The 70,754-nt window shown below is 42.5% G+C and overlaps 21 non-coding genes across 21 annotated transcripts; all 21 read left to right on the top strand.

Annotated features, from left to right (window-relative positions):
* The first annotated feature begins 491 nt into the window (after nucleotides 1–491).
* On the top strand, nucleotides 492–573 carry TRNAS-AGA (transfer RNA serine (anticodon AGA)). The gene has a single exon. It is a non-coding gene; the product is annotated as a tRNA-Ser (tRNA).
* Nucleotides 574–1,862: 1,289 nt separating this feature from the next.
* On the top strand, nucleotides 1,863–1,934 carry TRNAH-GUG (transfer RNA histidin (anticodon GUG)). Its single transcript has one exon. It is a non-coding gene; the product is annotated as a tRNA-His (tRNA).
* A 4,743-nt stretch (nucleotides 1,935–6,677) lies between these two features.
* On the top strand, nucleotides 6,678–6,759 carry TRNAS-AGA (transfer RNA serine (anticodon AGA)). The gene has a single exon. It is a non-coding gene; the product is annotated as a tRNA-Ser (tRNA).
* Nucleotides 6,760–19,373: 12,614 nt separating this feature from the next.
* Nucleotides 19,374–19,445, top strand: TRNAH-GUG (transfer RNA histidin (anticodon GUG)). The gene has a single exon. It is a non-coding gene; the product is annotated as a tRNA-His (tRNA).
* A 12,979-nt stretch (nucleotides 19,446–32,424) lies between these two features.
* Nucleotides 32,425–32,506, top strand: TRNAS-AGA (transfer RNA serine (anticodon AGA)). Its single transcript has one exon. It is a non-coding gene; the product is annotated as a tRNA-Ser (tRNA).
* A 1,289-nt stretch (nucleotides 32,507–33,795) lies between these two features.
* On the top strand, nucleotides 33,796–33,867 carry TRNAH-GUG (transfer RNA histidin (anticodon GUG)). The gene has a single exon. It is a non-coding gene; the product is annotated as a tRNA-His (tRNA).
* Nucleotides 33,868–35,365: 1,498 nt separating this feature from the next.
* On the top strand, nucleotides 35,366–35,447 carry TRNAS-AGA (transfer RNA serine (anticodon AGA)). Its single transcript has one exon. It is a non-coding gene; the product is annotated as a tRNA-Ser (tRNA).
* Nucleotides 35,448–38,305: 2,858 nt separating this feature from the next.
* On the top strand, nucleotides 38,306–38,387 carry TRNAS-AGA (transfer RNA serine (anticodon AGA)). Its single transcript has one exon. It is a non-coding gene; the product is annotated as a tRNA-Ser (tRNA).
* A 1,289-nt stretch (nucleotides 38,388–39,676) lies between these two features.
* Nucleotides 39,677–39,748, top strand: TRNAH-GUG (transfer RNA histidin (anticodon GUG)). The gene has a single exon. It is a non-coding gene; the product is annotated as a tRNA-His (tRNA).
* A 1,498-nt stretch (nucleotides 39,749–41,246) lies between these two features.
* Nucleotides 41,247–41,328, top strand: TRNAS-AGA (transfer RNA serine (anticodon AGA)). The gene has a single exon. It is a non-coding gene; the product is annotated as a tRNA-Ser (tRNA).
* A 1,289-nt stretch (nucleotides 41,329–42,617) lies between these two features.
* TRNAH-GUG (transfer RNA histidin (anticodon GUG)) lies at nucleotides 42,618–42,689 on the top strand. Its single transcript has one exon. It is a non-coding gene; the product is annotated as a tRNA-His (tRNA).
* Nucleotides 42,690–44,187: 1,498 nt separating this feature from the next.
* TRNAS-AGA (transfer RNA serine (anticodon AGA)) lies at nucleotides 44,188–44,272 on the top strand. Its single transcript has one exon. It is a non-coding gene; the product is annotated as a tRNA-Ser (tRNA).
* Nucleotides 44,273–52,835: 8,563 nt separating this feature from the next.
* On the top strand, nucleotides 52,836–52,907 carry TRNAH-GUG (transfer RNA histidin (anticodon GUG)). The gene has a single exon. It is a non-coding gene; the product is annotated as a tRNA-His (tRNA).
* Nucleotides 52,908–54,405: 1,498 nt separating this feature from the next.
* On the top strand, nucleotides 54,406–54,487 carry TRNAS-AGA (transfer RNA serine (anticodon AGA)). Its single transcript has one exon. It is a non-coding gene; the product is annotated as a tRNA-Ser (tRNA).
* A 1,289-nt stretch (nucleotides 54,488–55,776) lies between these two features.
* TRNAH-GUG (transfer RNA histidin (anticodon GUG)) lies at nucleotides 55,777–55,848 on the top strand. The gene has a single exon. It is a non-coding gene; the product is annotated as a tRNA-His (tRNA).
* A 2,869-nt stretch (nucleotides 55,849–58,717) lies between these two features.
* TRNAH-GUG (transfer RNA histidin (anticodon GUG)) lies at nucleotides 58,718–58,789 on the top strand. Its single transcript has one exon. It is a non-coding gene; the product is annotated as a tRNA-His (tRNA).
* A 1,498-nt stretch (nucleotides 58,790–60,287) lies between these two features.
* On the top strand, nucleotides 60,288–60,369 carry TRNAS-AGA (transfer RNA serine (anticodon AGA)). Its single transcript has one exon. It is a non-coding gene; the product is annotated as a tRNA-Ser (tRNA).
* Nucleotides 60,370–61,658: 1,289 nt separating this feature from the next.
* On the top strand, nucleotides 61,659–61,730 carry TRNAH-GUG (transfer RNA histidin (anticodon GUG)). The gene has a single exon. It is a non-coding gene; the product is annotated as a tRNA-His (tRNA).
* Nucleotides 61,731–63,228: 1,498 nt separating this feature from the next.
* Nucleotides 63,229–63,313, top strand: TRNAS-AGA (transfer RNA serine (anticodon AGA)). Its single transcript has one exon. It is a non-coding gene; the product is annotated as a tRNA-Ser (tRNA).
* A 1,286-nt stretch (nucleotides 63,314–64,599) lies between these two features.
* TRNAH-GUG (transfer RNA histidin (anticodon GUG)) lies at nucleotides 64,600–64,671 on the top strand. Its single transcript has one exon. It is a non-coding gene; the product is annotated as a tRNA-His (tRNA).
* A 1,498-nt stretch (nucleotides 64,672–66,169) lies between these two features.
* TRNAS-AGA (transfer RNA serine (anticodon AGA)) lies at nucleotides 66,170–66,251 on the top strand. Its single transcript has one exon. It is a non-coding gene; the product is annotated as a tRNA-Ser (tRNA).
* The last annotated feature ends 4,503 nt before the right edge of the window (nucleotides 66,252–70,754 follow it).

Here is a 70,754-nt window from a genome sequence, read left to right as displayed (position 1 = left end):
AATAAGGTGGGGTTGGGACCACCTTAAGAATGCAAGGTCTAATAAAAAACGAACTAAGGATAACATGAGTAAAACATCAGGTTTCTCTACAGCATATGGTGAGTCAAGTGGGCCTTCTTTTATCTTCCATAAATGCAATCTTTCCCGGACCCCTTTATTATATAGCTCTTCAAGGAAAAAATATAAAGCACTTACAAAGGAGCCTCAAATACTCAAAGATGGTAGACTTCTGTAATATGGGCCATATACTAAAAGCAGCACGAAAACAGAGTGCAATAGGGTCCAAAAAACTTGAGTGACCCATGAGAGTATGCATGCAAGCCTATGGTATTCCAAACTAGAGATATACGCATGCAATTTTTGTTTTTAGGAGAGAATGTGCCTGCTGAAAAAAACATTATTTTTAAAAAGTGCATTGCAGAATATCAGGAATTTGCTGTGGGACACCTTGAAAACTTGCATACAGATTATGTGCACACGCCTTACAGTCAGTTGTTGTGGCCGAGTGGTTAAGGCGATGGACTAGAAATCCGTTGGGGTCTCCCCGCGCAGGTTCGAATCCTGCCGACAACGAGAATCTTTTTAACATCGGCTACAATTTCAGAAGTTAACCTTTAGTATTTCTTCCATGTCAGTTTTATAAATAGGTGGCTTATTTTGGTGTCACTATTGCCATATCACATATTTATTATCGATCCCCCTTTCATATCTTTGCTATAACTCTCGTCCTTCATTAGCGCTGGTGCAAACGCTTCAAATTAATATACCCTGGCTCTCTCGGTCATACCTGTGCATGCACTTGAAACTTACTTTACCAATAAAAGAAGCAAATAGAGAAATAAAATAAAAGTGCTAGCTGGATTAGGCAAACACACTTCATAAAACTGCATTTTCTTTTCTATTCTCCCCCGTGTTACAAGCTTAACTGCTCCCTGTGTAATTTCTCTTAACCTGCTGTTCCTGGAAGAGAATTTCATCTACAAGCTCTTTCTGTGTTTTTTCCTAGTCTTTTCTTTCCCTTTTCTTAGATTTGTAACTGTTCCTTTCCGTGCTCTATTTAGGCGCCATTAATCTCATTTGAGCTCCTTGTACCTGCTGCTGTTTTCTCCACACCTCATACTGTCTTTTCCCTCTTTCTCTCTTTCTCTGCCGTTGGTGGCTACTTTCCAAAGCGTCTGATGCCCCAATGTTCCTTCGTCTTGTTGTCAGACGTGAATTTGAAAAGCAACAAAATTAACAAGCCTTTACCACTCACACATGGCAGAAGTTTATACTTTAATTCAATGAGCTAAGAAAAGTGTGTTGTGGGGCCCCTACGAGCCATGGTGCTTGCTTCATCATAATTAGGCATGCAGTCATTAGCCACAGCTCTGATTATGGGTCACTGAGGTCAGTTTCAATAATTCCTCAAAAACCTAACCATGCAGTCCCCCCTAACTGTGTAGTTATCTTGCTTTACTGCTGTTTGTGTGATTAGCTGGGAGGAGCTCACGGCAGCATCCTCCCAATAAAAGTGTAGATGGACCGTTCCTTAACTCTTTCTTGCTTCACATTCAGATGGCTTGAGGAGGTACAGGGGAGATGCAGGTCTAATAAACAGAATAGAATATCTGCGCCAGGTGTGTTTCTCTGCATTGGTGTCCCATCACAGGCCCACCAGTGTATGTGTGATCTTTGACTCCTGCCAGTTCACAAGCAGGCGGCCAGGAAACGGTTTCAGCCTATCAACCACTGAGGAGATAAAGCCTTTGTATAAGGAATGAGGAAGCAATGAACACATTCAGCCTATCACAGGAGTAGCCCTGAGTGTTCCGAATTATAATTTCTTCATGTCACTGTACGTTATTGAGCCCAAGTAGATTGCCGTGATCGTATAGTGGTTAGTACTCTGCGTTGTGGCCGCAGCAACCTCGGTTCGAATCCGAGTCACGGCATTGTGGTTGGCAATGTTACGGCAGTTGGGTTTTTCCTTTACAGAATTCCCAAATGTACCAGTTGTTTTTGTAAAATGTCTATTAAAAACAGATCCTTTTCAATATTTAAACGATCTAACGACAAAATATTTAAACACACATGATTATAAGATGTAGGTATACTGTACTTACTGACATAAATTATCGTTCTTGAACATATTTGCGGTAAGGAGAGCGGAGCTCTCCCCCAGGCCAATCAGAATGCAGATGAATGCAGTTGCAGTTGAGTGACCTGTGTTGTGGCTGTCTACAGGGAATGCACATATGTAGCTGTCTCGCAGCCCAATCCAGACGTCAATTGAAGACAGGTTTTCATGCAAATAGAGCAGTAAGTGCAGAGAAATGCTCACTCTCTAAAAATGGCATTTATACAATAGTAAGATTAAATGCAACCTCACCAGTAGATAGGATTTATCAATAAATAAATAAAGCTTCTCCTCTCTGATATGGAATTACCCCCCAAAAAGTATAAGGGAATACCCAATGCTAACCTATGAGAGGGGCAGACCTCACAGTAGTGAAAAATGTAATAGACTGTTTGATACTACTAGAACATACAAACTACCACAGTATATGTCTTACCTTTTACTTACATAGCATGATGCCCCTAGGACTACCTAGGGCCTACCTTAGGGGTTACTGATATGTAATAAAATTGGAGTTTAAGGCTTGGCAAGTAGTTTTAAATGCCAAGTCGAAGTGGCAGTACACTGCAGCACAGGCACTGCAGTAGCAGGCTTGAGACAGGTTTTAAATGCTATTTCTTTGGGCGGCACAATCAGTCACTGGGTATATGGTATACCACTTTACAAAGGGCTTTCAAGTAAATTAAATCTGTCAGTCAGGTATACTCCAATTATGCACATGATTAGGGAAGAAGCACGTGCACTTCAGCACTGATTAGTAGCGATAAAGTGATCAGAGTCCTAAGGCCAACAAAAAGATACAGCAAAATGCGAGGTGAAAAGCAATAAGGTGGGGTTGGGACCACCTTAAGAATGCAAGGTCTAATAAAAAACGAACTAAGGATAACATGAGTAAAACATCAGGTTTCTCTACAGCATTTGGTGAGACAAGTGGGTCTTCTTTTATCTTCCATAAATGCATTCTTTCCCGGACCCCTTTATTATATAGCTCTTCAAGGAAAAAATATAAAGCACTTACAAAGGAGCCTCAAATACTCAAAGATGGTAGACTTCTGTAATATGGGCCATATACTAAAAACAGCACGAAAACAGAGTGCAATAGGGTCCAAAAAACTTGAGTGACCCATGAGAGTATGCATGCAAGCCTATGGTATTCCAAACTAGAGATATACGCATGCAATTTTTGTTTTTAGGAGAGAATGTGCCTGCTGAAAAAAACATTATTTTTAAAAAGTGCATTGCAGAATATCAGGAATTTGCTGTGGGACACCTTGAAAACTTGCATACAGATTATGTGCACACGCATTACAGTCAGTAGTTGTTGTCGAGTGGTTAAGGCGATGGACTAAAAAATCCATTGGGGTCTCCCCGCGCAGTTTCGAATCCTGCCGACAACGAGAATCTTTTTAACATCGGCTACAATTTCAGAAGTTAACCTTTAGTATTTCTTCCATGTCAGTTTTATAAATAGGTGGCTTATTTTGGTGTCACTATTGCCATATCACATATTTATTATCGCTCCCCCTTTCATATCTTTGCTATAACTCTCGTCCTTCATTAGCGCTGGTGCAAACGCTTCAAATTATCATACCCTGGCTCTCTCGGTCATACCTGTGCATGCACTTGAAACTTACTTTACCAATAAAAGAAGCAAATAGAGAAATAAAATAAAAGTGCTAGCTGGATTAGGCAAACACACTTCATAAAACTGCATTTTCTTTTCTATTCTCCCCCGTGTTACAAGCTTAACTGCTCCCTGTGTAATTTCTCTTAACCTGCTGTTCCTGGAAAAGAATTTCATCTACAAGCTCTTTCTGTGTTTTTTCCTAGTCTTTTCTTTCCCTTTTCTTACATTTGTAACTGTTCCTTTACGTGCTCTATTTAGGCGCCATTAATCTCATTTGAGCTCCTTGTACCTGCTGCTGTTTTCTCCACACCTCATACTGTCTTTTCCCTCTTTCTCTCTTTCTCTGCGGTTGGTGGCTACTTTCCAAAACGTCTGATGCCCCAATGCTGCTTCGTCTTGTTGTCAGACGTGAATTTGAAAAGCAACAAAATTAACAAGCCTTTACCACTCACACATGGCAGAAGTTTATACTTTAATTCAATGAGCTAAGAAAAGTGTGTTGTGGGGCCCCTACGAGCCATGGTGCTTGCTTCATCATAATTAGGCATGCAGTCATTAGCCACAGCTCTGATTATGGGTCACTGATGTCAGTTTCAATAATTCCTCAAAAACCTAACCATGCAGTCCCCCCTAACTGTGTAGTTATCTTGCTTTACTGCTGTTTGTGTGATTAGCTGGGAGGAGCTCACGGCAGCATCCTCCCAATAAAAGTGTAGATGGACCGTTCCTTAACTCTTTCTTGCTTCACATACAGATGGCTTGAGGAGGTACAGGGGAGATGCAGGTCTAATAAACAGAATAGAATATCTGCGCCAGGTGTGTTTCTCTGCATTGGTGTCCCATCACAGGCCCACCAGTGTATGTGTGATCTTTGACTCCTGCCAGTTCACAAGCAGGCGGCCAGGAAACGGTTTCAGCCTATCAACCAATGAGGAGATAAAGCCTTTGTATAAGGAATGAGGAAGCAATGAACACATTCAGCCTATCACAGGAGTAGCCCTGAGTGTTCCGAATTATAATTTCTTCATGTCACTGTACGTTATTGAGACCAAGTAGCTCGCCGTGATCGTATAGTGGTTAGTTCTCTGCGTTGTGGCCGCAGCAACCTCGGTTCGAATCCGAGTCACGGCATTGTGGTTGGCAATGTCATGGCAGTTGGGTTTTTCCTTTACAGAATTCCCAAATGTACCAGTTGTTTTTGTAAAATGTCTATTAAAAACAGATCCTTTTCAATAGTTAAACGATCTAACGACAAATTATTTAAACACACATGATTATAAGGGGGAACATCACTTACAACGCATTTATTACAACGCACTACCATTACAACGCAACCATTACAACGCAAACCATTACAACGCATTGCGCTGGGGGGCGCTCTAGGATAGGGAATATATTTAATTTACTATCCAACACCTTCCCTACTATCCACGGGGACTGGAGTTGGAATAGTAAATTAAATAAATCACTATCCAGCACTTAAAAGCACTATGCGTTGTAGTGGTATGCGATGTAAAAACCGCATTGTAACAGCAGGCGTTGTAATAGCCTGCGTTGTAACGACACCAATCCGATTATAAGATGTAGGTATACTGTACTTACTGACATAAATTATCGTTCTTGAACATATTTGCGGTAAAGGGAGCGGAGCTCTCCCCCAGGCCAATCAGAATGCAGATGAATGCAGTTCCAGTTGAGTGACCTGTGTTGTGGCTGTGTACAGGGAATGCACATATGTAGCTGTCTCGCAGCCCAATCCAGACGTCAATTGAAGACAGGTTTTGATGCAAATAGAGCAGTAAGTGCAGAGAAATGCTCACTCTCTAAAAATGGCATTTATACAATAGTAAGATTAAATCCAACCTCACCAGTAGATAGGATTTATCAATAAATAAATAAAGCTTCTCCTCTCTGATATGGAATTACCCCCTAAAAAGTATAAGGGAATACCCAATGCTAACCTATGAGAGGGGCAGACCTCACAGTAGTGAAAAATTTAATAGACTGTTTGATACTACTAGGACATACAAACTACCACAGTACATGTCTTACCTTTTACTTACATAGCATGATGCCCCTAGGACTACCTAGGGCCTACCTTTAGGGGTTACTGATATGTAATAAAATTGGAGTTTAAGGCTTGGCAAGTAGTTTTAAATGCCAAGTCGAAGTGGCAGTACACTGCAGCACAGGCACTGCAGTAGCAGGCTTGAGACAGGTTTGAAATGCTATTTCTTTGGGCGGCACAATCAGTCCCTGGGTATATGGTATACCACTTTACAAGGGGATTTCAAGTAAATTAAATCTGTCAGTCAGGTATACTCCAATTATACACATGATTAGGGAAGAAGCACGTGCACTTCAGCACTGATTAGTAGCGATAAAGTGATCAGAGTCCTAAGGCCAACAAAAAGATACAGCAAAATGCGAGGTGAAAAGCAATAAGGTGGGGTTGGGACCACCTTAAGAATGCAAGGTCTAATAAAAAACGAACTAAGGATAACATGAGTAAAACATCAGGTTTCTCTACAGCATATGGTGAGACAAGTGGGCCTTCTTTTATCTTCCATAAATGCAATCTTTCCCGGACCCCTTTATTATATAGCTCTTCAAGGAGAAAATATAAAGCACTTACAAAGGAGCCTCAAATACTCAAAGATGGTAGACTTCTGTAATATGGGCCATATACTAAAAGCAGCACGAAAACAGAGTGCAATAGGGTCCAAAAAACTTGAGTGACCCATGAGAGTATGCATGCAAGCCTATGGTATTCCAAACTAGAGATATACGCATGCAATTTTTGTTTTTAGGAGAGAATGTGCCTGCTGAAAAAAACATTATTTTTAAAAAGTGCATTGCAGAATATCAGGAATTTGCTGTGGGACACCTTGAAAACTTGCATACAGATTATGTGTACACGCCTTACAGTCAGTTGTTGTGGCCGAGTGGTTAAGGCGATGGACTAGAAATCCGTTGGGGTCTCCCCGCGCAGGTTCGAATCCTGCCGACAACGAGAATCTTTTTAACATCGGCTACAATTTCAGAAGTTAACCTTTAGTATTTCTTCCATGTCAGTTTTATAAATAGGTGGCTTATTTTGGTGTCACTATTGCCATATCACATATTTATTATCGATCCCCCTTTCATATCTTTGCTATAACTCTCGTCCTTCATTAGCGCTGGTGCAAACGCTTCAAATTAATATACCCTGGCTCTCTCGGTCATACCTGTGCATGCACTTGAAACTTGCTTTACCAATAAAAGAAGCAAATAGAGAAATAAAATAAAAGTGCTAGCTGGATTAGGCAAACACACTTCATAAAACTGCATTTTCTTTTCTATTCTCCCCCGTGTTACAAGCTTAACTGCTCCCTGTGTAATTTCTCTTAACCTGCTGTTCCTGGAAGAGAATTTCATCTACAAGCTCTTTCTGTGTTTTTTCCTAGTCTTTTCTTTCCCTTTTCTTAGATTTGTAACTGTTCCTTTACGTGCTCTATTTAGGCGCCATTAATCTCATTTGAGCTCCTTGTACCTGCTGCTGTTTTCTCCACACCTCATACTGTCTTTTCCCTCTTTCTCTCTTTCTCTGCCGTTGGTGGCTACTTTCCAAAGCGTCTGATGCCCCAATGTTCCTTCGTCTTGTTGTCAGACGTGAATTTGAAAAGCAACAAAATTAACAAGCCTTTACCACTCACACATGGCAGAAGTTTATACTTTAATTCAATGAGCTAAGAAAAGTGTGTTGTGGGGCCCCTACGAGCCATGGTGCTTGCTTCATCATAATTAGGCATGCAGTCATTAGCCACAGCTCTGATTATGGGTCACTGAGGTCAGTTTCAATAATTCCTCAAAAACCTAACCATGCAGTCCCCCCTAACTGTGTAGTTATCTTGCTTTACTGCTGTTTGTGTGATTAGCTGGGAGGAGCTCACAGCAGCATCCTCCCAATAAAAGTGTAGATGGACCGTTCCTTAACTCTTTCTTGCTTCACATACAGATGGCTTGAGGAGGTACAGGGGAGATGCAGGTCTAATAAACAGAATAGAATATCTGCGCCAGGTGTGTTTCTCTGCATTGGTGTCCCATCACAGGCCCACCAGTGTATGTGTGATCTTTGACTCCTGCCAGTTCACAAGCAGGCGGCCAGGAAACGGTTTCAGCCTATCAACCACTGAGGAGATAAAGCCTTTGTATAAGGAATGAGGAAGCAATGAACACATTCAGCCTATCACAGGAGTAGCCCTGAGTGTTCCGAATTATAATTTCTTCATGTCACTGTACGTTATTGAGCCCAAGTAGATTGCCGTGATCGTATAGTGGTTAGTACTCTGCGTTGTGGCCGCAGCAACCTCGGTTCGAATCTGAGTCACGGCATTGTGGTTGGCAATGTTACGGCAGTTGGGTTTTTCCTTTACAGAATTCCCAAATGTACCAGTTGTTTTTGTAAAATGTCTATTAAAAACAGATCCTTTTCAATATTTAAACGATCTAACGATAAAATATTTAAACACACATGATTATAAGATGTAGGTATACTGTACTTACTGACATAAATTATCGTTCTTGAACATATTTGCGGTAAGGAGAGCGGAGCTCTCCCCCAGGCCAATCAGAATGCAGATGAATGCAGTTGCAGTTGAGTGACCTGTGTTGTGGCTGTCTACAGGGAATGCACATATGTAGCTGTCTCGCAGCCCAATCCAGACGTCAATTGAAGACAGGTTTTCATGCAAATAGAGCAGTAAGTGCAGAGAAATGCTCACTCTCTAAAAATGGCATTTATACAATAGTAAGATTAAATGCAACCTCACCAGTAGATAGGATTTATCAATAAATAAATAAAGCTTCTCCTCTCTGATATGGAATTACCCCCCAAAAAGTATAAGGGAATACCCAATGCTAACCTATGAGAGGGGCAGACCTCACAGTAGTGAAAAATGTAATAGACTGTTTGATACTACTAGGACATACAAACTACCACAGTACATGTCTTACCTTTTACTTACATAGCATGATGCCCCTAGGACTACCTAGGGCCTACCTTAGGGGTTACTGATATGTAATAAAATTGGAGTTTAAGGCTTGGCAAGTAGTTTTAAATGCCAAGTAGAAGTGGCAGTACACTGCAGCACAGGCACTGCAGTAGCAGGCTTGAGACAGGTTTTAAATGCTATTTCTTTGGGCGGCACAATCAGTCACTGGGTATATGGTATACCACTTTACAAGGGGCTTTCAAGTAAATTAAATCTGTCAGTCAGGTATACTCCAATTATGCACATGATTAGGGAAGAAGCACGTGCACTTCAGCACTGATTAGTAGCGATAAAGTGATCAGAGTCCTAAGGCCAACAAAAAGATACAGCAAAATGCGAGGTGAAAAGCAATAAGGTGGGGTTGGGACCACCTTAAGAATGCAAGGTCTAATAAAAAACGAACTAAGGATAACATGAGTAAAACATCAGGTTTCTCTACAGCATTTGGTGAGACAAGTGGGTCTTCTTTTATCTTCCATAAATGCATTCTTTCCCGGACCCCTTTATTATATAGCTCTTCAAGGAAAAAATATAAAGCACTTACAAAGGAGCCTCAAATACTCAAAGATGGTAGACTTCTGTAATATGGGCCATATACTAAAAACAGCACGAAAACAGAGTGCAATAGGGTCCAAAAAACTTGAGTGACCCATGAGAGTATGCATGCAAGCCTATGGTATTCCAAACTAGAGATATACGCATGCAATTTTTGTTTTTAGGAGAGAATGTGCCTGCTGAAAAAAACATTATTTTTAAAAAGTGCATTGCAGAATATCAGGAATTTGCTGTGGGACACCTTGAAAACTTGCATACAGATTATGTGCACACGCATTACAGTCAGTAGTTGTTGTCGAGTGGTTAAGGCGATGGACTAAAAAATCCATTGGGGTCTCCCCGCGCAGTTTCGAATCCTGCCGACAACGAGAATCTTTTTAACATCGGCTACAATTTCAGAAGTTAACCTTTAGTATTTCTTCCATGTCAGTTTTATAAATAGGTGGCTTATTTTGGTGTCACTATTGCCATATCACATATTTATTATCGCTCCCCCTTTCATATCTTTGCTATAACTCTCGTCCTTCATTAGCGCTGGTGCAAACGCTTCAAATTATCATACCCTGGCTCTCTCGGTCATACCTGTGCATGCACTTGAAACTTACTTTACCAATAAAAGAAGCAAATAGAGAAATAAAATAAAAGTGCTAGCTGGATTAGGCAAACACACTTCATAAAACTGCATTTTCTTTTCTATTCTCCCCCGTGTTACAAGCTTAACTGCTCCCTGTGTAATTTCTCTTAACCTGCTGTTCCTGGAAGAGAATTTCATCTACAAGCTCTTTCTGTGTTTTTTCCTAGTCTTTTCTTTCTCTTTTCTTAGATTTGTAACTGTTCCTTTACGTGCTCTATTTAGGCGCCATTAATCTCATTTGAGCTCCCACTACCTGCTGCTGTTTTCTCCACACCTCATACTGTCTTTTCCCTCTTTCTCTCTTTCTCTGCGGTTGGTGGCTACTTTCCAAAACGTCTGATGCCCCAATGCTGCTTCGTCTTGTTGTCAGACGTGAATTTGAAAAGCAACAAAATTAACAAGCCTTTACCACTCACACATGGCAGAAGTTTATACTTTAATTCAATGAGCTAAGAAAAGTGTGTTGTGGGGCCCCTACGAGCCATGGTGCTTGCTTCATCATAATTAGGCATGCAGTCATTAGCCACAGCTCTGATTATGGGTCACTGATGTCAGTTTCAATAATTCCCCAAAAACCTAACCATGCAGTCCCCCCTAACTGTGTAGTTATCTTGCTTTACTGCTGTTTGTGTGATTAGCTGGGAGGAGCTCACGGCAGCATCCTCCCAATAAAAGTGTAGATGGACCGTTCCTTAACTCTTTCTTGCTTCACATACAGATGGCTTGAGGAGGTACAGGGGAGATGCAGGTCTAATAAACAGAATAGAATATCTGCGCCAGGTGTGTTTCTCTGCATTGGTGTCCCATCACAGGCCCACCAGTGTATGTGTGATCTTTGACTCCTGCCAGTTCACAAGCAGGCGGCCAGGAAACGGTTTCAGCCTATCAACCACTGAGGAGATAAAGCCTTTGTATAAGGAATGAGGAAGCAATGAACACATTCAGCCTATCACAGGAGTAGACCTGAGTGTTCCGAATTATAATTTCTTCATGTCACTGTACGTTATTGAGACCAAGTAGCTCGCCGTGATCGTATAGTGGTTAGTTCTCTGCGTTGTGGCCGCAGCAACCTCGGTTCGAATCTGAGTCACGGCATTGTGGTTGGCAATGTCATGGCAGTTGGGTTTTTCCTTTACAGAATTCCCAAATGTACCAGTTGTTTTTGTAAAATGTCTATTAAAAACAGATCCTTTTCAATATTTAAACGATCTAACGACAAATTATTTAAACACACTTGATTATAAGGGGGAACATCACTTACAACGCATTTATTACAACGCACTACCATTACAACGCAACCATTATAACGCAAACCATTACAACGCATTGCGCTGGGGGGCGCTCTAGGATAGGGAATATATTTAATTTACTATCCAACACCTTCCCTACTATCCACGGGGACTGGAGTTGGAATAGTAAATTAAATAAATCACTATCCAGCACTTAAAAGCACTATGCGTTGTAGTGGTATGCGATGTAAAAACCGCATTGTAACAGCAGGCGTTGTAATAGCCTGCGTTGTAACGACACCAATCCGATAATAAGATGTAGGTATACTGTACTTACTGACATAAATTATCGTTCTTGAACATATTTGCGGTAAAGGGAGCGGAGCTCTCCCCCAGGCCAATCAGAATGCAGATGAATGCAGTTGCAGTTGAGTGACCTGTGTTGTGGCTGTGTACAGGGAATGCACATATGTAGCTGTCTCGCAGCCCAATCCAGACGTCAATTGAAGACAGGTTTTGATGCAAATAGAGCAGTAAGTGCAGAGAAATGCTCACTCTCTAAAAATGGCATTTATACAATAGTAAGATTAAATCCAACCTCACCAGTAGATAGGATTTATCAATAAATAAATAAAGCTTCTCCTCTCTGATATGGAATTACCCCCCAAAAAGTATAAGGGAATACCCAATGCTAACCTATGAGAGGGGCAGACCTCACAGTAGTGAAAAATGTAATAGACTGTTTGATACTACTAGGACATACAAACTACCACAGTACATGTCTTACCTTTTACTTACATAGCATGATGCCCCTAGGACTACCTAGGGCCTACCTTAGGGGTTACTGATATGTAATAAAATTGGAGTTTAAGGCTTGGCAAGTAGTTTTAAATGCCAAGTCGAAGTGGCAGTACACTGCAGCACAGGCACTGCAGTAGCAGGCTTGAGACAGGTTTGAAATGCTATTTCTTTGGGCGGCACAATCAGTCCCTGGGTATATGGTATACCACTTTACAAGGGGCTTTCAAGTAAATTAAATCTGACAGTCAGGTATACTCCAATTATACACATGATTAGGGAAGAAGCACGTGCACTTCAGCACTGATTAGTAGCGATAAAGTGATCAGAGTCCTAAGGCCAACAAAAAGATACAGGAAAATGCGGAGGTGAAAAGCAATAAGGTGGGGTTGGGACCACCTTAAGAATGCAAGGTCCAACAAAAACGAACTAAGGATAACATGAGTAAAACATCAGGTTTCTCTACAGCATTTGGTGAGACAAGTGGGCCTTCTTTTATCTTCCATAAATGCAATCTTTCCCGGACCCCTTTATTATATAGCTCTTCAAGGAAAAAATATAAAGCACTTACAAAGGAGCCTCAAATACTCAAAGATGGTAGACTTCTGTAATATGGGCCATATACTAAAAGCAGCACGAAAACAGAGTGCAATAGGGTCCAAAAAACTTGAGTGACCCATGAGAGTATGCATGCAAGCCTATGGTATTCCAAACTAGAGATATACGCATGCAATTTTTGTTTTTAGGAGAGAATGTGCCTGCTGAAAAAAACATTATTTTTAAAAAGTGCATTGCAGAATATCAGGAATTTGCTGTGGGACACCTTGCAAACTTGCATACAGATTATGTGCCCTTGCCTCACAGTCAGTTGTTGTGGCCGAGTGGTTAAGGCGATGGACTAGAAATCCATTGGGGTCTCCCCGCGCAGGTTCGAATCGTGCCGACAACGAGAACCTTTTTAACATCGGCTACAATTTCAGAAGTTAACGTTTAGTATTTCTTCCATGTCAGTTTTATAAATAGGTGGCTTATTTTGGTGTCACTATTGCCATATCACATATTTATTATCGCTCCCCCTTTCATATCTTTGCTATAACTCTCGTCCTTCATTAGCGCTGGTGCAAACGCTTCAAATCATTATACCCTGGCTCTCTGGGTCATACCTGTGCATGCACTTGAAACTTACTTTACCAATAAAAGAAGCAAATAGAGAAATAAAATAAAAGTGCTAGCTGGATTAGGCAAACACACTTCATAAAACTGCATTTTCTTTTCTATTCTCCCCCGTGTTACAAGCTTAACTGCTCCCTGTGTAATTTCTCTTAACCTGCTGTTCCTGGAAGAGAATTTCATCTACAAGCTCTTTCTGTTTTTTTTCCTAGTCTTTTCTTTCCCTTTTCTTAGATTTGTAACTGTTCCTTTACGTGCTCTATTTAGGCGCCATTAATCTCATTTGAGCTCCTTGTACCTGCTGCTGTTTTCTCCACACCTCATACTGTCTTTTCCCTCTTTCTCTCTTTCTCTGCGGTTGGCGGCTACTCTCCAAAGCGTCTGATGCCCCAATGTTCCTTCGTCTTGTTGTCAGACGTGAATTTGAAAAGCAACAAAATTAACAAGCCTTTACCACTCACACATGGCAGAAGTTTATACTTTAATTCAATGAGCTAAGAAAAGTGTGTTGTGGGGCCCCTACGAGCCATGGTGCTTGCTTCATCATAATTAGGCATGCAGTCATTAGCCACAGCTCTGATTATGGGTCACTGAGGTTAGTTTCAATAATTCCTCAAAAACCTAACCATGCAGTCCCCCCTAACTGTGTAGTTATCTTGCTTTACTGCTGTTTGTGTGATTAGCTGGGAGGAGCTCACGGCAGCATCCTCCCAATAAAAGTGTGGATGGACCGTTCCTTAACTCTTTCTTGCTTCACATACAGATGGCTTGAGGAGGTACAGGGGAGATGCAGGTCTAATAAACAGAATAGAATATCTGCGCCAGGTGTGTTTCTCTGCATTGGTGTCCCATCACAGGCCCACCAGTGTATGTGTGATCTTTGACTCCTGCCAGTTCACAAGCAGGCGGCCAGGAAACGGTTTCAGCCTATCAACCACTGAGGAGATAAAGCCTTTGTATAAGGAATGAGGAAGCAATGAACACATTCAGCCTATCACAGGAGTAGCCCTGAGTGTTCCGAATTATAATTTCTTCATGTCACTGTACGTTTTTGAGCCCAAGTAGCTCGCCGTGATCGTATAGCGGGTAGTACGCTGCGTTGTGGCCGCAGCAACCACGGTTCGAATCCGAGTCACGGCATTGTGGTTAGCAATGTCACGGCAGTTGGGTTTTTCCTTTACAGAATTCCCAAATGTACCAGTTGTTTTTGTAAAATGTCTATTAAAAACAGATCCTTTTCAATATTTAAACGATATAACGACAAATTATTTAAACACACATGATTATAAGATGTAGGTATACTGTACTTACTGACATAAATTATCGTTCTTGAACATATTTGCGGTAAGGGGAGCGGAGCTCTCCCCCAGGCCAATCAGATTGCAGATGAATGCAGTAAGTGCAGAGAAATGCTCACTCTCTAAAAATGGCATTTATACAATAGTAAGATTAAATCCAACCTCACCAGTAGATAGGATTTATCAATAAATAAATAAAGCTTCTCCTCTCTGATATGGAATTACCCCCCAAAAAGTATAAGGGAATACCCAATGCTAACCTATGAGAGGGGCAGACCTCACAGTAGTGAAAAATGTAATAGACTGTTTGATACTACTAGGACATACAAACTACCACAGTACATGTCTTACCTTTTACTTACATAGCATGATGCCCCTAGGACTACCTAGGGCCTACCTTAGGGGTTACTGATCTGTAATAAAATTGGAGTTTAAGGCTTGGCAAGTAGTTTTAAATGCCATGTCGAAGTGGCAGTACACTGCAGCACAGGCACTGCAGTAGCAGGCTTGAGACAGGTTTGAAATGCTATTTCTTTGGGCGGCACAATCAGTCCCTGGGTATATGGTATACCACTTTACAAGGGGCTTTCAAGTAAATTAAATCTGTCAGTCAGGTATACTCCAATTATACACATGATTAGGGAAGAAGCACGTGCATCTCAGCACTGATTAGTAGCGATAAAGTGATCAGAGTCCTAAGGCCAACAAAAAGATACAGCAAAATGAGGAGGTGAAAAGCAATAAGGTGGGGTTGGGACCACCATAAGAATGCAAGGTCTAACAAAAACGAACTAAGGATAACATGAGTAAAACATCAGGTTTCTCTACAGCATTTGGTGAGACAAGTGGGCCTTCTTTTATCTTCCATAAATGCAATCTTTCCCGGACCCCTTTATTATATAGCTCTTCAAGGAAAAAATATAAAGCACTTACAAAGGAGCCTCAAATACTAGAAGATGGTAGACTTCAGTAATATGGGCCATATACTAAAAGCAGTACGAAAACAGAGTGCAATAGGGTCCAAAAAACTTGAGTGACCCATGAGAGTATGCATGCAAGCCTATGGTATTCCAAAGTAGAGATATACGCATGCAATTTTTGTTTTTAGGAGAGAATGTGCCTTCTGAAAAAAACATTTTTTTTAAAAAGTGCATTGCAGAATATCAGGAATTTGCTGTGGGACACCTTGAAAACTTGCATACAGATTATGTGCACATGCCTCACAGTCAGTTGTTGTGTCACAGTGGTTAAGGCGATGGGCTAGAAATCCATTGGGGTCTCCCCGCGCAGGTTTGAATCCTGCCGACAACGAGAATCTTTTTACATCGGCTACAATTTCAGAAGTTAACCTTTAGTATTTCTTCCATATCAGTTTTATAAATAGGTGGCTTATTTTGGTGTCACTATTGCCATATCACATAATTATTATCGCTCCCCCTTTCACATCTTTGCTATAACTCTCGTCCTTCATTAGCGCTGGTGCAAACGCTTCAAATTATTATACCCTGGCTTACTCGGTCATACCTGTGCATGCACTTGAAACTTACTTTACCAATAAAAGAAGCAAATAGAGAAATAAAATAAAAGTGCTAGCTGGATTAGGCAAACACACTTCATAAAACTGCATTTTCTTTTCTATTCTCCCCCGTGTTACAAGCTTAACTGCTCCCTGTGTAATTTCTCTTAACCTGCTGTTCCTGGAAGAGAATTTCATCTACAAGCTCTTTCTGTGTTTTTTCCTAGTCTTTTCTTACATTTGTAACTGTTCCTTTACGTGCTCTATTTAGGCGCCATTAATCTCATTTGAGCTCCTTGTACCTGCTGCTGTTTTCTCCACACCTCATACTGCCTTTTCCCTCTTTCTCTCTTTCTCTGCGGTTGGTGGCTACTTTCCAAAGCGTCTGATGCCCCAATGTTCCTTTGTCTTGTTGTCAGACGTGAATTTGAAAAGCAACAAAATTAACAAGCCTTTACCACTCACACATGGCAGAAGTTTATACTTTAATTCAATGAGCTAAGAAAAGTGTGTTGTGGGGCCCCTACGAGCCATGGTGCTTGCTTCATCATAATTAGGCATGCAGTCATTAGCCACAGCTCTGATTATGGGTCACTGAGGTCAGTTTCAATAATTCCTCAAAAACCTAACTATGCAGTCCCCCCTAACTGTGTAGTTATCTTGCTTTACTGCTGTTTGTGTGATTAGCTGGGAGGAGCTCACGGCAGCATCCTCCCAATAAAAGTGTAGATGGACCATTCCTACGTCTGTGGCTGATTCCTCTAGGCCCGACCTCCCTCACAAAGCCAGTAGGAACTGGAAACGTCTTGATTTAAATAAATTAAACTCTCTTCTCGCCAATTCTAAACCCACGGCTTCCATGATGACTATCAAAGAGCTACCTGCTGTTAGATCATGGTTAACCACCGCTTTGGACTCCTGTCTCCCTACCCAAAAAAATAAATCTCAAGTCCAACACCCCCCGGCACCCTGGTTTAACGACTCCCTCCGTGCAGAAAAATCCAACTGTAAAAAATTGGAGCGCATATGGCGTTCCAACTATGACTCCGATCACAAAGTAAAATATAAGTCCGCCCTCAAAGCCTATCATGCGGCCTGTGATACCGCCAGAGCTAATTTTGCTAACAGCACCATACTTACAGCTCAAAACAGACCTAAGGCCCTGTTTAAAATAGTCAAGGAGCTCTCAGGTGCATCCTCGGTACCTGAGGATCCTTGTCTAGACACTGCTCAGTGTAATGCCTTAGCCAATTTTTTTCTTGAAAAAATTGATAAGATCTATGCCATTTTTAATTCGACTCCCGCTTCCTCCACTCACTCTGTTCAAGATCTACGCAACTCTCCCCCTGGTATTATTCCTTGCCCTCTGCCCGCCACCTCCTCACTTCTTGCTTGGGATCCTATTTCCCCCGCGCTTCTAAACAAGTATCTCCAAGACATCAAATCTGGCTCCCCCCTTGACCCCATGCCCCCTCAAGTTCTGAGTTCTCTGGACCCAGCACTTCTCCACATTATTTTAGATGTCCTGAACGCTTCGCTAACAGAAGCGATTGTCCCAAACGAATGGAAGCACGCAATGGTGGTCCCATTACTAAAAAAGGTTAACGCAGACCCCACCAACCTCTCCAATTTTCGCCCTATTTCTTTGCTTTCATGTTTTTCCAAGATTTTGGAGAAACACGTTAATTCTTTGCTTAATTCCTTTGTTGAATCTTCCAATTTTCTTCATGGTTCTCAATCCGGGTTCAGGGCTGGCTTCTCCACGGAAACCACTCTCCTCGGCGTGTCAGAGACCATCAGACGCCAAGTGGATAATGGTGAGACTGTGGCACTCATTCTGCTTGACTTGAGTGCCGCATTTGACACCGTCTCCCATTCCATCTTACTGTCCACTTTGGAGGCGGTTGGTGTCGGTGGTTCCGCCCTGGCCTGGATTGCTAATTTTCTTTCTGATCGCACGTTCCAAGTCTTTTCCTCTACATCTGTTTCATCCATTCTCCCCTCCACTCACGGTGTTCCCCAAGGGTCCATCCTTAGTCCCCTTTTCTTTAACCTGTACGTGAGGCTGCTTGCTTTTTTGGCGGAACAGGCGGGCCTCACAATTTATTCCTACGCTGATGACACTCAAGTCATCTATTCACTTTCCACCAATAAAAACCTCCCCTCTTCCTCTCTTCAATCCAGAATGAAACAAATATCGGATTGGATGCTGAAGCACAAATTAAAATTAAATGGGGACAAAACAGAACTGCTCCTGTTCGGCCCGGACACTTCACTCTGGGGCCCACACCATTGGCCACCAGAGATGGGTCCTCTACCTATCCCATCAGTGTCTGCTCGCAATCTTGGGGTTCTCTTCGATAATCAACTAACCTTCAAGCAACACGCTGTGAAAGTCTCCACCACCTGTACCACCATCATCAGGTGGCTGAGAAAAATCACGTGGATGCTGCCAGCGGACACCTTGAGGACCGTAGTCCAGGCTCTTGTCATCTCCCGCCTGGACTATGGGAACATCCTTCTCTTGGGTGCCGCCAAGGAGGTTACTAGGAAGTACCAGGTGGTACAGAATATGGCAGTTCGCCTTATCTGTCACCTTCCTGCCAGATCCTCGGTTACTCACCACATGCGGAAATTGCACTGGTTGCGAATCGAGAATAGAGTTAAGTTTAAAGCACTTTGCTATATGCATAAGATCATGACTGGTAGAGCCCCTCACTATCTCTCTGCTCTGGTGCAGCAATATATTCCCCCCCGTACACTCAGGTCTTCCACGCAGAACAAGTTTATGATTCCGCGTATCAACAGAGCCAAAATGGGAGGACGCTCGTTTTCCCTGCTGGCCCCTTCCTTATGGAATTCTTTACCCCAACTTTTGCGTTTTGAACTTTGCTTTCTGACATTCCGTAAGGGAATTAAAACTTGGCTTTTCAACACTTAACTTTATGGTTTAATACTCCTCCCACCTTTTATACCGTTCAGTTTGCCTTAGCGCCGGGAAACCTCCGGGTAGCTGCGCGCTTAACAAATGTAATTATAAATAAATATAAATAAATAAATTCCTTAACTCTTTCTTGCTTCACATACAGATGGCTTGAGGAGGTACAGGGGAGATGCAGGTCTAATAAACAGAATAGAATATCTGCGCCAGGTGTGTTTCTCTGCATTGGTGTCCCATCACAGGCCCACCAGTGTATGTGTGATCTTTGACTCCTGCCAGTTCACAAGCAGGCGGCCAGGAAACGGTTTCAGCCTATCAACCACTGAGGAGATAAAGCCTTTGTATAAGGAATGAGGAAGCAATGAACACATTCAGCCTATCACAGGAGTAGCCCTGAGTGTTCCGAATTATAATTTCTTCATGTCACTGTATGTTATTGAGCCCAAGTAGCTCGCCGTGATCGTACAGTGGTTAGTACTCTGCGTTGTGGCCGCAGCAACCTCGGTTCGAATCCGAGTCACGGCATTGTGGTTGGAAATGTCACGGCAGTTGGGTTTTTCCTTTACAGAATTCCCAAATGTACCAGTTGTTTTTGTAAAATGTCTATTAAAAACAGATCCTTTTCAATATTTAAACGATCTAACGACAAATTATTTAAACACACATGATTATAAGATGTAGGTATACTGTACTTACTGACATAAATTATCGTTCTTGAACATATTTGCGGTAAGGGGAGCGGAGCTCTCCCCCAGGCCAATCAGAATGCAGATGAATGCAGTTGCAGTTGAGTGACCTGTGTTGTGGCTGTCTACAGGGAATGCACATATGTAGCTGTCTCGCAGCCCAATCCAGACGTCAATTGAAGACAGGTTTTCATGCAAATAGAGCAGTAAGTGCAGAGAAATGCTAACTCTCTAAAAATGGCATTTATACAATAGTAAGATTAAATCCTACCTCACCAGTAGATAGGATTTATCAATAAATAAATAAAGCTTCTCCTCTCTGATATGGAATTACCCCCCAAAAAGTATAAGGGAATACCCAATGCTAACCTATGAGAGGGGCAGACCTCACAGTAGTGAAAAATGTAATAGACTGTTTGATACTACTAGGACATACAAACTACCACAGTACATGTCTTACCTTTTACTTACATAGCATGATGCCTCTAGGACTACCTAGGGCCTACCTTAGGGGTTACTGATATGTAATAAAATTGGAGTTTAAGGCTTGGCAAGTAGTTTTAAATGCCAAGTCGAAGTGGCAGTACACTGCAGCACAGGCACTGCAGTAGCAGGCTTGAGACAGGTTTTAAATGCTATTTCTTTGGGCGGCACAATCAGTCACTGGGTATATGGTATACCACTTTACAAGGGGCTTTCAAGTAAATGAAATCTGTCAGTCAGGTATACTCCAATTATACACATGATTAGGGAAGAAGCACGTGCACTTCAGCACTGATTAGTAGCGATAAAGTGATCAGAGTCCTAAGGCCAACAAAAAGATACAGCAAAATGCGGAGGTGAAAAGCAATAAGGTGGGGTTGGGACCACCTTAAGAATACAAGGTCTAATAAAAAACGAACTAAGGATAACATGAGTAAAACATGAGGTTTCTCTACAGCATTTGGTGAGACAAGTGGGTCTTCTTTTATCTTCCATAAATGCAATCTTTCCCGGACCCCTTTATTATATAGCTCTTCAAGGAAAAAATATAAAGCACTTACAAAGGAGCCTCAAATACTCAAAGATGGTAGACTTCTGTAATATGGGCCATATTCTAAAAGCAGCACGAAAACAGAGTGCAATAGGGTCCAAAAAACTTGAGTGACCCATGAGAGTATGCATGCAAGCCTATGGTATTCCAAACTAGAGATATACGCATGCAATTTTTGTTTTTAGGAGAGAATGTGCCTGCTGAAAAAAACATTATTTTTAAAAAGTGCATTGCAGAATATCAGGAATTTGCTGTGGGACACCTTGAAAACTTGCATACAGATTATGTGCACACACATTACAGTCAGTTGTAGTTGTCGAGTGGTTAAGGCGACGGACTAAAAAAGCCATTGGGGTCTCACCGCGCAGGTTCGAATCCTGCCGACAACTTGAATCTTTTTAACATCGGCTACAATTTCAGAAGTTAACCTTTAGTATTTCTTCCATGTCAGTTTTATAAATAGGTGGCTTATTTTGGTGTCACTATTGCCATATCACATATTTATTATCGCTCCCCCTTTCATATCTTTGCTATAACTCTCGTCCTTCATTAGCGCTGGTGCAATCGCTTCAAATTATTATACCCTGGCTCTCTCGGTAATACCTGTGCATGCACTTGAAACTTACTTTACCAATAAAAGAAGCAAATAGAGAAATAAAATAAAAGTGCTAGCTGGATTAGGCAAACACACTTCATAAAACTGCATTTTCTTTTCTATTCTCCCCCGTGTTACAAGCTTAACTGCTCCCTGTGTAATTTCTCTTAACCTGCTGTTCCTGGAAGAGAATTTCATCTACAAGCTCTTTCTGTGTTTTTTCCTAGTCTTTTCTTTCCCTTTTCTTAGATTTGTAACTGTTCCTTTACGTGCTCTATTTAGGCGCCATTAATCTCATTTGAGCTCCTTGTACCTGCTGCTGTTTTCTCCACACCTCATACTGTCTTTTCCCTCTTTCTCTCTTTCTCTGCGGTTGGTGGCTACTTTCCAAAGCGTCTGATGCCCCAATGTTGCTTCGTCTTGTTGTCAGACGTGAATTTGAAAAGCAACAAAATTAACAAGCCTTTACCACTCACACATGGCAGAAGTTTATACTTGAATTCAATGAGCTAAGAAAAGTGTGTTGTGGGGCCCCTACGAGCCATGGTGCTTGCTTCATCATAATTAGGCATGCAGTCATTAGCCACAGCTCTGATTATGGGTCACTGAGGTCAGTTTCAATAATTCCTCAAAAACCTAACCATGCAGTCCCCCCTAACTGTGTAGTTATCTTGCTTTACTGCTGTTTGTGTGATTAGCTGGGAGGAGCTCACGGCAGCATCCTCCCAATAAAAGTGTAGATGGACCGTTCCTTAACTCTTTCTTGCTTCACATACAGATGGCTTGAGGAGGTACAGGGGAGTTGCAGTGTCACGGCAGTTGGGTTTTTCCTTTACAGAATTCCCAAATGTACCAGTTGTTTTTGTAAAATGTCTATTAAAAACAGATCCTTTTCAATATTTAAACGATCTAACGACAAATTATTTAAACACACATGATCATAAGGGGGAACATCACTTACAACGCATTTATTACAACGCACTACCATTACAACGCAACCATTACAACGCAAACCATTACAACGCATTGCGCTGGGGGGCGCTCTAGGATAGGGAATATATTTAATTTACTATCCAACACCTTCCCTACTATCCACGGGGACTGGAGTTGGAATAGTAAATTAAATAAATCACTATCCAGCGCTTAAAAGCACTATGCGTTGTAGTGGTATGCGATGTAAAAACCGCATTGTAACAGTAGGCGTTGTAATAGCCTGCGTTGTAACAACACCAATCCGATTATAAGATGTAGGTATACTGTACTTACTGACATAAATTATCGTTCTTGAACATATTTGCGGTAAGGGGAGCGGAGCTCTCCCCCAGGCCAATCAGAATGCAGATGAATGCAGTTGCAGTTGAGTGACCTGTGTTGTGGCTGTCTACAGGGAATGCACATATGTAGCTGTCTCGCAGCCCAATCCAGACATCAATTGAAGACAAGTTTTGATGCAAATAGAGCAGTAAGTGCAGAGAAATGCTCACCCTCTAAAAATGGCATTTATACAATAGTAAGATTAAATCCAACCTCACCAGTAGATAGGATTTATCAATAAATAAATAAAGCTTCTCCTCTCTGATATGGAATTACCCCCCAAAAAGTATAAGGGAATACCCAATGCTAACCTATGAGAGGGGCAGACCTCACAGTAGTGAAAAATGTAATAGCCTGTTTGATACTACTAGGACATACAAACTACCACAGTACATGTCTTACCTTTTACTTACATAGCATGATGCCCCTAGGCCTACCTAGGGCCTACCTTAGGGGTTACTGATATGTAATAAAATTGGAGTTTAAGGCTTGGCAAGTAGTTTTAAATGCCAAGTCGAAGTGGCAGTACACTGCAGCACAGGCACTGCAGTAGCAGGCTTGAGACAGGTTTGAAATGCTATTTCTTTGGGCGGCGCAATCAGTCCCTGGGTATATGGTATACCACTTTACAAGGGGCTTTCAAGTAAATTAAATCTGTCAGTTTCAGGTTTAAAGTCTTTATTTCGATTTTTAACAAATCATAAAAGACACATTAAAATACAAAAGAATTTAACTAATTCAATTTAAACAAAAACAGGAAAGAACAAAACTATAAAAAGATTAAACACTAACAAAAATATGCAAATAAGGAACATTTAAGACAAATAGATAAAACAGGATTAAATTTCAATTAATGAAGAACCTATTTTATAAAAAAGATAAATTTAAGTTAAAAAAGACATTGCAGTTCAAGTTCATTGTCAATGGGCCGTTTATATGGCAAAAATACAAGGGATACAGATGAAACAACTAAGTCATAAATCAGTTAACTAATACATAGTCAATCAGATTATGACCGATTGTGGAGCATCTTGGTCCTTGGGGCTAAGGTATGTTGTTTTTTAGCCTTAGGAGCCAAGCCCATCCCAGATATTTTGCCAGACTTACTACAAAGAGTTCGAAGGTGTTGGTCCTAAGTACCCATATTGCTTCCATCGATGTTTTAAATGGTAATTTTTGAAACAAGGGTTTTAACCATTTCTTTTGGGGTGCAGCGTACCTAGGGCAAGCAAAAAGAAAATGTCCTTCAGATTCAATATGACCTGGGCAACATGTACAGTAAGGCGATAACCCTGTAGACCGTTTGTTTAGAAAAGGGTTCAAAGGCAAAGAACCCACTCTAAACTGATGATACAGCTTCTTATCTAACGGTCGAGTTATTACGTCCCAATAGGGCTCTCGCGATAGGTCAAGTTTGAATGTTAGAAACCTGCCTGTGAGGCTATTTTTGTTAGAAAGCAGAACTTTTTTTAAGCGGGTCGTGGCCCAATACAAGGATTTGAACTCGTCTTTGGAAGGGAAAACATTGGATTGAGGGGATGTCCAGAGGTGTTCCAAGCCCATGTCATTAAGGATAGATTTAACAGCAGAAAGCCATGGGATTTTCCCTGAACCCGTAATAGACCTAACTTCGGCCAGTTCCTTTGCAAATAGGGATAGATCTGGAGATGTCCATATCCATCTCCACAGGGCCACTAGCCTAAATCTAGCCATCTCATTGATCGGTGGGGAACCAAGGTCCAAGCAGAGGGGGATCGAGGGTGTCGACTGCGGGAGGCCTACTAAGTTACGAAGGAATCTACATTGGGTTTTAAACAAGTTAAGCAAGTCCATGTGGCCCCACAGATCCGCGCCATATAAAATGGCGGTAGAGATTTTAACATCATAGATCTTGAGGGCCGGGAAGACCCGCTTTGTAATTGATTCCTTTTGCTCTTTGATGAGGCAACCAGTCAGCCTAGCAAGTTTAAGATATTGTATGTTAATCTGGTCCTTCCATCTTAAACGGCTATCGAGGGTAACCCCTAAGTAGGTCATGGTATCAACCTGCTCGAGGTTTACTCCATTCAACCTCACGGATCTCCGAACTGGATGGTTTTTTGTAAAAACCATGAACTTCGTTTTCCCCACATTAACCACCAGGTTATTGATGGCACAGTACTCCTCAAAGCGGTCGAGAGCCCGCTGAAGTCCGCTACGTGTTTTTGAGAGGATTAAAGTGTCATCTGCGAAGATGAGAAGAGGAAATCTCATCCCAGCCAGCATTGGAGCATCAGTGGGGGTATCCGTGAAAAACTTGACAACTTGATCGATAAAGAGGAGGAAGAGAGTTGGGGCCAGGACACACCCCTGGCGGACACCTCGAGTTACGGGAAATGTCGCTGTCACTTGTCCCTGGTCCCCCCACCTCACCCTCGCATAGTTGTCCTCATGGAGTCTAACAATGAGGTCTAATAGTTCTGATGGGCACCCCAGATTTTTCAGCACACCCCACAGTTTATCCCTTGGCACCAAGTCGAAGGTGGACTTCAGATCAATGAATGCAGCATAGATGGTGCCGCCGCCGAGCCATACCACCTTCCAATAGATCAGGCAGAATCTAAACACCTGATCTATGGTGCTCATTCCCGATCTGAAGCCCACCTGCATGGGTGACAGAATATTCTCTGTTTCAATCCATCCCTGGACCCGTCCTAGGACCATACGTGCTATTATCTTTTGGATCGAATCGATCAAACTGATAGGGCGATAATTGCCTGGGATGGATTTATCGCCCTTTTTATAAATCGGAACAATTTCGGCTCCCCTCCATGATTTCGGGACTGTGGCTCCAAGGGCTAAGGTGTTGGCTATCATTGTTATATAAGGGAGCCACAAGGCGGGATTAGATTTGAATAAATCTGCCGGAATCAGATCCATACCAGGGGCTTTCCCTCGGAGAGTCAATGCAAGGGCCAGCTCGGCCTCAGCAACTGTGAAGGTAAGTTTTTCTCTTTGGGGGGTCAGCAAGAGTGTGTTGCCTGAGGGATTCATAGTTTCGGGGTCATCGGCTCTAAATTGGGCCGAGTAGAATGATACCCAATCCTCAAGGGGCACATTGTTTCCCGGGGTAGAAGAGTCCGCGTTTTTTCCCCATTTAACTAGATCCCAAAACCTTTTTTGGTTGTTAGTGGAAGATGCCTCCAAAAGATCCGACCAGAACTTATCCTCCCACTCCCGTTTAGCTTCTCTAAGGGTTTTCCTGTAATTGAGCCTTGCAGCTTTCACTCCAACCATATCCCGAGATTTAATGGCTGAAATGAGAGCTGCATGTGCCTCCCTACATTTCCTATTGTACCATTTTTGGGGCAAAGGATTTGTTTTAGTAGGAGCATTTCCGCACGGTAGGGAAAGAAGGGTTTTTAAATGGTCAAAGCATTTAGTATGTACTCCCATCACATTGTTAGCCAGTCCAGGGTCCGTCCCCAACAAATCTATTTGCAACATTTCATTAAGCGCATTTTTTACCACATTATTAATGTTGTCCCATAAACACTTGTCTTCCATGACCCGGGACCATTTTAGTCTCCTCCTGTCATTGGTAAGTTGGGCGTCCCCTGTATAGGTGGCAGTTGGCTCCTCCTGTCTATTTAGACCCGGTATCTTCAAAGACAATGACAGCGGGTTGTGGTCACTTTCCGGGCGCTGTAATACTGCCATGTCAATTAATAACTGCCAATGTTCCATATTCAGCAAAATGTAATCAATGCGGCTCTGCCTCTGCCCATTGTCAAAAGTACAATTTCCTTTAATGTCCGAAGTAGAACGGCCGTTACATGCACGAAACCCCTTTTGTAGGCAAAATGCCATCCAAGATACTGCCGCCTCTGTTGCCTTTGCCCTCTTTACCACTTGTAAGTCCGGGATACCCCAAACAGAGTCCTCCGCCATGCTCCAAGTGTCTCCCATATCAAACAAAGGTTCTATAGTGCAATTTAGATCACCAGCAAGAATAATGAGGTTGCCACTGTCCATTTCCGAGGTTATATGGTCAATGAAGTTCAACAAGGGTGGACTTCGACCAGCAGGCAGACCTCTAGCATAGATATTAACAATGTTCATAATTTGCTGGTTCCCTTTGTTTAGTATGATGTGGAGGAGATCCGGGTTCTCCACAGGAAGTTCAGTTGGATAGAAACCCAAGGATTGTTTCACCCAAATCAACAGACCGCCTGAGGCCCGCCCTTTACCCCCTTTAGTTGCAGGTTTAAAAAGTTAATATAACCCAACTTGTGAACAGGCTCAGTTGCCCATGTTTCCTGCAGCAGGATGATGTCGTAATTGTCCACAAAGTTCGACCAATCAGTAGAAGCAAGGCGGGCCTTGATACCCACTATGTTCCAGGACAAGATTTTCAAGTGATCTTTCAGATAGACCAGAGACGGAGGTTGTAAGGGCTGTGCAACTCCCTGAGGCATTCCCTTTATCATCTTTAACCTTTAGGTGCTTAACACAATCTACTGGAGCTATAAGATTGTCCTTGGTCGAGATCCCCTGGACAGCTGCGTGTGGTAGAGGGCTAAATAGCAGAGAAGCTTGACCTCCATCCTCATCTACTGGATTGCTGAATTGATATGGGCGCACCATACTATGCTCAATGGACTCTTGGGCTACTGCGCTAGCAAGCAAAGGCTCACTAGATAGATCGTTGAGTCAATCGATAGCCTCAAGGCCAGAGAGGGGGCCAAAGTGATTAAAGAGAAAGGGACGCTGACAGTCAAGTGGAGTTAATGCCAGGGGGTGTCTTATAGCTGGGCCCTTACGGAATAAAGGGTAGGATTGGGGGGTATTTGCCTGTGTGGATAAAAATATGATAAGGCTAATGTTTGTACATCCCCCTGCCTTGCAAACCTCGGTTCTCGTTGAATGACGTCTACCACCCACGAATCTTTAAACGAGATTAAGATACAATCTCCCTCCAAGTCTTTTGACCCATGTCCCACCCAATCTACTCTCCTCACGAATAGTATCTCCGTAGGAGTGGAGGGGGGTAACGGGTGGTTTTTATTCAACCAAAAAATGACTTTATTGCGAAGGTCGCCATAAGACTCCCTGGCACCCGGTTTTAATGGTGCTACACCTGTCAAGACGATGGTGTGTTGAGCTGCTTCAGGTGGTAAATCAACACAAGGGATAGTTGGTCTTTTGCGTCCCCCCTCCCTGTGGTTGGTGGAGGCAGTACGTTGGTCTCTTTGGGTGCTTGGGGGGGCAAGATTTAAAGTAGATTGTGGGGGAGGACCCATGGTTTGGTGCCCACCAGTATTTTGTTTAGCCACTGGTTTTGAGTGGGGCTTTGGTGCCTGGGCATGAGTGCTAACACCTGATTTAGAAGATGTAATATTAGATTTTTCACCCCCTTTAAGCGTGGCAATATTCGACCCTGTGGTTTTATTAGGAAGTATTTTACCCCTTTCCATATTGTTATTACAAGTGACCTTAGTAGATGTTGATGTTTTACTGGCGCCCATATTATTGGAATCAAGTAACGTTTGTAGCATCGTATGGTTTGAGTAAATCAAAGCCTCCATACTATCAATTTTTGAGGTCATGAGCCTAGTCCGCTCCAGGACTGGTAAGAGTAATGTTTTAAACATGGCCTCCATTTTTACTAGCAAAACTTCGTCACTATTAAGGCACATGGGGCAGGTACTTGAAGAGCCCAAAGCCGAAAGGGAAGGACATAGCATATTGTTAAATACAGAGGGAATTAAGGGGTTTGGGGGAAGCTCAGACCCCTGTCTCCTACCTTCTTGGGCTTCATTTACTTTAGGGATTTTTAAGTCTCTTTCCCCCGACAATCTAGAATCCAACTTTCTCTTCTTAATATTGGGGACAGGATTGGGTATAGGATGGTTAGTGATTTCGGCAGGATTAGAGATGTTAGAGTGATTAAGGGGGAGACATCCAGAAAGCTGACTAAAATCCGCCCCCCCACTAATCAAGGAATCATTATCATCATCCCCCTGGCTACATTGGGAAGCATCTATACTATGCCTTTCTTCCCTCAAAGTATCCACTGTTGGGCTTCCCCCTATGTTTTCTAAGTGGACAATTGCGTCCGTAGAGGTAGTGTGAACGCAGTTAAAGGCAGCATGTGGGGCAGAGGGCGCAGGGGAGGTGGAAGTAGCTAGGGCCCCCAGTGATGATCGCTTTCCACTAATAAGGTCTATTGAGAGTCTTTCCTCTACCATGGCAATTTCCTTTTCCAGGATTCCAGTGGCCCGTGTTATGAAAGCGTCAAAGGGGCCAGACAAGACACCCTTGGCGGTGTGGATTGGTCAGGTATACTCCAATTATACACATGATTAGGGAAGAAGCACGTGCACTTCAGCACTGATTAGTAGCGATAAAGTGATCAGAGTCCTAAGGCCAACAAAAAGATACAGCAAAATGCGGAGGTGAAAAGCAATAAGGTGGGGTTGGGACCACCTTAAGAATGCAAGGTCTAACAAAAACGAACTAAGGATAACATGAGTAAAACATCAGGTTTCTCTACAGCATTTGGTGAGACAAGTGGGCCTTCTTTTATCTTCCATAAATGCAATCTTTCCCGGACCCCATTATTATATAGCTCTTCAAGGAAAAAATATAAAGCACTTACAAAGGAGCCTCAAATACTCAAAGATGGTAGACTTCTGTAATATGGGCCATATACTAAAAGCAGCACGAAAACAGAGTGCAATAGGGTCCAAAAAACTTGAGTGACCCATGAGAGTATGCATGCAAGCCTATGGTATTCCAAACTAGAGATATACGCATGCAATTTTTGCTTTTAGGGGACAATGTGCCTGCTGAAAAAAACATTATTTTTAAAAAGTGCATTGCAGAATATCAGGAATTTGCTGTGGGACACCTTGAAAACTTGCATACAGATTATTTGCACACGCCTTACAGTCAGTTGTTGTGGCCGAGTGGTTAAGGCGATGGACTAGAAATCCATTGGGGTCACCCCACGCAGGGTCGAATCTTGCCGACAACGAGAATCTTTTTAACATCGGCTACAATTTCAGAAGTTAACCTTTAGTATTTCTTCCATGTCAGTTTTATAAATAGGTGGCTTATTTTGGTGTCACTATTGCCATATCACATATTTATTATCGCTCCCCCTTTCATATCTTTGCTATAACTCTCGTCCTTCATTAGCGCTGGTGCAAACGCTTCAAATTATTATACCCTGGCTCTCTCGGTCATACCTGTGCATGCACTTGAAACTTACTTTACCAATAAAAGAAGCAAATAGAGAAATAAAATAAAAGTGCTAGCTGGATTAGGCAAACACACTTCATAAAACTGCATTTTCTTTTCTATTCTCCCCCGTGTTACAAGCTTAACTGCTCCCTGTGTAATTTCTCTTTACCTGCTGTTCCTGGAAGAGAATTTCATCTACAAGCTCTTTCTGTGTTTTTTCCTAGTCTTTTCTTTCCCTTTTCTTAGATTTGTAACTGTTCCTTTACGTGCTCTATTTAGGCGCCATTAATCTCATTTGAGCTCCTTGTACCTGCTGCTGTTTTCTCCACACCTCATACTGTCTTTTCCCTCTTTCTCTGTTTCTCTGCGGTTGGTGGCTACTTTCCAAAGCGTCTGATGCCCCAATGTTCCTTCGTCTTGTTGTCAGACGTGAATTTGAAAAGCAACAAAATTAACAAGCCTTTACCACTCACACATGGCAGAAGTTTATACTTTAATTCAATGAGCTAAGAAAAGTGTGTTGTGGGGCCCCTGCGAGCCATGGTGCTTGCTTCATCATAATTAGGCATGCAGTCATTAGCCACAGCTCTGATTATGGGTCACTGAGGTCAGTTTCAATAATTCCTCAAAAACCTAACCATGCAGTCCCCATTAACTGTGTAGTTATCTTGCTTTACTGCTGTTTGTGTGATTAGCTGGGAGGAGCTCACGGCAGCATCCTCCCAATAAAAGTGTAGATGGACCGTTCCTTAACTCTTTCTTGCTTCACATACAGATGGCTTGAGGAGGTACAGGGGAGATGCAGGTCTAATAAACAGAATAGAATATCTGCGCCAGGTGTGTTTCTCTGCATTGGTGTCCCATCACAGGCCCACCAGTGTATGTGTGAACTTTGACTCCTGCCAGTTCACAAGCAGGCGGCCAGGAAACGGTTTCAGCCTATCAACCACTGAGGAGATAAAGCCTTTGTATAAGGAATGAGGAAGCAATGAACACATTCAGCCTATCACAGGAGTAGCCCTGAGTGTTACGAATTATAATTTCTTCATGTAACTGTACGTTATTGAGCCCAAGTAGCTCGCCGTGATCGTATAGTGGTTAGTGCTCTGCGTTGTGGCTGCAGCAACCTCGATTCGAATCCGAGTCACGGCATTGTGGTAGGCAATGTCACGGCAGTTGGGTTTTTCCTTTACAGAATTCCCAAATGTACCAGTTGTTTTTGTAAAATGTCTATTAAAAACAGATCCTTTTCAATATTTAAACGATCTAACGACAAATTATTTAAACACACATGATTATAAGATGTAGGTATACTGTACTTACTGACATAAATTATCGTTCTTGAACATATTTGCGGTAAGGGGAGCGGAGCTCTCCCCCAGGCCAATCAGAATGCAGATGAATGCAGTTGCAGTTGAGTGACCTGTGTTGTGGCTGTCTACAGGGAATGCACATATGTAGCTGTCTCGCAGCCCAATCCAGACGTCAATTGAAGACAGGTTTACATGCAAATAGAGCAGTAAGTGCAGAGAAATGCTCACTCTCTAAAAATGGCATTTATACAATAGTAAGATTAAATCCAACCTCACCAGTAGATAGGATTTATCAATAAATAAATAAAGCTTCTCCTCTCTGATATGGAATTACCCCCCAAAAAGTATAAGAGAATACCCAATGCTAACCTATGAGAGGGGCAGACCTCACAGTAGTGAAAAATGTAATAGACTGTTTGATACTACTAGGACATACAAACTACCACAGTACATTTCTTACCTTTAACTTACATAGCATGATGCCCCTAGGACTACTTAGGGCCTACCATATGGGTTACTGATATGTAATAAAATTGGAATTTAAGGCTTGACAAGTAGTTTTAAATGCCAAGTCGAAGTGGCAGTACACTGCAGCACAGGCACTGTAGTAGCAGGCTTGAGAGAGTTTGAAATGCTATTTCTTTGGGCGGCACAATCAGTCCCTGGGTATATGGTATACCACTTTACAAGGGGCTTTCAAGTAAATTAAATCTGTCAGTCAGGTGTACTCCAATTATACACATGATTAGGGAAGAAGCACGTGCACTTCAGCACTGATTAGTAGCGATAAAGTGATCAGAGTCCTAAGGCCAACAAAAAGATACAGCAAAATGCGGAGGTGAAAAGCAATAAGGTGGGGTTGGGACCACCATAAGAATGCAAGGTCTAACAAAAACGAACTAAGGATAACATGAGTAAAACATCAGGTTTCTCTACAGCATTTGGTGAGACAAGTGGGCCTTCTTTTATCTTCCATAAATGCAATCTTTCCCGGACCCCTTTATTATATAGCTCTTCAAGGAAAAAATATAAAGCACTTACAAAGGAGCCTCAAATACTCAAAGATGGTAGACTTCTGTAATATGGGCCATATACTAAAAGCAGCACGAAAACAGAGTGCAATAGGGTCCAAAAAACTTGAGTGACCCATGAGAGTATGCATGCAAGCCTATGGTATTCCAAACTAGAGATATACGCATGCAATTTTTGTTTTTAGGAGAGAATGTGCCTGCTGAAAAAAACATTATTTTTAAAAAGTGCATTGCAGAATATCAGGAATTTGCTGTGGGACACCTTGAAAACTTGCATACAATTATGTGCACATGCCTCACAGTCAGTTGTTGTGGCTGAGTGGTTAAGGCAATGGACTAGAAATCCATTGGGGTCTCCCCGCGCAGGTTCGAATCCTGCCGACAACGAGAATCTTTTTAACATTGGCTACAATTTCAGAAGTTAACCTATAGTATTTCTTCCATGTCAGTTTTATAAATAGGTGGCTTATTTTGGTGTCACTATTGCCATATCACATATTTATTATCGCACCCCCTTTCATATCTTTGCTATAACTCTCGTCCTTCATTAGCGCTGGTGCAAACGCTTCAAATTATTATACCCTGGCTCTCTCGGTCATACCTGTGCATGCACTTGAAACTTACTTTACCAATAAAAGAAGCAAATAGAGAAATAAAATAAAAGTGCTAGCTGGATTAGGCAAACACACTTCATAAAACTGCATTTTCTTTTCTATTCTCCCCCGTGTTACAAGCTTAACTGCTCCCTGTGTAATTTCTCTTAACCTGCTGTTCCTGGAAGAGAATTTCATCTACAAGCTCTTTCTGTGTTTTTTCCTAGTCTTTTCTTTCCCTTTTCTTAGATTTGTAACTGTTCCTTTACGTGCTCTATTTAGGCGCCATTAATCTCATTTGAGCTCCTTGTACCTGCTGCTGTTTTCTCCACACCTCATACTGTCTTTTCCCTCTTTCTCTGTTTCTCTGCGGTTGGTGGCTACTTTCCAAAGCGTCTGATGCCCCAATGTTCCTTCGTCTTGTTGTCAGACGTGAATTTGAAAAGCAACAAAATTAACAAGCCTTTACCACTCACACATGGCAGAAGTTTATACTTTAATTCAATGAGCTAAGAAAAGTGTGTTGTGGGGCCCCTACGAGCCATGGTGCTTGCTTCATCATAATTAGGCATGCAGTCATTAGCCACAGCTCTGATTATGGGTCACTGAGGTCAGTTTCAATAATTCCTCAAAAACCTAACCATGCAGTCCCCATTAACTGTGTAGTTATGTTGCTTTACTGCTGTTTGTGTGATTAGCTGGGAGGAGCTCACGGCAGCATCCTCCCAATAAAAGTGTAGATGGACCGTTCCTTAACTCTTTCTTGCTTCACATACAGATGGCTTGAGGAGGTACAGGGGAGATGCAGGTCTAATAAACAGAATAGAATATCTGCGCCAGGTGTGTTTTTCTGCATTGGTGTCCCATCACAGGCCCACCAGTGTATGTGTGGACTTTGACTCCTGCCAGTTCACAAGCAGGCGGCCAGGAAACGGTTTCAGCCTATCAACCACTGAGGAGATAAAGCCTTTGTATAAGGAATGAGGAAGCAATGAACACATTCAGCCTATCACAGGAGTAGCCCTGAGTGTTCCGAATTATAATTTCTTCATGTCACTGTACGTTATTGAGCCCAAGTAGCTCGCCGTGATCGTATAGTGGTTAGTACTCTGCGTTGTGGCCGCAGCAACCTCGGTTCGAATCCGAGTCATGGCGTTATGGTTGGCAATGTCACGGCAGTTGGGTTTTTCCTTTACAGAATTCCCAAATGTACCAGTTGTTTTTGCAAAATGTCTATTAAAAACAGATCCTTTTCAATATTTAAACGATCTAACGACAAATTATTTAAACACACATGATTATAAGATGTAGGTATACTGTACTTACTGACATAAATTATCGTTCTTTAACATATTTGCGGTAAGGGGAGCGGAGCTCTCCCCCAGGCCAATCAGAATGCAGATGAATGCAGTTGCAGTTGAGTGACCTGTGTTGTGGCTGTCTACAGGGAATGCACATATGTAGCTGTCTCGCAGCCCAATCCAGACGTCAATTGAAGACAGGTTTACATGCAAATAGAGCAGTAAGTGCAGAGAAATGCTCCCTCTCTAAAAATGGCATTTATACAATAGTAAGATTAAATCCAACCTCACCAGTAGATGGGATTTATAAATAAATAAATAAAGCTTCTCCTCTCTGATATGGAATTACCCCCCAAAAAGTATAAGGGAATACCCAATGCTAACCTATGAGAGGGGCAGACCTCACAGTAGTGAAAAATGTAATAGACTGTTTGATACTACTAGGACATACAAACTACCACAGTACATGTCTTACCTTTTACTTACATAGCATGATGCCCCTACGACTACTTAGGGCCTACCTTAAGGGTTAATGATATGTAATAAAATTGGAATTTAAGGCTTGACAAGTAGTTTTAAATGCCAAGTCGAAGTGGCAGTACACTGCAGCACAGGCACTGTAGTAGCAGGCTTGAGACAGGTTTGAAATGCTATTTCTTCGGGCGGCACAATCAGTCCCTGGGTATATGGTATACCACTTTACAAGGGGCTTTCAAGTAAATTAAATCTGTCAGTCAGGTATACTCCAATTCTGCACATGATTAGGGAAGAAGCACGTGCACTTCAGCACTGATTAGTAGCGATAAAGTGATCAGAGTCCTAAGGCCAACAAAAAGATACAGCAAAATGCGGAGGTGAAAAGCAATAAGGTGGGGTTGGGACCACCTTAAGAATGCAAGGTCTAACAAAAACGAACTAAGGATAACATGAGTAAAACATCAGGTTTCTCTACAGCATTTGGTGAGACAAGTGGGCCTTCTTTTATCTTCCATAAATGCAATCTTTCCCGGACCCCTTTATTATATAGCTCTTCAAGGAAAAAATATAAAGCACTTACAAAGGAGCCTCAAATACTCAAAGATGGTAGACTTCTGTAATATGGGCCATATACTAAAAGCAGCACGAAAACAGAGTGCAGTAGGGTCCAAAAAACTTGAGTGACCCATGAGAGTATGCATGCAAGCCTATGGTATTCCAAACTAGAGATATACGCATGCAATTTTTGTTTTTAGGAGAGAATGTGCCTGCTGAAAAAAACATTATTTTTAAAAAGTGCATTGCAGAATATCAGGAATTTGCTGTGGGACACCTTGAAAACTTGCATACAATTATGTGCACATGCCTCACAGTCAGTTGTTGTGGCCGAGTGGTTAAGGCGATGGACTAGAAATCCATTGGGGTCTCCCCGCGCAGGTTCGAATCCTGCCGACAACGAGAATCTTTTTAACATCGGCTACAATTTCAGAAGTTAACCTATAGTATTTTTTCCATGTCAGTTTTATAAATAGGTGGCTTATTTTGGTGTCACTATTGCCATATCACATATTTATTATCGCTCCCCCTTTCATATCTTTGCTATAACTCTCGTCCTTCATTAGCGCTGGTGCAAACGCTTCAAATTATTATACCCTGGCTCTCTCGGTCATACCTGTGCATGCACTTGAAACTTACTTTACCAATAAAAGAAGCAAATAGAGAAATAAAATAAAAGTGCTAGCTGGATTAGGCAAATACACTTCATAAAACTGCATTTTCTTTTCTATTCTCCCCCGTGTTACAAGCTTAACTGCTCCCTGTGTAATTTCTCTTAACCTGCTGTTCCTGGAAGAGAATTTCATCTACAAGCTCTTTCTGTGTTTTTTCCTAGTCTTTTCTTTCCCTTTTCTTAGATTTGTAACTGTTCCTTTACGTGCTCTATTTAGGCGCCATTAATCTCATTTGAGCTCCTTGTACCTGCTGCTGTTTTCTCCACACCTCATACTGTCTTTTCCCTCTTTCTCTGTTTCTCTGCGGTTGGTGGCTACTTTCCAAAGCGTCTGATGCCCCAATGTTCCTTCGTCTTGTTGTCAGACGTGAATTTGAAAAGCAACAAAATTAACAAGCCTTTACCACTCACACATGGCAGAAGTTTATACTTTAATTCAATGAGCTAAGAAAAGTGTGTTGTGGGGCCCCTACGAGCCATGGTGCTTGCTTCATCATATTTAGGCATGCAGTCATTAGCCACAGCTCTGATTATGGGTCACTGAGGTCAGTTTCAATAATTCCTCAAAAACCTAACCATGCAGTCCCCCCTAACTGTGTAGTTATCTTGCTTTACTGCTGTTTGTGTGATTAGCTGGGAGGAGCTCACGGCAGCATCCTCTCAATAAAAGTGTAGATGGACCGTTCCTTAACTCTTTCTTGCTTCACATACAGATGGCTTGAGGAGGTACAGGGGAGATGCAGGTCTAATAAACAGAATAGAATATCTGCGCCAGGTGTGTTTCTCTGCATTGGTGTCCCATCACAGGCCCACCAGTGTATGTGTGGACTTTGACTCCTGCCAGTTCACAAGCAGGCGGCCAGGAAACGGTTTCAGCCTATCAACCACTGAGGAGATAAAGCCTTTGTATAAGGAATGAGGAAGCAATGAACACATTCAGCCTATCACAGGAGTAGCCCTGAGTGTTACGAATTATAATTTCTTCATGTAACTGTACGTTATTGAGCCCAAGTAGCTCGCCGTGATCGTATAGTGGTTAGTGCTCTGCGTTGTGGCTGCAGCAACCTCGATTCGAATCCGAGTCACGGCATTGTGGTAGGCAATGTCACGGCAGTTGGGTTTTTCCTTTACAGAATTCCCAAATGTACCAGTTGTTTTTGTAAAATGTCTATTAAAAACAGATCCTTTTCAATATTTAAACGATCTAACGACAAATTATTTAAACACACATGATTATAAGATGTAGGTATACTGTACTTACTGACATAAATTATCGTTCTTGAACATATTTGCGGTAAGGGGAGCGGAGCTCTCCCCCAGGCCAATCAGAATGCAGATGAATGCAGTTGCAGTTGAGTGACCTGTGTTGTGGCTGTCTACAGGGAATGCACATATGTAGCTGTCTCGCAGCCCAATCCAGACGTCAATTGAAGACAGGTTTACATGCAAATAGAGCAGTAAGTGCAGAGAAATGCTCACTCTCTAAAAATGGCATTTATACAATAGTAAGATTAAATCCAACCTCACCAGTAGATAGGATTTATCAATAAATAAATAAAGCTTCTCCTCTCTGATATGGAATTACCCCCCAAAAAGTATAAGAGAATACCCAATGCTAACCTATGAGAGGGGCAGACCTCACAGTAGTGAAAAATGTAATAGACTGTTTGATACTACTAGGACATACAAACTACCACAGTACATTTCTTACCTTTAACTTACATAGCATGATGCCCCTAGGACTACTTAGGGCCTACCATATGGGTTACTGATATGTAATAAAATTGGAATTTAAGGCTTGACAAGTAGTTTTAAATGCCAAGTCGAAGTGGCAGTACACTGCAGCACAGGCACTGTAGTAGCAGGCTTGAGAGAGTTTGAAATGCTATTTCTTTGGGCGGCACAATCAGTCCCTGGGTATATGGTATACCACTTTACAAGGGGCTTTCAAGTAAATTAAATCTGTCAGTCAGGTGTACTCCAATTATACACATGATTAGGGAAGAAGCACGTGCACTTCAGCACTGATTAGTAGCGATAAAGTGATCAGAGTCCTAAGGCCAACAAAAAGATACAGCAAAATGCGGAGGTGAAAAGCAATAAGGTGGGGTTGGGACCATCATAAGAATGCAAGGTCTAACAAAAACGAACTAAGGATAACATGAGTAAAACATCAGGTTTCTCTACAGCATTTGGTGAGACAAGTGGGCCTTCTTTTATCTTCCATAAATGCAATCTTTCCCGGACCCCTTTATTATATAGCTCTTCAAGGAAAAAATATAAAGCACTTACAAAGGAGCCTCAAATACTCAAAGATGGTAGACTTCTGTAATATGGGCCATATACTAAAAGCAGCACGAAAACAGAGTGCAATAGGGTCCAAAAAACTTGAGTGACCCATGAGAGTATGCATGCAAGCCTATGGTATTCCAAACTAGAGATATACACATGCAATTTTTGTTTTTAGGAGAGAATGTGCCTGCTGAAAAAAACATTATTTTTAAAAAGTGCATTGCAGAATATCAGGAATTTGCTGTGGGACACCTTGAAAACTTGCATACAATTATGTGCACATGCCTCACAGTCAGTTGTTGTGGCTGAGTGGTTAAGGCAATGGACTAGAAATCCATTGGGGTCTCCCCGCGCAGGTTCGAATCCTGCCGACAACGAGAATCTTTTTAACATTGGCTACAATTTCAGAAGTTAACCTATAGTATTTCTTCCATGTCAGTTTTATAAATAGGTGGCTTATTTTGGTGTCACTATTGCCATATCACATATTTATTATCGCACCCCCTTTCATATCTTTGCTATAACTCTCGTCCTTCATTAGCGCTGGTGCAAACGCTTCAAATTATTATACCCTGGCTCTCTCGGTCATACCTGTGCATGCACTTGAAACTTACTTTACCAATAAAAGAAGCAAATAGAGAAATAAAATAAAAGTGCTAGCTGGATTAGGCAAACACACTTCATAAAACTGCATTTTCTTTTCTATTCTCCCCCGTGTTACAAGCTTAACTGCTCCCTGTGTAATTTCTCTTAACCTGCTGTTCCTGGAAGAGAATTTCATCTACAAGCTCTTTCTGTGTTTTTTCCTAGTCTTTTCTTTCCCTTTTCTTAGATTTGTAACTGTTCCTTTACGTGCTCTATTTAGGCGCCATTAATCTCATTTGAGCTCCTTGTACCTGCTGCTGTTTTCTCCACACCTCATACTGTCTTTTCCCTCTTTCTCTGTTTCTCTGCGGTTGGTGGCTACTTTCCAAAGCGTCTGATGCCCCAATGTTCCTTCGTCTTGTTGTCAGACGTGAATTTGAAAAGCAACAAAATTAACAAGCCTTTACCACTCACACATGGCAGAAGTTTATACTTTAATTCAATGAGCTAAGAAAAGTGTGTTGTGGGGCCCCTACGAGCCATGGTGCTTGCTTCATCATAATTAGGCATGCAGTCATTAGCCACAGCTCTGATTATGGGTCACTGAGGTCAGTTTCAATAATTCCTCAAAAACCTAACCATGCAGTCCCCATTAACTGTGTAGTTATGTTGCTTTACTGCTGTTTGTGTGATTAGCTGGGAGGAGCTCACGGCAGCATCCTCCCAATAAAAGTGTAGATGGACCGTTCCTTAACTCTTTCTTGCTTCACATACAGATGGCTTGAGGAGGTACAGGGGAGATGCAGGTCTAATAAACAGAATAGAATATCTGCGCCAGGTGTGTTTTTCTGCATTGGTGTCCCATCACAGGCCCACCAGTGTATGTGTGGACTTTGACTCCTGCCAGTTCACAAGCAGGCGGCCAGGAAACGGTTTCAGCCTATCAACCACTGAGGAGATAAAGCCTTTGTATAAGGAATGAGGAAGCAATGAACACATTCAGCCTATCACAGGAGTAGCCCTGAGTGTTCCGAATTATAATTTCTTCATGTCACTGTACGTTATTGAGCCCAAGTAGCTCGCCGTGATCGTATAGTGGTTAGTACTCTGCGTTGTGGCCGCAGCAACCTCGGTTCGAATCCGAGTCATGGCGTTATGGTTGGCAATGTCACGGCAGTTGGGTTTTTCCTTTACAGAATTCCCAAATGTACCAGTTGTTTTTGCAAAATGTCTATTAAAAACAGATCCTTTTCAATATTTAAACGATCTAACGACAAATTATTTAAACACACATGATTATAAGATGTAGGTATACTGTACTTACTGACATAAATTATCGTTCTTGAACATATTTGCGGTAAGGGGAGCGGAGCTCTCCCCCAGGCCAATCAGAATGCAGATGAATGCAGTTGCAGTTGAGTGACCTGTGTTGTGGCTGTCTACAGGGAATGCACATATGTAGCTGTCTCGCAGCCCAATCCAGACGTCAATTGAAGACAGGTTTACATGCAAATAGAGCAGTAAGTGCAGAGAAATGCTCCCTCTCTAAAAATGGCATTTATACAATAGTAAGATTAAATCCAACCTCACCAGTAGATGGGATTTATAAATAAATAAATAAAGCTTCTCCTCTCTGATATGGAATTACCCCCCAAAAAGTATAAGGGAATACCCAATGCTAACCTATGAGAGGGGCAGACCTCACAGTAGTGAAAAATGTAATAGACTGTTTGATACTACTAGGACATACAAACTACCACAGTACATGTCTTACCTTTTACTTACATAGCATGATGCCCCTACGACTACTTAGGGCCTACCTTAAGGGTTAATGATATGTAATAAAATTGGAATTTAAGGCTTGACAAGTAGTTTTAAATGCCAAGTCGAAGTGGCAGTACACTGCAGCACAGGCACTGTAGTAGCAGGCTTGAGACAGGTTTGAAATGCTATTTCTTCGGGCGGCACAATCAGTCCCTGGGTATATGGTATACCACTTTACAAGGGGCTTTCAAGTAAATTAAATCTGTCAGTCAGGTATACTCCAATTCTGCACATGATTAGGGAAGAAGCACGTGCACTTCAGCACTGATTAGTAGCGATAAAGTGATCAGAGTCCTAAGGCCAACAAAAAGATACAGCAAAATGCGGAGGTGAAAAGCAATAAGGTGGGGTTGGGACCACCTTAAGAATGCAAGGTCTAACAAAAACGAACTAAGGATAACATGAGTAAAACATCAGGTTTCTCTACAGCATTTGGTGAGACAAGTGGGCCTTCTTTTATCTTCCATAAATGCAATCTTTCCCGGACCCCTTTATTATATAGCTCTTCAAGGAAAAAATATAAAGCACTTACAAAGGAGCCTCAAATACTCAAAGATGGTAGACTTCTGTAATATGGGCCATATACTAAAAGCAGCACGAAAACAGAGTGCAGTAGGGTCCAAAAAACTTGAGTGACCCATGAGAGTATGCATGCAAGCCTATGGTATTCCAAACTAGAGATATACGCATGCAATTTTTGTTTTTAGGAGAGAATGTGCCTGCTGAAAAAAACATTATTTTTAAAAAGTGCATTGCAGAATATCAGGAATTTGCTGTGGGACACCTTGAAAACTTGCATACAATTATGTGCACATGCCTCACAGTCAGTTGTTGTGGCCGAGTGGTTAAGGCGATGGACTAGAAATCCATTGGGGTCTCCCCGCGCAGGTTCGAATCCTGCCGACAACGAGAATCTTTTTAACATCGGCTACAATTTCAGAAGTTAACCTATAGTATTTTTTCCATGTCAGTTTTATAAATAGGTGGCTTATTTTGGTGTCACTATTGCCATATCACATATTTATTATCGCTCCCCCTTTCATATCTTTGCTATAACTCTCGTCCTTCATTAGCGCTGGTGCAAACGCTTCAAATTATTATACCCTGGCTCTCTCGGTCATACCTGTGCATGCACTTGAAACTTACTTTACCAATAAAAGAAGCAAATAGAGAAATAAAATAAAAGTGCTAGCTGGATTAGGCAAATACACTTCATAAAACTGCATTTTCTTTTCTATTCTCCCCCGTGTTACAAGCTTAACTGCTCCCTGTGTAATTTCTCTTAACCTGCTGTTCCTGGAAGAGAATTTCATCTACAAGCTCTTTCTGTGTTTTTTCCTAGTCTTTTCTTTCCCTTTTCTTAGATTTGTAACTGTTCCTTTACGTGCTCTATTTAGGCGCCATTAATCTCATTTGAGCTCCTTGTACCTGCTGCTGTTTTCTCCACACCTCATACTGTCTTTTCCCTCTTTCTCTGTTTCTCTGCGGTTGGTGGCTACTTTCCAAAGCGTCTGATGCCCCAATGTTCCTTCGTCTTGTTGTCAGACGTGAATTTGAAAAGCAACAAAATTAACAAGCCTTTACCACTCACACATGGCAGAAGTTTATACTTTAATTCAATGAGCTAAGAAAAGTGTGTTGTGGGGCCCCTACGAGCCATGGTGCTTGCTTCATCATATTTAGGCATGCAGTCATTAGCCACAGCTCTGATTATGGGTCACTGAGGTCAGTTTCAATAATTCCTCAAAAACCTAACCATGCAGTCCCCCCTAACTGTGTAGTTATCTTGCTTTACTGCTGTTTGTGTGATTAGCTGGGAGGAGCTCACGGCAGCATCCTCTCAATAAAAGTGTAGATGGACCGTTCCTTAACTCTTTCTTGCTTCACATACAGATGGCTTGAGGAGGTACAGGGGAGATGCAGGTCTAATAAACAGAATAGAATATCTGCGCCAGGTGTGTTTCTCTGCATTGGTGTCCCATCACAGGCCCACCAGTGTATGTGTGGACTTTGACTCCTGCCAGTTCACAAGCAGGCGGCCAGGAAACGGTTTCAGCCTATCAACCACTGAGGAGATAAAGCCTTTGTATAAGGAATGAGGAAGCAATGAACACATTCAGCCTATCACAGGAGTAGCCCTGAGTGTTCCGAATTATAATTTCTTCATGTCACTGTACGTTATCGAGCCCAAGTAGCTCGCCGTGATCGTATAGTGGTTAGTACTCTGCGTTGTGGCCGCAGCAACCTCGGTTCAAATCCGAGTCACGGCATTGTGGTTGGCAATGTCACAGCAGTTGGGTTTTTCCTTTACAGAATTCCCAAATGTACCAGTTGTTTTTGTAATATGTCTATTAAAAACAGATCCTTTTCAATATTTAAACGATCTAACGTCAAATTATTTAAACACACATGATTATAAGATGTAGGTATACTGTACTTACTGACATAAATTATCGTTCTTGAACATATTTGCGGTAAGGGGAGCAGAGCTCTCCCCCAGGCCAATCAGAATGCAGATGAATGCAGTTGCAGTTGAGTGACCTGTGTTGTGGCTGTCTACAGGGAATGCACATATGTAGCTGTCTCGCAGCCCAATCCAGACGTCAATGGAAGACAGGTTTTCATGCAAATAGAGCGGTAAGTGCAGAGAAATGCTCACTCTTTACAAATGGCATTTATACAATAGTAAGATTAAATCCAACCTCACCAGTAGATAGGATTTATCAATAAATAAATAAAGCTTCTCCTCTCTGATATGGAATTACCCCCCAAAAAGTATAAGGGAATACCCAATGCTAATCTATGAGAGGGGCAGACCTCACAGTAGTGAAAAATGTAATAGACTGTTTGATACTACTAGGACATACAAACTACCACAGTACATGTCTTACCTTTTACTTACATAGCATGATGCCCCTAGGACTACTAAGGGCCTACCGTAGGGGTTACTGATATGTAATAAAATTGGAGTTTAAGGCTTGGCAAGTAGTTTTAAATGCCAAGTCGAAGTGGCAGTACACTGCAGCACAGGCACTGCAGTAGCAGGCTTGAGACAGGTTTGAAATGCTATTTCTTTGGGCGGCACAATCAGTCCCTGGGTATATGGTATACCACTTTACAAGGGGCTTTCAAGTAAATTAAATCTGTCAGTCAGGTGTACTCCAATTATACACATGATTAGGGAAGAAGCACGTGCACTTCAGCACTGATTAGTAGCGATAAAGTGATCAGAGTCCTAAGGCCAACAAAAAGATACAGCAAAATGCGGAGGTGAAAAGCAATAAGGTGGGGTTGGGACCACCTTAAGAATGCAAGGTCTAACAAAAACGAACTAAGGATAACATGAGTAAAACATCAGGTTTCTCTACAGCATTTGGTGAGACAAGTGGGCCTTCTTTTATCTTCCATAAATGCATTCTTTCCCGGACCCCTTTATTATATAGCTCTTCAAGGAAAAAATATAAAGCACTTACAAAGGAGCCTCAAATACTCAAAGATGGTAGACTTCTGTAATATGGGCCATATACTAAAAGCAGCACGAAAACAGAGTGCAATAGGGTCCAAAAAACTTGAGTGACCCATGAGAGTATGCATGCAAGCCTATGGTATTCCAAACTAGAGATATACGCATGCAATTTTTGTTTTTAGGAGAGAATGTGCCTGCTGAAAAAAACATTATTTTTAAAAAGTGCATTGCAGAATATCAGGAATTTGCTGTGGGACACCTTGAAAACTTGCATACAATTATGTGCACATGCTTCAGAGTCAGTTGTTGTGGCCGAGTGGTTAAGGCGATGGACTAGAAATCCATTGGGGTCTCCCCGCGCAGGTTCGAATCCTGCCGACAAAGACAATCTTTTTAACATCGGCTACAATTTCAGAAGTTAACCTATAGTATTTCTTCCATGTCAGTTTTATAAATAGGTGGCTTATTTTGGTGTCACTATTGCCATATCACATATTTATTATCGCTCCCCCTTTCATAACTTTGCTATAACTCTCGTCCTTCATTAGCGCTGGTGCAAACGCTTCAAATTATTATACCCTGGCTCTCTCGGTCATACCTGTGCATGCACTTGAAACTTACTTTACCAATAAAAGAAGCAAATAGAGAAATAAAATAAAAGTGCTAGCTGGATTAGGCAAACACACTTCATAAAACTGCATTTTCTTTTCTATTCTCCCCCGTGTTACAAGCTTAACTGCTCCCTGTGTAATTTCTCTTAACCTGCTGTTCCTGGAAGAGAATTTCATCTACAAGCTCTTTCTGTGTTTTTTCCTAGGCTTTTCTTTCCCTTTTCTTAGATTTGTAACTGTTCCTTTACGTGCTCTATTTAGGCGCCATTAATCTCATTTGAGCTCCTTGTACCTGCTGCTGTTTTCTCCACACCTCATACTGTCTTTTCCCTCTTTCTCTGTTTCTCATCATCAAGTCAACTTTATTTCGGTTTGTTAATGAACCATAAAAGTACATAACAGTTAAAAAAAAAGAATACATTTACAACTCATCCAATGCATTGTAGATCTCAATTGGCATATTTGCAGTAATCAGTTGACGTGCGGTTATAATATAACAATAAGGACATAACAATAAAATACAGAAACTAAGAAATTTCCTTTAAAACAGATAAAAAACTAATTATTACTAAGACGGAGCCATCCACCCACAATAAGCGGGTTACTACACATGGATCAGTCTTCGTCTAGTTAACCACATCGAGAACAAAAATTTAGAAATAGCAGTAACTATCAATGCATTAGTATCAGTTTTTAAAATTCTAAAATAGTCTATATAGTTCCTCAGTCCTAGGTTAACACATAACTGTATAATCCATTTTTTCCTGCTGACAGAATAAGCAGGACAAAACAAGATTACATGGATTAGAGATTCATTCGGATCATTACAACCTGGACAAGGACGAGCTAAACCCAATTTCCATTTATCAGAATAGGAGTAGAGGGGTAATGTACCATATCTGAATTGTAGAAACAATTTTTTTGCTAAGACAGGTTCTATAGCATCTAACTCTTTCTCAAAACTCTAAACATTCTTAAAGTGCAAGAAACTGTTGGTGAGACTAGATGGCCTGGCTGTTCGAAAGACCTCTTCAAGGTTATGATGTTTTATAGACTCAGCCAGGGTTCTCTTTGAGATAGATTTGCATGTGTCCTCCGGATTAGACCAGAGATTCTCCATGCCGATCTTGGACGCATGCCCCCTTATAAAAGATAACCACTTTATCCTCCCCACACCCGGGCGAGCCATAACAATTTTTAATTCTTCTCTATAACACTCAAGCTCCGGGACACTCCACAATCTACGCCAGTAAAGAAGCGGGCGTGAGGCAATTACTTCTGCAATTGGCCTCAGATTTGTATCCAGCCTTAGTGGAACTAGGGGGGTGTTAGTGGGTAAGGAGAGCAGTTGTCTAAGGAATTTGTTCTCTGTTATACTAATCTCGTTCGCTGGACAATGGCCCCAGAGTTCTGCCCCATAAAGGGTAGAAGATCTGGTTTGTACCTTGTATATTTCCAGCGGTACACTGACCAGCTTGTGAACACAAGATTTCTGCACTTTAAGGATACCCCCCATAGACTGAGAGAGGGTCAGATTAGCCTTAGTCATTTGGGTTTCCCAACTCATTCTATCATTTAAGGTCAGACCTAGATAGGTAAAATGGTTTACCCTTTCCAGGGCTCGTCCATCCATAGTTGGGCAAGGGCAATTAGTTGTAATGCCATTAAACACCATGTACTTAGTTTTGTCTATATTTATTACCAGATTCCTGTCCCTACAGAATTTGGTAAATTGATCTAACACCCGCTGCATCCCCATAGGTGTTTTTGAGAGTAGCAGGGTGTCATCTGCAAACATGAGTGCAGGAAATTTACCACCAGCTAAGTTAGGAGCATCACTGTTTTGGACACTAGTTAAGTCATCAACAAGGCCATTTAAAAAGAGGGAAAATAGCGTAGGGGCCAGTACACATCCCTGCCTAACTCCCTTCTCAATAGGAAAATCTCTTGTTAGCTGGCCATTTTTGCCATAGCGAACCTTTGCATAGGTGCCGTCATGGAGTCTTTTGAATTGGAGACATAGATAGGGTGGTACCCCCATTGTTGTTAATATGCTCCAAAGTTGATTTCTGTCCACCATATCAAATGCGGATTTTAGGTCCACAAATGTCAGGTAGAGGCTCCCCCCTTCCATCACCACATGCTTCCAGTAAAGGACCTGGAGCCGTAGTAGTTGGTCAATGGTCGAGGTTTTGGCACGGAACCCTGCTTGCAAGTGGGAGAGGATGTTGTTCTCACTAATCCAATCTTGCAAGCGTTGCAAAAGCAGTTTGGCATAGATTTTTTGAGTAACGTCAATTAGACTAATTGGTCTATAATTTGACGGGGCCAGCAGAGAACCCTTTTTGTAAATCGGAATTATTTCGGCCCCCAGCCATGTGCTAGGAGGCTCTTGGCCGTCAAGAATGGCATTAAATATGACGGTCAAGTAGGGGACCCAGATCTTCGGCTCATCTCTAAAAAGATCACCGGGGATCTTGTCCAGCCCAGGGGCCTTATTACTTTTTAACCCTTGGACTGCAAGGGTCACTTCCGACATAGTAAAGGGAGGGGTGGGGCATTCTAGGCTCGGTCTCAAGAACGTTATAGGGGACAGATTGTGGGTGGAAGCGGTGTTAGAATAGAGATCACCAAAATATGCACACCAAGCTTCCTCAGCTATATTGGGATCAAGTTTTACCTTCCCTTCTGCTTTCCCTGTATGGACCAAGTTCCAAAAGGTTCGGGTGTCTTTCGCTATTAACGCTTGTTTAATGGCCTTCCATTTCTCTGTTTCCCATTCAGATTTTGCATGAGAAAGGAGGTTCTTATAAAAATTCCTTGCGGCCAAAATATTAGCCCTATGGCCTGATTTGATGGCAGAAACTAGGGTGGTCTTCGCCTTCCTGCAAGACTGATTGTACCAAGAATTTGTGGTACGTGCCTGTCCATTAATACATTTTACAGGTTTAGAAAAACTAGCTGCTAAGGTCAGCATCAGTTCTTTATGTATAGCTAAACATTTAACATCATTGTCAGGATTGGAAGCATTTTCATACAATAAATTTAGATGCTCAAACTGGGGAATTACGCTTTTATACAGTGATGCCAGGTTATCTGGGGACGACTTAATAGACGACCATCGGATTTTTTTACCGCCCTGTGTGATCCTAATCGCACCAGAGACCAAATCAGCTGCTTGTTGCTCCCCAACATAATTTGGGACATCCAGTTCCGCAACCAAAGGGTAGTGATCGCTTTTGACGCGATCCGAAATGTGGAAACATCGAATCAGATGCCATACAGACATACTAACCAACAAATAATCTATTGTTGACGAGTGACCCATTCCATTATAGGTACTTTTGCCAGGGCTATCCCCCGGAAAGCGGCCGTTGTAAGCTCTAAGTGAGAAAGTATATGTCAGTGAGGTGAGCTGCATGGCCGTTGAAGTCCAGTTTTTAACTGGATAGATGTTTGGGGGTGGAATCCGGCAGGCGTCATCCTCGTCTGCTGTTAGCTGTGGGACACCCATGAGTGGTTCGAAATGGCAATTAAAATCCCCGCCTATTATCACCTTGGTATCAGTTGAGAAGCTGTTTAATAGGGCAATTAAGGACTCTAGGACATGAGAAACTGTACCACCCAAAACCGGACGTAGATAGATGTTAATAATCGCTATTTTGGGTGTGTTTCTACGGGTCAAAAGAATACACAGAATATCACAAGAATTGGTGTTAATTCTCTTGACCAAGAACCCAAGATGAACAGCCACCCATATGGTCAATCCACCGGATGGTCTGCCCCTAGGGCCTTTAGTTGCGGGCTCGGCATAAGTTACAAAGCCCAGCCTGTGCTGAGTAGTCCTGGCCCATGTCTCTTGAAATAAACAAATACCATGATTGTCCACATACTCGCACCACTCCAGGTTCTCTAGTTTCACCACCAACCCCGCCACATTCCAAGATAACAGTGACAAATTTTCATTATTGGAACACAGTTGATCAGCTGGCTTGCCTGAAGGTATAACAGTTTCCACATTGGAATCACCCATTTCTAAACTCATCTGTTTCTTCGGGATCACATAGTTGGTTACAGCGCAATTATCATCATCTGTACTAGAGGGAGAACCACCACATTGGGGAGCTGTAAGTGTGCAGCTCATCCTACTCTGTGCATTCTCCTCCAATAGACCCCCACCCCCAACACTGGAATCTTTGGCAGGTACCTTTGCTGGAAGTCAATCGCAGCCATCAAGGCCAGAGATGGCTCCATATCTATTCGAGGTTTCCAGAGGAGTAAAAGGAATCAAATGGTCCATATTTCTATTCCGCTGGAAAAACTCATGCCCCAAAGGATGCTGGTTGCGTCCGTTGGAAGGGACTAAATTCCACGCTAAATTATTCCTAGGAGAGAGAGGCATCCGCGGGTGGCACGTGTAGTTGTTGTTTGGAGGCAAATGGATGTTCCTAATGCCATTAGGATCTGGGACCCCCCTGAGAAAAGAGCAGGAGTCACATGCGACCTTGGATAGAAGTAAGTTAGGTCGTATGGGACGATAGCGGTGTTCGAATTCATAGGGGGGCCTGTTAATATAGCCCCAACAGCTACTGGGTTCCTAAAATTAACAACAACTATATCACCCTCAATGTTCTTTTCCCTTGAGCCCAGCCAAGGCAGGCGTCTAACGTGGACGATCTCCCCATCGATATAGTATGGGAGTGGTCTATTTTGCCCCAACCAATGTAGGATCTTATTCTTAAGTTGGGGATGGCCCTCCTTCCTGCCTGCTTCTAGTGGGGGGACACCTGTAAGTACAACTACAAAAGGTAGTGACTCTGGGGGCAATTCTACATTGGGTCCATAGGGAGTACCATTAGTGGGCCTTGAAAACCTCCCCCTGTTCGGGTACTTGGTCTTAGTACTAGGAGTAGCCTTTCTCATCTGCACTTCTATTGGAACCTGGTCAACGGATTTTATTACTATTTGACCAGGAACCTGGGCCTGTTGAGAAGCCAAGTTTTTCTGCTGGTTATTGTTCAAGGACTTACTGGTTACAGTAGTTGTCTGAGCAGAAATCGTTGGCGTATCTGCAATAACCTGTTTTTTACTAGCAAGATGTTTAACAGCTCTGTTGTTGCCACTATTGGAAACATTTGGGGCCAAAGTATTAGATACAGAAGCTGCTATAGGCTGTGGTAGAATAGTCGGCACAGGGGTAGGTATTAAAGAGGTGATAGGAGCACTTAATTTGGCATCAAACAGAGCCTCCAAGTTGCCTAGTCGGTGCTTGACCCTTTTTAGAATATCCAAAATGGGGAGCATAAAGGACCTAAGCAACTGCTCGACTGTATTCTGCTCCGTGATAATGGGGGGAATAGACACTAGGCTTGGAGTAGTAACGGCCTCTACTTGATTCCCTCGGGTATTACCAAGATGTAAACTGGCAGAGTCTGGGTTGGTACCACTATAGGTACTGTATCAGTCAGTGCCGAAATTTTGGGTGCAAGTACACCAGAGGTCTTAAGTTTAGATGTCTTGCCAAACTCTGTATGACTAAGCTTACCCCTTTGGGGTACTCCTAACCCCCTCCTTTTTTTTTGTGGGCGGAGGGCCGAATGTTTTAGGGGTAATGGATGGTCTACATTGCCTTTTCGGCTGCTCCTTAGGTAGTTTACAAGATACATTGACCACATTTGGGGATGAACTAGAGGCAGGTGGAAGCAAAGCTATGGGTGTAAGTGAAGGAGCAATTGAGGGATGAACCGTTGATAGTGGAGTGCTTCTAAGCAATAGTGGAAATCCGTCCAGTGACAGTGGATCATCCAGTGGTGTATCAGTAATAGTGGTAAGCAAAATAGGTGGGGAGGCCAAGTCAATTAAGGGTCTATTTTTCAATGACTCAATGGAGCGGCGTCGTTCAATCCTGCGTTTGGATAGTGAGTCATCCTTATCCGAATCCACAACACCCCTAGTAAAGTAATTGTCAAGTGTCCTTTTACTAGTTCCTGCTGTGCTAGAGTTCTCAAAGTTAGCCGCCATGGAAGAGGGCCTACCTTACGGTCTGGGACTGAAGATGATAGAGGGGTGGCCCGTCCCGTCCTCGGGCGTCCCCGAACGGCCACAGATGGTCCCACCCTTGTCCCGGGCTTCTCCCGCGCGCTCCCGCGCAGCGGGAGTGATGGTTCCTTTATGTAGGTATCCAACCAGCTACCAGGGGGCGTGGCCGGCAGGGATAGCAGCCCAGCTGGAGTAGGGGCTCGCGGGGACTCCTGGTCCTCGGAGTCCACCGCTGTGCTTGCAGCCCTGCCGGTTGCTCTGGAACAATGCCCCTTCACAAACTGGAGAAAGTGCTGCACGCCGCGAAGCGGGACCCGCGCAGCGGGTCCGGCGAGGGGTAGCGGCTGCAGCAAGGTCACTGGCTTCCTCACTCAGGTGAGAGGTACTTCGTGCAGGGTCGGCAACAGAATCCGCCGAAATCCAGGTAGGGCGGCTGATTAAGGAGTGAGGGCGGGGCCGGCAGGGAGAGCAGCCCAGCTGGAGTAGGGGCTCGCGGGGACTCCTGGTCCTCGGAGTCCACCGCTGTGCTCGCAGCCCTGCTGGTTGCTCTGGAACAATGCCCCTTCACAAACTGGAGAAAGTGCTGCACGCCGCGAAGCGGGACCCGCGCAGCGGGTCCGGCGAGGGGTAGCGGCTGCAGCAAGGTCACTGGCTTCCTCACTCAGGTGAGAGGTACTTCGTGCAGGGTCGGCAACAGAATCCGCCGAAATCCAGGTAGGGCGGCTGATTAAGGAGTGAGGGCGGGGCCGGCAGGGAGAGCAGCCCAGCTGGAGTAGGGGCTCGCGGGGACTCCTGGTCCTCGGAGTCCACCGCTGTGCTCGCAGCCCTGCCGGTTGCTCTGGAACAATGCCCCTTCACAAACTGGAGAAAGTGCTGCACGCCGCGAAGCGGGACCCGCGCAGCGGGTCCGGCGAGGGGTAGCGGCTGCAGCAAGGTCACTGGCTTCCTCACTCAGGTGAGAGGTACTTCGTGCAGGGTCGGCAACAGAATCCGCCGAAATCCAGGTAGGGCGGCTGATTAAGGAGTGAGGGCGGGGCCGGCAGGGAGAGCAGCCCAGCTGGAGTAGGGGCTCGCGGGGACTCCTGGTCCTCGGAGTCCACCGCTGTGCTCGCAGCCCTGCCGGTTGCTCTGGAACAATGCCCCTTCACAAACTGGAGAAAGTGCTGCACGCCGCGAAGCGGGACCCGCGCAGCGGGTCCGGCGAGGGGTAGCGGCTGCAGCAAGGTCACTGGCTTCCTCACTCAGGTGAGAGGTACTTCGTGCAGGGTCGGCAACAGAATCCGCCGAAATCCAGGTAGGGCGGCTGATTAAGGAGTGAGGGCGGGGCCGGCAGGGAGAGCAGCCCAGCTGGAGTAGGGGCTCGCGGGGACTCCTGGTCCTCGGAGTCCACCGCTGTGCTCGCAGCACTGCCGGTTGCTCAGGAACAATGCCCCTTCACAAACTGGAGAAAGTGCTGCACACCGCGAAGCGGCACCCGCGCAGCGGGTCCGGCGAGGGGTAGCGGCTGCAGCAAGGTCACTGGCTTCCTCACTCAGGTGAGAGGTACTTCGTGCAGGGTCGGCAACAGAATCTTTCTCTGTTTCTCTGCGGTTGGTGGCTACTTTCCAAAGCGTCTGATGCCCCAATGTTCCTTCGTCTTGTTGTCAGACGTGAATTTGAAAAGCAACAAAATTAACAAGCCTTTACCACTCACACATGGCAGAAGTTTATACTTTAATGCAATGAGCTAAGAAAAGTGTGTTGTGGGGCCCCTACGAGCCATGGTGCTTGCTTCATCATAATTAGGCATGCAGTCATTAGACACAGCTCTGATTATGGGTCACTGAGGTCAGTTTCAATAATTCCTCAAAAACCTAACCATGCAGTCCCCCCTAACTGTGTAGTTATCTTGCTTTACTGCTGTTTGTGTGATTAGCTGGGAGGAGCTCACGGCAGCATCCTCCCAATAAAAGTGTAGATGGACCGTTCCTTAACTCTTTCTTGCTTCACATACAGATGGCTTGAGGAGGTACAGGGGAGATGCAGGTCTAATAAACAGAATAGAATATCTGCGCCAGGTGTGTTTCTCTGCATTGGTGTCCCATCACAGGCCCACCAGTGTATGTGTGGACTTTGACTCCTGCCAGTTCACAAGCAGGCGGCCAGGAAACGGTTTCAGCCTATCAACCACTGAGGAGATAAAGCCTTTGTATAAGGAATGAGGAAGCAATGAACACATTCAGCCTATCACAGGAGTAGCCCTGAGTGTTCCGAATTATAATTTCTTCATGTCACTGTACGTTATTGAGCCCAAGTAGCTTGCCGTGATCGTATAGTGGTTAGTACTCTGCGTTGTGGCCGCAGCAACCTCGGTTCGAATCCGAGTCACGGCATTGTGGTTGGCAATGTCACGGCAGTTGGGTTTTTCCTTTACAGAATTCCCAAATGTACCAGTTGTTTTTGTAAAATGTCTATTAAAAACAGATCCTTTTCAATATTTAAACGATCTAACGACAAATTATTTAAACACACATGATTATAAGATGTAGGTATACTGTACTTACTGACATAAATTATCGTTCTTGAACATATTTGCGGTAAGGGGAGCGGAGCTCTCCCCCAGGCCAATCAGAATGCAGATGAATGCAGTTGCAGTTGAGTGACCTGTGTTGTGGCTGTCTACAGGGAATGCACATATGTAGCTGTCTCGCAGCCCAATCCACACGTCAATTGAAGACAGGTTTACATGCAAATAGAGCAGTAAGTGCAGAGAAATGCTCACTCTCTAAAAATGGCATTTATACAATAGTAAGATTAAATCCAACCTCACCAGTAGATAGGATTTATCAATAAATAAATAAAGCTTCTCCTCTCTGATATGGAATTACCCCCCAAAAAGTATAAGGGAATACCCAATGCTAACCTATGAGAGGGGCAGACCTCACAGTAGTGAAAAATGTAATAGACTGTTTGATACTACTAGGACATACAAACTACCACAGTACATTTCTTACCTTTTACTTACATAGCATGATGCCCCTAGGACTACTTAGGGCCTACCTTAGGGGTTACTGATATGTAATAAAATTGGAATTTAAGGCTTGACAAGTAGTTTTAAATGCCAAGTCGAAGTGGCAGTACACTGCAGCACAGGCACTGTAGTAGCAGGCTTGAGACAGGTTTGAAATGCTATTTCTTTGGGCGGCACAATCAGTCCCTGGATATATGGTATACCACTTTACAAGGGGCTTTCAAGTAAATTAAATCTGTCAGTCAGGTTTACTCCAATTATACACATGATTAGGGAAGAAGCACGTGCACTTCAGCACTGATTAGTAGCGATAAAGTGATCAGAGTCCTAAGGCCAACAAAAAGATACAGCAAAATGCGGAGGTGAAAAGCAATAAGGTGGGGTTGGGACCACCTTAAGAATGCAAGGTCTAACAATAACGAACTAAGGATAACATGAGTGAAACATCAGGTTTCTCTACAGCATTTGGTGAGACAAGTGGGCCTTCTTTTATCTTCCATAAATGCAATCTTTCCCGGACCCCTTTATTATATAGCTCTTCAAGGAAAAAATATAAAGCACTTACAAAGGAGCCTCAAATACTCAAAGATGGTAGACTTCTGTAATATGGGCCATATACTAAAAGCAGCACGAAAACAGAGTGCAATAGGGTCCAAAAAACTTGAGTGACCCATGAGAGTATGCATGCAATCCTATGGTATTCCAAACTAGAGATATACGCATGCAATTTTTGTTTTTAGGAGAGAATGTGCCTGCTGAAAAAAACATTATTTTTAAAAAGTGCATTGCAGAATATCAGGAATTTGCTGTGGGACACCTTGAAAACTTGCATACAATTATGTGCACATGCCTCAGAGTCAGTTGTTGTGGCCGAGTGGTTAAGGCGATGGACTAGAAATCCATTGGGGTCTCCCCGCGCAGGTTCGAATCCTGCCGACAACGACAATCTTTTTAACATCGGCTACAATTTCAGAAGTTAACCTATAGTATTTCTTCCATGTCAGTTTTATAAATAGGTGGCTTATTTTGGTGTCACTATTGCCATATCACATATTTATTATCGCTCCCCCTTTCATATCTTTGCTATAACTCTCGTCCTTCATTAGCGCTGGTGCAAACGCTTCAAATTATTATACCCTGGCTCTCTCGGTCATACCTGTGCATGCACTTGAAACTTACTTTACCAATAAAAGAAGCAAATAGAGAAATAAAATAAAAGTGCTAGCTGGATTAGGCAAACACACTTCATAAAACTGCATTTTCTTTTCTATTCTCCCCCGTGTTACAAGCTTAACTGCTCCCTGTGTAATTTCTCTTAACCTGCTGTTCCTAGAAGAGAATTTCATCTACAAGCTCTTTCTGTGTTTTTTCCTAGTCTTTTCTTTCCCTTTTCTTAGATTTGTAACTGTTCCTTTACGTGCTCTATTTAGGCGCCATTAATCTCATTTGAGCTCCTTGTACCTGCTGCTGTTTTCTCCACACCTCATACTGTCTTTTCCCTCTTTCTCTGTTTCTCTGCGGTTGGTGGCTACTTTCCAAAGCGTCTGATGCCCCAATGTTCCTTCGTCTTGTTGTCAGACGTGAATTTGAAAAGCAACAAAATTAACAAGCCTTTACCACTCACACATGGCAGAAGTTTATACTTTAATTCAATGAGCTAAGAAAAGTGTGTTGTGGGGCCCCTACGAGCCATGGTGCTTGCTTCATCATAATTAGGCATGCAGTCCTTAGCCACAGCTCTGATTATGGGTCACTGAGGTCAGTTTCAATAATTCCTCAAAAACCTAACCATGCAGTCCCCCCTAACTGTGTAGTTATCTTGCTTTACTGCTGTTTGTGTGATTAGCTGGGAGGAGCTCACGGCAGCATCCTCCCAATAAAAGTGTAGATGGACCGTTCCTTAACTCTTTCTTGCTTCACATAAAGATGGCTTGAGGAGGTACAGGGGAGATGCAGGTCTAATAAACAGAATAGAATATCTGCGCCAGGTGTGTTTCTCTGCATTGGTGTCCCATCACAGGCCCACCAGTGTATGTGTGATCTTTGACTCCTGCCAGTTCACAAGCAGGCGGCCAGGAAACGGTTTCAGCCTATCAACCACTGAGGAGATAAAGCCTTTGTATAAGGAATGAGGAAGCAATGAACACATTCAGCCTATCACAGGAGTAGCCCTGAGTGTTCCGAATTATAATTTCTTCATGTCACTGTACGTTATTGAGCCCAAGTAGCTCGCCGTGATCGTATAGTGGTTAGTACTCTGCGTTGTGGCCGCAGCAACCTCGGTTCAAATCCGAGTCACGGCATTGTGGTTGGCAATGTCACGGCAGTAGGGTTTTTCCTTTACAGAATTCCCAAATGTACCAGTTGTTTTTGTAAAATGTCTATTAAAAACAGATCCTTTTCAATATTTAAACGATCTAACGACAAATTATTTAAACACACATGATTATAAGATGTAGGTATACTGTACTTACTGACATAAATTATCGTTCTTGAACATATTTGCGGTAAGGGGAGCGGAGCTCTCCCCCAGGCCAATCAGAATGCAGATGAATGCAGTTGCAGTTGAGTGACCTGTGTTGTGGCTGTCTACAGGGAATGCACATATGTAGCTGTCTCGCAGCCCAATCCAGACGTCAATTGAAGACAGGTTTACATGCAAATAGAGCAGTAAGTGCAGAGAAATGCTCACTCTCTAAAAATGGCATTTATACAATAGTAAGATTAAATCCAACCTCACCAGTTGATCGGATTTATCAATAAATAAATAAAGCTTCTCCTCTCTGATATGGAATTACCCCCCAAAAAGTATAAGGGAATACCCAATGCTAACCTATGAGAGGGGCAGACCTCACAGTAGTGAAAAATGTAATAGACTGTTTGATACTACTAGGACATACAAACTACCACAGTACATGTCTTACCTTTTACTTACATAGCATGATGCCCCTAGGACTACTTAGGGCCTACCTTAGGGGTTACTGATATGTAATAAAATTGGAGTTTAAGGCTTGGCAAGTAGTTTTAAATGCCAAGTCGAAGTGGCAGTACACTGCAGCACAGGCACTGCAGTAGCAGGCTTGAGACAGGTTTGAAATGCTATTTCTTTGGGCGGCACAATCAGTCCCTGGGTATATGGTATACCACTCTACAAGGGGCTTTCAAGTAAATTAAATCTGTCAGTCAGGTATACTCCAATTATACACATGATTAGGGAAGAAGCACGTGCACTTCAGCACTGATTAGTAGCGATAAAGTGATCAGAGTCCTAAGGCCAACAAAAAGATACAGCAAAATGCGGAGGTGAAAAGCAATAAGGTGGGGTTGGGACCACCTTAAGAATGCAAGGTCTAACAAAAACGAACTAAGGATAACATGAGTAAAACATCAGGTTTCTCTACAGCATTTGGTGAGACAAGTGGGCCTTCTTTTATCTTCCATAAATGCAATCTTTCCCGGACCCATTTATTATATAGCTCTTCAAGGAAAAAATATAAAGCACTTACAAAGGAGCCTCAAATACTCAAAGATGGTAGACTTCTGTAATATGGGCCATATACTAAAAGCAGCACGAAAACAGAGTGCAATAGGGTCCAAAAAACTTGAGTGACCCATGAGAGTATGCATGCAAGCCAATGGTATTCCAAACTAGAGATATACGCATGCAATTTTTGTTTTTAGGAGAGAATGTGCCTGCTGAAAAAAACATTATTTTTAAAAAGTGCATTGCAGAATATCAGGAATTTGCTGTGGGACACCTTGAAAACTTGCATACAATTATGTGCACATGCCTCACAGTCAGTTGTTGTGGCCGAGTGGTTAAGGCGATGGACTAGAAATCCATTGGGGTCTCCCCGTGCAGGTTCGAATCCTACCGACAACGAGAATCTTTTTAACATCGGCTACAATTTCAGAAGTTAACCTATAGTATTTCTTCCATGTCAGTTTTATAAATAGGTGGCTTATTTTGGTGTCACTATTGCCATATCACATATTTATTATCGCTCCCCCTTTCATATCTTTGCTATAACTCTCGTCCTTCATTAGCGCTGGTGCAAACGCTTCAAATTATTATACCCTGGCTCTCTCGGTCATACCTGTGCATGCACTTGAAACTTACTTTACCAATAAAAGAAGCAAATAGAGAAATAAAATAAAAGTGCTAGCTGGATTAGGCAAACACACTTCATAAAACTGCATTTTCTTTTCTATTCTCCCCCGTGTTACAAGCTTAACTGCTCCCTGTGTAATTTCTCTTAACCTGCTGTTCCTGGAAGAGAATTTCATCTACAAGCTCTTTCTGTGTTTTTTCCTAGTCTTTTCTTTCCCTTTTCTTAGATTTGTAACTGTTCCTTTACGTGCTCTATTTAGGCGCCATTAATCTCATTTGAGCTCCTTGTACCTGCTGCTGTTTTCTCCACACCTCATACTGTCTTTTCCCTCTATCTCTGTTTCTCTGCGGTTGGTGGCTACTTTCCAAAGCGTCTGATGCCCCAATGTTCCTTCGTCTTGTTGTCAGACGTGAATTTGAAAAGCAACAAAATTAACAAGCCTTTACCACTCACACATGGCAGAAGTTTATACTTTAATTCAATGAGCTAAGAAAAGTGTGTTGTGGGGCCCCTACGAGCCATGGTGCTTGCTTCATCATAATTAGGCATGCAGTCATTAGCCACAGCTCTGATTATGGGTCACTGAGGTCAGTTTCAATAATTCCTCAAAAACCTAACCATGCAGTCCCCCCTAACTGTGTAGTTATCTTGCTTTACTGCTGTTTGTGTGATTAGCTGGGAGGAGCTCACGGCAGCATCCTCCCAATAAAAGTGTAGATGGACCGTTCCTTAACTCTTTCTTGCTTCACATACAGATGGCTTGAGGAGGTACAGGGGAGATGCAGGTCTAATAAACAGAATAGAATATCTGCGCCAGGTGTGTTTCTCTGCATTGGTGTCCCATCACAGGCCCACCAGTGTATGTGTGGACTTTGACTCCTGCCAGTTCACAAGCAGGCGGCCAGGAAACGGTTTCAGCCTATCAACCACTGAGGAGATAAAGCCTTTGTATAAGGAATGAGGAAGCAATGAACACATTCAGCCTATCACAGGAGTAGCCCTGAGTGTTCCGAATTATAATTTCTTCATGTCACTGTACGTTATTGAGCCCAAGTAGCTCGCCGTGATCGTATAGTGGTTAGTACTCTGCGTTGTGGCCGCAGCAACCTCGGTTCGAATCCGAGTCATGGCGTTATGGTTGGCAATGTCACGGCAGTTGGGTTTTTCCTTTACAGAATTCCCAAATGTACCAGTTGTTTTTGCAAAATGTCTATTAAAAACAGATCCTTTTCAATATTTAAACGATCTAACGACAAATTATTTAAACACACATGATTATAAGATGTAGGTATACTGTACTTACTGACATAAATTATCGTTCTTTAACATATTTGCGGTAAGGGGAGCGGAGCTCTCCCCCAGGCCAATCAGAATGCAGATGAATGCAGTTGCAGTTGAGTGACCTGTGTTGTGGCTGTCTACAGGGAATGCACATATGTAGCTGTCTCGCAGCCCAATCCAGACGTCAATTGAAGACAGGTTTACATGCAAATAGAGCAGTAAGTGCAGAGAAATGCTCCCTCTCTAAAAATGGCATTTATACAATAGTAAGATTAAATCCAACCTCACCAGTAGATGGGATTTATATATAAATAAATAAAGCTTCTCCTCTCTGATATGGAATTACCCCCCAAAAAGTATAAGGGAATACCCAATGCTAACCTATGAGAGGGGCAGACCTCACAGTAGTGAAAAATGTAATAGACTGTTTGATACTACTAGGACATACAAACTACCACAGTACATGTCTTACCTTTTACTTACATAGCATGATGCCCCTACGACTACTTAGGGCCTACCTTAAGGGTTAATGATATGTAATAAAATTGGAATTTAAGGCTTGACAAGTAGTTTTAAATGCCAAGTCGAAGTGGCAGTACACTGCAGCACAGGCACTGTAGTAGCAGGCTTGAGACAGGTTTGAAATGCTATTTCTTCGGGCGGCACAATCAGTCCCTGGGTATATGGTATACCACTTTACAAGGGGCTTTCAAGTAAATTAAATCTGTCAGTCAGGTGTACTCCAATTATACACATGATTAGGGAAGAAGCACGTGCACTTCAGCACTGATTAGTAGCGATAAAGTGATCAGAGTCCTAAGGCCAACAAAAAGATACAGCAAAATGCGGAGGTGAAAAGCAATAAGGTGGGGTTGGGACCACCTTAAGAATGCAAGGTCTAACAAAAACGAACTAAGGATAACATGAGTAAAACATCAGGTTTCTCTACAGCATTTGGTGAGACAAGTGGGCCTTCTTTTATCTTCCATAAATGCAATCTTTCCCGGACCCCTTTATTATATAGCTCTTCAAGGAAAAAATATAAAGCACTTACAAAGGAGCCTCAAATACTCAAAGATGGTAGACTTCTGTAATATGGGCCATATACTAAAAGCAGCACGAAAACAGAGTGCAGTAGGGTCCAAAAAACTTGAGTGACCCATGAGAGTATGCATGCAAGCCTATGGTATTCCAAACTAGAGATATACGCATGCAATTTTTGTTTTTAGGAGAGAATGTGCCTGCTGAAAAAAACATTATTTTTAAAAAGTGCATTGCAGAATATCAGGAATTTGCTGTGGGACACCTTGAAAACTTGCATACAATTATGTGCACATGCCTCACAGTCAGTTGTTGTGGCCGAGTGGTTAAGGCGATGGACTAGAAATCCATTGGGGTCTCCCCGCGCAGGTTCGAATCCTGCCGACAACGAGAATCTTTTTAACATCGGCTACAATTTCAGAAGTTAACCTATAGTATTTTTTCCATGTCAGTTTTATAAATAGGTGGCTTATTTTGGTGTCACTATTGCCATATCACATATTTATTATCGCTCCCCCTTTCATATCTTTGCTATAACTCTCGTCCTTCATTAGCGCTGGTGCAAACGCTTCAAATTATTATACCCTGGCTCTCTCGGTCATACCTGTGCATGCACTTGAAACTTACTTTACCAATAAAAGAAGCAAATAGAGAAATAAAATAAAAGTGCTAGCTGGATTAGGCAAATACACTTCATAAAACTGCATTTTCTTTTCTATTCTCCCCCGTGTTACAAGCTTAACTGCTCCCTGTGTAATTTCTCTTAACCTGCTGTTCCTGGAAGAGAATTTCATCTACAAGCTCTTTCTGTGTTTTTTCCTAGTCTTTTCTTTCCCTTTTCTTAGATTTGTAACTGTTCCTTTACGTGCTCTATTTAGGCGCCATTAATCTCATTTGAGCTCCTTGTACCTGCTGCTGTTTTCTCCACACCTCATACTGTCTTTTCCCTCTTTCTCTGTTTCTCTGCGGTTGGTGGCTACTTTCCAAAGCGTCTGATGCCCCAATGTTCCTTCGTCTTGTTGTCAGACGTGAATTTGAAAAGCAACAAAATTAACAAGCCTTTACCACTCACACATGGCAGAAGTTTATACTTTAATTCAATGAGCTAAGAAAAGTGTGTTGTGGGGCCCCTACGAGCCATGGTGCTAGCTTCATCATAATTAGGCATGCAGTCATTAGCCACAGCTCTGATTATGGGTCACTGAGGTCAGTTTCAATAATTCCTCAAAAACCTAACCATGCAGTCCCCCCTAACTGTGTAGTTATCTTGCTTTACTGCTGTTTGTGTGATTAGCTGGGAGGAGCTCACGGCAGCATCCTCTCAATAAAAGTGTAGATGGACCGTTCCTTAACTCTTTCTTGCTTCACATACAGATGGCTTGAGGAGGTACAGGGGAGATGCAGGTCTAATAAACAGAATAGAATATCTGCGCCAGGTGTGTTTCTCTGCATTGGTGTCCCATCACAGGCCCACCAGTGTATGTGTGGACTTTGACTCCTGCCAGTTCACAAGCAGGCGGCCAGGAAACGGTTTCAGCCTATCAACCACTGAGGAGATAAAGCCTTTGTATAAGGAATGAGGAAGCAATGAACACATTCAGCCTATCACAGGAGTAGCCCTGAGTGTTCCGAATTATAATTTCTTCATGTCACTGTACGTTATCGAGCCCAAGTAGCTCGCCGTGATCGTATAGTGGTTAGTACTCTGCGTTGTGGCCGCAGCAACCTCGGTTCAAATCCGAGTCACGGCATTGTGGTTGGCAATGTCACAGCAGTTGGGTTTTTCCTTTACAGAATTCCCAAATGTACCAGTTGTTTTTGTAATATGTCTATTAAAAACAGATCCTTTTCAATATTTAAACGATCTAACGTCAAATTATTTAAACACACATGATTATAAGATGTAGGTATACTGTACTTACTGACATAAATTATCGTTCTTGAACATATTTGCGGTAAGGGGAGCAGAGCTCTCCCCCAGGCCAATCAGAATGCAGATGAATGCAGTTGCAGTTGAGTGACCTGTGTTGTGGCTGTCTACAGGGAATGCACATATGTAGCTGTCTCGCAGCCCAATCCAGACGTCAATGGAAGACAGGTTTTCATGCAAATAGAGCGGTAAGTGCAGAGAAATGCTCACTCTTTACAAATGGCATTTATACAATAGTAAGATTAAATCCAACCTCACCAGTAGATAGGATTTATCAATAAATAAATAAAGCTTCTCCTCTCTGATATGGAATTACCCCCCAAAAAGTATAAGGGAATACCCAATGCTAATCTATGAGAGGGGCAGACCTCACAGTAGTGAAAAATGTAATAGACTGTTTGATACTACTAGGACATACAAACTACCACAGTACATGTCTTACCTTTTACTTACATAGCATGATGCCCCTAGGACTACTAAGGGCCTACCGTAGGGGTTACTGATATGTAATAAAATTGGAGTTTAAGGCTTGGCAAGTAGTTTTAAATGCCAAGTCGAAGTGGCAGTACACTGCAGCACAGGCACTGCAGTAGCAGGCTTGAGACAGGTTTGAAATGCTATTTCTTTGGGCGGCACAATCAGTCCCTGGGTATATGGTATACCACTTTACAAGGGGCTTTCAAGTAAATTAAATCTGTCAGTCAGGTGTATTCCAATTATACACATGATTAGGGAAGAAGCACGTGCACTTCAGCACTGATTAGTAGCGATAAAGTGATCAGAGTCCTAAGGCCAACAAAAAGATACAGCAAAATGCGGAGGTGAAAAGCAATAAGGTGGGGTTGGGACCACCTTAAGAATGCAAGGTCTAACAAAAACGAACTAAGGATAACATGAGTAAAACATCAGGTTTCTCTACAGCATTTGGTGAGACAAGTGGGCCTTCTTTTATCTTCCATAAATGCAATCTTTCCCGGACCCCTTTATTATATAGCTCTTCAAGGAAAAAATATAAAGCACTTACAAAGGAGCCTCAAATACTCAAAGATGGTAGACTTCTGTAATATGGGCCATATACTAAAAGCAGCACGAAAACAGAGTGCAATAGGGTCCAAAAAACTTGAGTGACCCATGAGAGTATGCATGCAAGCCTATGGTATTCCAAACTAGAGATATACGCATGCAATTTTTGTTTTTAGGAGAGAATGTGCCTGCTGAAAAAAACATTATTTTTAAAAAGTGCATTGTAGAATATCAGGAATTTGCTGTGGGACACCTTGAAAACTTGCATACAATTATGTGCACATGCCTCAGAGTCAGTTGTTGTGGCCGAGTGGTTAAGGCGATGGACTAGAAATCCATTGGGGTCTCCCCGCGCAGGTTCGAATCCTGCCGACAAAGACAATCTTTTTAACATCGGCTACAATTTCAGAAGTTAACCTATAGTATTTCTTCCATGTCAGTTTTATAAATAGGTGGCTTATTTTGGTGTCACTATTGCCATATCACATATTTATTATCTCTCCCCCTTTCATAACTTTGCTATAACTCTCGTCCTTCATTAGCGCTGGTGCAAACGCTTCAAATTATTATACCCTGGCTCTCTCGGTCATACCTGTGCATGCACTTGAAACTTACTTTACCGATAAAAGAAGCAAATAGAGAAATAAAATAAAAGTGCTAGCTGGATTAGGCAAACACACTTCATAAAACTGCATTTTCTTTTCTATTCTCCCCCGTGTTACAAGCTTAACTGCTCCCTGTGTAATTTCTCTTAACCTGCTGTTCCTGGAAGAGAATTTCATCTACAAGCTCTTTCTGTGTTTTTTCCTAGGCTTTTCTTTCCCTTTTCTTAGATTTGTAACTGTTCCTTTACGTGCTCTATTTAGTCGCCATTAATCTCATTTGAGCTCCTTGTACCTGCTGCTGTTTTCTCCACACCTCATACTGTCTTTTCCCTCTTTCTCTCTTTCTCTGCGGTTGGTGGCTACTTTCCAAAGCGTCTGATGCCCCAATGTTCCTTCGTCTTGTTGTCAGACGTGAATTTGAAAATCAACAAAATTAACAAGCCTTTACCACTCACACATGGCAGAAGTTTATACTTTAATGCAATGAGCTAAGAAAAGTGTGTTGTGGGGCCCCTACGAGCCATGGTGCTTGCTTCATCATAATTAGGCATGCAGTCATTAGACACAGCTCTGATTATGGGTCACTGAGGTCAGTTTCAATAATTCCTCAAAAACCTAACCATGCAGTCCCTCCTAACTGTGTAGTTATCTTGCTTTACTGCTGTTTGTGTGATTAGCTGGGAGGAGCTCACGGCAGCATCCTCCCAATAAAAGTGTAGATGGACCGTTCCTTAACTCTTTCTTGCTTCACATACAGATGGCTTGAGGAGGTACAGGGGAGATGCAGGTCTAATAAACAGAATAGAATATCTGCGCCAGGTGTGTTTCTCTGCATTGGTGTCCCATCACAGGCCCACCAGTGTATGTGTGGACTTTGACTCCTGCCAGTTCACAAGCAGGCGGCCAGGAAACGGTTTCAGCCTATCAACCACTGAGGAGATAAAGCCTTTGTATAAGGAATGAGGAAGCAATGAACACATTCAGCCTATCACAGGAGTAGCCCTGAGTGTTCCGAATTATAATTTCTTCATGTCACTGTACGTTATCGAGCCCAAGTAGCTCGCCGTGATCGTATAGTGGTTAGTACTCTGCGTTGTGGCCGCAGCAACCTCGGTTCGAATCCGAGTCATGGCATTGTGGTTGGCAATGTCACGGCAGTTGGGTTTTTCCTTTACAGAATTCCCAAATGTACCAGTTGTTTTTGTAAAATGTCTATTAAAAACAGATCCTTTTCAATATTTAAACGATCTAACGACAAATTATTTAAACACACATGATTATAAGATGTAGGTATACTGTACTTACTGACATAAATTATCGTTCTTGAACATATTTGCGGTAAGGGGAGCGGAGCTCTCCCCCAGGCCAATCAGAATGCAGATGAATGCAGTTGCAGTTGAGTGACCTGTGTTGTGGCTGTCTACAGGGAATGCACATATGTAGCTGTCTCGCAGCCCAATCCAGACGTCAATTGAAGACAGGTTTACATGCAAATAGAGCAGTAAGTGCAGAGAAATGCTCACTCTCTAAAAATGGCATTTATACAATAGTAAGATTAAATCCAACCTCACCAGTAGATAGGATTTATCAATAAATAAATAAAGCTTCTCCTCTCTGATATGGAATTACCCCCCAAAAAGTATAAGGGAATACCCAATGCTAATCTATGAGAGGGGCAGACCTCACAGTAGTGAAAAATGTAATAGACTGTTTGATACTACTAGGACATACAAACTACCACAGTACATGTCTTACCTTTTACTTACATAGCATGATGCCCCTAGGACTACTTAGGGCCTACCTTAGGGGTTACTGATATGTAATAAAATTGGAATTTAAGGCTTGACTAGTAGTTTTAAATGCCAAGTCGAAGTGGCAGTACACTGCAGCACAGGCACTGTAGTAGCAGGCTTGAGACAGGTTTGAAATGCTATTTCTTTGGGCGGCACAATCAGTCCCTGGGTATATGGTATACCACTTTACAAGGGGCTTTCAAGTAAATTAAATCTGTCAGTCAGGTGTACTCCAATTATACACATGATTAGGGAAGAAGCACGTGCACTTCAGCACTGATTAGTAGCGATAAAGTGATCAGAGTCCTAAGGCCAACAAAAAGATACAGCAAAATGCGGAGGTGAAAAGCAATAAGGTGGGGTTGGGACCACCTTAAGAATGCAAGGTCTAACAAAAACGAACTAAGGATAACATGAGTAAAACATCAGGTTTCTCTACAGCATTTGGTGAGACAAGTGGGCCTTCTTTTATCTTCCATAAATGCAATCTTTCCCGGACCCCTTTATTATATAGCTCTTCAAGGAAAAAATATAAAGCACTTACAAAGGAGCCTCAAATACTCAAAGATGGTAGACTTCTGTAATATGGGCCATATACTAAAAACAGCACGAAAACAGAGTGCAATAGGGTCCAAAAAACTTGAGTGACCCATGAGAGTATGCATGCAAGCCTATGGTATTCCAAACTAGAGATATACGCATGCAATTTTTGTTTTTAGGAGAGAATGTGCCTGCTGAAAAAAACATTATTTTTAAAAAGTGCATTGCAGAATATCAGGAATTTGCTGTGGGACACCTTGAAAACTTGCATACAATTATGTGCACATGCTTCAGAGTCAGTTGTTGTGGCCGAGTGGTTAAGGCGATGGACTAGAAATCCATTGGGGTCTCCCCGCGCAGGTTCGAATCCTGCCGACAACGACAATCTTTTTAACATCGGCTACAATTTCAGAAGTTACCCTATAGTATTTCTTCCATGTCAGTTTTATAAATAGGTGGCTTATTTTGGTGTCACTATTGCCATATCACATATTTATTATTGCTCCCCCTTTCATATCTTTGCTATAACTCTCGTCCTTCATTAGCGCTGGTGCAAACGCTTCAAATTATTATACCCTGGCTCTCTCGGTCATACCTGTGCATGCACTTGAAACTTACTTTACCAATAAAAGAAGCAAATAGAGAAATAAAATAAAAGTGCTAGCTGGATTAGGCAAACACACTTCATAAAACTGCATTTTCTTTTCTATTCTCCCCCGTGTTACAAGCTTAACTGCTCCCTGTGTAATTTCTCTTAACCTGCTGTTCCTGGAAGAGAATTTCATCTACAAGCTCTTTCTGTGTTTTTTCCTAGTCTTTTCTTTCCCTTTTCTTAGATTTGTAACTGTTCCTTTACGTGCTCTATTTAGGCGCCATTAATCTCATTTGAGCTCCTTGTACCTGCTGCTGTTTTCTCCACACCTCATACTGTCTTTTCCCTCTTTCTCTGTTTCTCATCATCAAGTCAACTTTATTTCGGTTTGTTAATGAACCATAAAAGTACATAACAGTTAAAAAAAAAGAATACATTTACAACTCATCCAATGCATTGTAGATCTCAATTGGCATATTTGCAGTAATCAGTTGACGTGCGGTTATAATATAACAATAAGGACATAACAATAAAATACAGAAACTAAGAAATTTCCTTTAAAACAGATAAAAAACTAATTATTACTAAGACGGAGCCATCCACCCACAATAAGCGGGTTACTACACATGGATCAGTCTTCGTCTAGTTAACCACATCGAGAACAAAAATTTAGAAATAGCAGTAACTATCAATGCATTAGTATCAGTTTTTAAAATTCTAAAATAGTCTATATAGTTCCTCAGTCCTAGGTTAACACATAACTGTATAATCCATTTTTTCCTGCTGACAGAATAAGCAGGACAAAACAAGATTACATGGATTAGAGATTCATTCGGATCATTACAACCTGGACAAGGACGAGCTAAACCCAATTTCCATTTATCAGAATAGGAGTAGAGGGGTAATGTACCATATCTGAATTGTAGAAACAATTTTTTTGCTAAGACAGGTTCTATAGCATCTAACTCTTTCTCAAAACTCTAAACATTCTTAAAGTGCAAGAAACTGTCGGTGAGACTAGATGGCCTGGCTGTTCGAAAGACCTCTTCAAGGTTATGATGTTTTATAGACTCAGCCAGGGTTCTCTTTGAGATAGATTTGCATGTGTCCTCCGGATTAGACCAGAGATTCTCCATGCCGATCTTGGACGCATGCCCCCTTATAAAAGATAACCACTTTATCCTCCCCACACCCGGGCGAGCCATAACAATTTTTAATTCTTCTCTATAACACTCAAGCTCCGGGACACTCCACAATCTACGCCAGTAAAGAAGCGGGCGTGAGGCAATTACTTCTGCAATTGGCCTCAGATTTGTATCCAGCCTTAGTGGAACTAGGGGGGTGTTAGTGGGTAAGGAGAGCAGTTGTCTAAGGAATTTGTTCTCTGTTATACTAATCTCGTTCGCTGGACAATGGCCCCAGAGTTCTGCCCCATAAAGGGTAGAAGATCTGGTTTGTACCTTGTATATTTCCAGCGGTACACTGACCAGCTTGTGAACACAAGATTTCTGCACTTTAAGGATACCCCCCATAGACTGAGAGAGGGTCAGATTAGCCTTAGTCATTTGGGTTTCCCAACTCATTCTATCATTTAAGGTCAGACCTAGATAGGTAAAATGGTTTACCCTTTCCAGGGCTCGTCCATCCATAGTTGGGCAAGGGCAATTAGTTGTAATGCCATTAAACACCATGTACTTAGTTTTGTCTATATTTATTACCAGATTCCTGTCCCTACAGAATTTGGTAAATTGATCTAACACCCGCTGCATCCCCATAGGTGTTTTTGAGAGTAGCAGGGTGTCATCTGCAAACATGAGTGCAGGAAATTTACCACCAGCTAAGTTAGGAGCATCACTGTTTTGGACACTAGTTAAGTCATCAACAAGGCCATTTAAAAAGAGGGAAAATAGCGTAGGGGCCAGTACACATCCCTGCCTAACTCCCTTCTCAATAGGAAAATCTCTTGTTAGCTGGCCATTTTTGCCATAGCGAACCTTTGCATAGGTGCCGTCATGGAGTCTTTTGAATTGGAGACATAGATAGGGTGGTACCCCCATTGTTGTTAATATGCTCCAAAGTTGATTTCTGTCCACCATATCAAATGCGGATTTTAGGTCCACAAATGTCAGGTAGAGGCTCCCCCCTTCCATCACCACATGCTTCCAGTAAAGGACCTGGAGCCGTAGTAGTTGGTCAATGGTCGAGGTTTTGGCACGGAACCCTGCTTGCAAGTGGGAGAGGATGTTGTTCTCACTAATCCAATCTTGCAAGCGTTGCAAAAGCAGTTTGGCATAGATTTTTTGAGTAACGTCAATTAGACTAATTGGTCTATAATTTGACGGGGCCAGCGGAGAACCCTTTTTGTAAATCGGAATTATTTCGGCCCCCAGCCATGTGCTAGGAGGCTCTTGGCCGTCAAGAATGGCATTAAATATGACGGTCAAGTAGGGGACCCAGATCTTCGGCTCATCTCTAAAAAGATCACCGGGGATCTTGTCCAGCCCAGGGGCCTTATTACTTTTTAACCCTTGGACTGCAAGGGTCACTTCCGACATAGTAAAGGGAGGGGTGGGGCATTCTAGGCTCGGTCTCAAGAACGTTATAGGGGACAGATTGTGGGTGGAAGCGGTGTTAGAATAGAGATCACCAAAATATGCACACTAAGCTTCCTCAGCTATATTGGGATCAAGTTTTACCTTCCCTTCTGCTTTCCCTGTATGGACCAAGTTCCAAAAGGTTCGGGCGTCTTTCGCTATTAACGCTTGTTTAATGGCCTTCCATTTCTCTGTTTCCCATTCAGATTTTGCATGAGAAAGGAGGTTCTTATAAAAATTCCTTGCGGCCAAAATATTAGCCCTATGGCCTGATTTGATGGCAGAAACTAGGGTGGTCTTCGCCTTCCTGCAAGACTGATTGTACCAAGAATTTGTGGTACGTGCCTGTCCATTAATACATTTTACAGGTTTAGAAAAACTAGCTGCTAAGGTCAGCATCAGTTCTTTATGTATAGCTAAACATTTAACATCATTGTCAGGATTGGAAGCATTTTCATACAATAAATTTAGATGCTCAAACTGGGGAATTACGCTTTTATACAGTGATGCCAGGTTATCTGGGGACGACTTAATAGACGACCATCGGATTTTTTTACCGCCCTGTGTGATCCTAATCGCACCAGAGACCAAATCAGCTGCTTGTTGCTCCCCAACATAATTTGGGACATCCAGTTCCGCAACCAAAGGGTAGTGATCGCTTTTGACGCGATCCGAAACGTGGAAACATCGAATCAGATGCCATACAGACATACTAACCAACAAATAATCTATTGTTGACGAGTGACCCATTCCATTATAGGTACTTTTGCCAGGGCTATCCCCCGGAAAGCGGCCGTTGCAAGCTCTAAGTGAGAAAGTATATGTCAGTGAGGTGAGCTGCATGGCCGTTGAAGTCCAGTTTTTAACTGGATAGATGTTTGGGGGTGGAATCCGGCAGGCGTCATCCTCGTCTGCTGTTAGCTGTGGGACACCCATGAGTGGTTCGAAATGGCAATTAAAATCCCCGCCTATTATCACCTTGGTATCAGTTGAGAAGCTGTTTAATAGGGCAATTAAGGACTCTAGGACATGAGAAACTGTACCACCCAAAACCGGACGTAGATAGATGGTAATAATCGCTATTTTGGGTGTGTTTCTACGGGTCAAAAGAATACACAGAATATCACAAGAATTGGTGTTAATTCTCTTGACCAAGAACCCAAGATGAACAGCCACCCATATGGTCAATCCACCGGATGGTCTGCCCCTAGGGCCTTTAGTTGCGGGCTCGGCATAAGTTACAAAGCCCAGCCTGTGCTGAGTAGTCCTGGCCCATGTCTCTTGAAATAAACAAATACCATGATTGTCCACATACTCGCACCACTCCAGGTTCTCTAGTTTCACCACCAACCCCGCCACATTCCAAGATAACAGTGACAAATTTTCATTATTGGAACACAGTTGATCAACTGGCTTGCCTGAAGGTATAACAGTTTCCACATTGGAATCACCCATTTCTAAACTCATCTGTTTCTTCGGGATCACATAGTTGGTTACAGCGCAATTATCATCATCTGTACTAGAGGGAGAACCACCACATTGGGGAGCTGTAAGTGTGCAGCTCATCCTACTCTGTGCATTCTCCTCCAATAGACCCCCACCCCCAACACTGGAATCTTTGGCAGGTACCTTTGCTGGAAGTCAATCGCAGCCATCAAGGCCAGAGATGGCTCCATATCTATTCGAGGTTTCCAGAGG

This window comes from Lissotriton vulgaris, chromosome 1_1 (assembly GCF_964263255.1).
Source record: "Lissotriton vulgaris chromosome 1_1, aLisVul1.2, whole genome shotgun sequence".
NCBI classification, from domain to species: domain Eukaryota; kingdom Metazoa; phylum Chordata; class Amphibia; order Caudata; family Salamandridae; genus Lissotriton; species Lissotriton vulgaris.
Note: the sequence above shows the minus strand (reverse complement) of the source record. Positions and strands in the feature narration are given on the sequence as shown.